The sequence below is a fragment of the Amblyomma mixtum genome, chromosome 2, assembly GCF_055824585.1.
Source record: "Amblyomma mixtum isolate Tamu chromosome 2, ASM5582458v1, whole genome shotgun sequence".
NCBI classification, from domain to species: Eukaryota; Metazoa; Arthropoda; class Arachnida; order Ixodida; family Ixodidae; genus Amblyomma; species Amblyomma mixtum.
Window position 1 is genome coordinate 234,180,449 of NC_143013.1, and position 72,089 is coordinate 234,252,537.

Here is a 72,089-nt window from a genome sequence, read left to right on the forward strand (position 1 = left end):
ACACGTGTCGGGGTTAGTTTTCTCCATGGCCACAGCGTAATCATTACAATGCTCGTGAGGTTGCCTCTTAACCGCCAAAATGACTCAGCACTTTCGAGGAAGAAAAATCTCCTGCCTTCCTCACCCCTTTCCAACACCGAAAAGCCTGCTTTGTAGCATAGCAACAGAAAAGACCTACTCGGAATAAGCGGCGGTCTTAAAAATGAGGTCAACATGAGGTCATCCCTCTGGTATCTGCTTCCAGTGGTTTCTAGGAAACTACACCCCTTTTTGCTTATCTCCCTCTGCTGGCACTACCAAGTTCCTGCTTTTGAGGTTTTCTCGGAAGCGCCAAAATGACTCAGCACTTGCGACGAAGAAAAATCTCCACCACTTCCTCACCCCTTTCCAAAACCCAAAAGCCGCATTTCCTGGAAATGCAGGGTCAGGTCTCCTTAAACCCTCTGGTATCCGGTTCCAGTGGTTTCTGGGAAAGACCACCCTTTTTTTCTTATCTCCCTCTGCCAGCACTACCAAGTTCCCCTTTGTTAGCTGAAGGTAAAGCCGATTGGTGGAGCGCCAAAATGACTCAGCACTTGCGACGAAGAAAAATCCACCACTTCCTCACCCCTTTCCAAAACCCAAAAGCCGCATTTCCTGGAAATGCAGGGTCAGGTCTCCTTCAACCCTCTGGTATCCGGTTCCAGTGGTTTCTGGGAAAGACCACCCTTTTTTTCTTATCTCCCTCTGCCGGCACTACCAAGTTCCCCTTTGTTAGCTGAAGGTAAAGCCGATTGGTGGAGCGCCAAAATGACTCAGCACTTGCGACGAAGAAAAATCTCCACCACTTCCTCACCCCTTTCCAAAACCCAAAAGCCGCATTTCCTGGAAATGCAGGGTCAGGTCTCCTTAATCCCTCTGGTATCCGGTTCCAGTGGTTTCTGCGAAAGACCACCCTTTTTTTCTTATCTCCCTCTGCCGGCACTACCAAGTTCCCCTTTGTTAGCTGAAGGTAAAGCCGATTGGTGGAGCGGTGTTTTACTCTCGTCACAGCTACCCTTTCCCAAAAGTGTGAAGAGCTCCAAAAGTTTGACGTATCACTTGTAGTGTTGAAGGCGCTCCTTTCGGTACCTGTTGCTCAGAGTTGTGTAACTTTTGCGAGCGGAATCCTGTGTCTTTCAATATGGGGATGAATGTCCAGCGCATTTTGGTCGGAGCCACCGAGAAAATCGAAAAGATTCAGAACAGCCGCAAAGACCTCGGCATCCGCACACACCTGATGCTTAATCTCCTGCTTCAACAGTGGTCGTGGCTCTACTCTAGCGACTCAGAAGACGACGGAGACGGAAAGGCCGAAAAAAGGGGCCGCCGCAATGGTACCGGCAAGACATCAGCGATTCGCAAACAGGCCAACAAGAGCAGCAAAGTCGTCAACGCACAGCGAACCGAACATGAAGGTAAGTACTAAACTTCTAAACACTTGATTTCCCTTGACTATTTCGGGCGGAACAACATAGCGTAGGGAGCCCAGTATTGTTAACGTTGCCTAATAATATGGGTACAGTGCATTCACAGAGCGATATGTCAATAATGTTCTGTTCCCGCGTAATATGAGGGTGTGTTCATGCGTGGCGCAACGGGTACCGCACGGCACAGGCATCTCCGTGTTGTTTCAACAATATCCCTCGCGAACCTCTTGTGCTTATAGCGGATATCGTTTTCGGTACGCAATATATTAAGCTGAGTTCGCAGTGTACATACTTTATCTGCAGTAAAGTTCAGCGGTCTTTATGCTTGTCTTACGTGTTCAAGTTTTAACGCTGCCAACCGACACTCCCCGCCCCACATTGCATGGCGTCATTTGCCTATGGTCTCACGCGCCACACAAAGTTTGCTTTTTTTTTTCTCTATTACACTAGCTTGGCCTCATCTAAATCCTCGTTCTCTCTTGCAGCCACTTTCCTGTTATTCTTATCTTGCCTTAACGCCTATGTATTTAGCACACTTGAGCTCTGAGTGGTCAGTGAACCACAGCTGCGTGCATGCATGAAACGGATGGCAGAGATGGAACGCTGTGCTTATGCTAACCACAGCGATTCATGTATTACGCGATTTCTGATTGTCCTGTATTTGTAGCGCGGCATGTTGAAACGGCTTTATCCACATTCTATCGTCTCACGTGCATCACCTTGGATTGTTCCTTCTTCCTTTTATTTTAAGGAAATGCATTGCTTCATAGCTCAATTCTACACATAACCGTCACTTGTTTCTCACTGTTCGTCTATTAATCTTCGTAGATGAACAGCGGGCCTACAAGAAGCTAAAGCCAAACCCGACAGGCAGAGACAAGCCAAAGGCCGGCCCATCTTCAGGGTGGACCTCCGCTGCAGGAGACAACCCCCTCGTTCTGAAGCTGACAAAGGCTGACCCGAAAAATGGCAAGCAAGAGAAACAGCACTGTCCAGCCGAGGAGGAACCCATGGACTGGAGCTGGCTGTTCGAAGACACCTTCGATTTGCCGGCGGACGCCCAAGTTCCGGACCCGGATCTTTCGTTCCTCGAGCAGTGAAAGCGGGCCTAGACGGAAGTAAATTCCATACTTTCATCTCAGGGCCAATCATCGGAGGCCTACCCATGGCCGCCATTTCCAGTCAAGCAGTGTTGCATGACATGTGTCCCAACGGACAAGCATTTATATATATAACCTCGCTTTTCATCTTTTCCATTGTACCCCCCTTTCCCCAAGCGCGCTTGTCTAGGTGCAGTACATTAAGCTCACAAACATGTGATGCCTTGATACTGTGATGTATGATTTGCAGGCGTGCTTTTTATTTGCATCTCAATAAATATGCTCTTGCGTATACTAATGTCCCGGTTCCTTTCATTCGGGTAACTGACATCACTAGAGTATAAATATTTGCAAAAAAAGGTAAGAAGAACAAAATGCAGCCAACGCTGTCATACTTTTTTGCAGTTTTCTGCTGATGCCTTCCCAGCTGGTGTAAGCCGAAAGTTTCGTGTATAGCTTGCGAAATATATACACAGTCTCTCGAGGCGATAGCCGGAGTGTGCCACAGTAGCGCAAATTCACCTAATGCTCTCGCGAAAGTGAGTAAAAAAATGTCAAACCTCCTGCCTTACAGAAGATGTTATCCCAATCCCTTTCATTATCACCGTCCCGTTGACGTGTTTCTTTTGTGTGGGTGTGTAATAAGTGAAATACATGTTTCAGAGAAACTTTTTGGTGTTTCCATCTGCATTATTTGCAAGAAAATACAGCGGCAACGTGTTAATTGCGCTCGGATCATACAAACCTAGAAGGGTGTTTTGAAGGTCATAGGTGACTTTTCTTTTTCAAGTAATCTGGTGTCCCCTTACAAATATCTAATTGGATACGCCTTTTTCATTTTACTTGTGCTCAACTTTTTCCTTTTGGGTACATTTTTCAAATTAATTCTTTAGAGTAGCGCTCATTACCACCCGTCGGAATATGTTTCTTCAATATATTGTTCACAATGCGAAATAAACCCTTTGAAGATATTTTATTGCACTTTCTTCTTAATTATTTGCAAACCAATTGAAATTAGGTGTTTGCTGCATTATGTTGCGTCTGTACTGCACTAATATCTCTCAGATAATAGCATCATAAATAAGTCTGCTGAAAGAATGTATATTATTTGGCAGCCTCGTCTGAGCGTCTCTGATCCCCTAGGCGCACACAGCACAGAGGGATCAGGCTGAACCCTTTAGAGTGGTTGTTGGCTCAAGCCACCTAGCCATGACTCGTGAAATTTCATTCTTGTCTTTATTTTAGCCACAAACCAAATAATCTTCGCATGGTTACTTTTACTTGCGGAAAATCTTTGTGCGCTCTCCTTTCAACTGCAGGGTGCAGCCCTTTAATGAAATCCGCAGGACGGGTCCCTCTCGTAGTACCTGACCTGCTCAAACATGCTTATATTTCCAATGCCGATTCCGTCAGCATCCTTCTTTTGCTCAGAAAATCTCTACTTCTTTAGCCTTTTTCTACACCGGTAGTTGCTGATTTGACCCCCCTAATGCTGTCCACATATGAACTGGTCGGTTTTCTAGATCGCTTTCTCCATTTTGTGTCGGTATTCCTCATGTGCGAGCGCCGCCATGTATGAGCGGCCGGCGCTGCTCTCGCACACTCGATGACGCAGACGGCGACGCCACTCGACCACCGAATGGGCGCTTAAGAGCTGCGCTATAAAAACAAATCTTGTTACCTGTATCTTGAGTTGTTTTCAACATTGCCGGTTTCAAATGCGCCAATTACACATGACAGTTAAATAATCATCTAAGCTAGCGAAGCAAAGGCAAGCAATCGCGGCGTACCAAAGAAAATTATAAGACCACGCCGCGGCACTCCGTTGGAGCTGCCAGTGCGTGTGCACAGGCCGTGCGCTGTCAAGACCCTCGCTGTACGCTGAATTCTGCCCAATAGTGGCGTTCAGGGCTCAGATGACGGCACGTGCGGCTAATTTGGCACACGCAAGCTCGCCTCTGGAAATTTCAAACACTGTGTTCCTATGCCCTAACTTAATGGCATCGACATCGGCGGGACCTTTCACATATTACTGCAGCCAACCGCACAGAACTCGATTGTCTTCGAAAGCAACTACTGAGATCTCTACCACGGAAGAAACCCAGCAATACGCTCGCCAAAAGGAGCGTCGGACGAGATCTTTTACCACATAGGCGAAACATGAGCAAGGAATATTTAGTAAATGGGAACAGGGGGCAGCACGCATGCATTCCTGCGGTGAGATATTCTAGGCGTAGCAGGGATTACACAGCGAATTTTACTACATGGTCATGAGTTAAATGGACTGCAGAAAACTTTATCCGCTCCTTCTTACACTGCGGTGAGCTTTCTGGCTGCAAAGACGCAAAATATACAAACGAACTGAGCAACTATTGGAAGTGAAACGACATATGCTCAAAAATGGTGCGCTCGACAATGGAGCGCCTAGCTCTGAAGAGTTAAATATATTTCCTCCTCGTGGGTCAACTTTTGCAAACGCTCTGACTCAGTCCTAAGGATGGTGTGCCATTATTCCAGAAAATCTGCCCATGAGTGTTCCTGTACACTATGCATTGCCGAAATTTGTAAATAACATTTCACTCTTTATAGCCATAAATTCGTTCAGTTCCTGTGCAACATAGTAAGTGCGACGAATCCAGGGAAAGCATGTGGCAGTGAAGCAAAAAAAAAAAACCCTAGTAAACCAGCACTCGAAAACAACTGTACATCCTAACAGCACAACTGCTCCGCGCAATCCGCTGGGCATTTGCGTATAACGGAAACAGAGTCCGGAGAGGGAGCAGAGACGAAATAAGCGACTGATGCTTCTGTACTTAAAAAAAAGGGGAGAAGGAAATGGGCAAGCTCCTCTGTTTACTACGCCGCGGGTTCGAATCCCAGTTTCGACAATGTTTTTATTTATTTATAGTTCCACTCGGTTGCACCGGCGGCGGCGACGTGGTCAACCTGTGACAGGGCGCCAATGGCTGCGGCACATTTACGGTATGCGCGGAAGGCTGTTTAGACACAAGTTGTTTTCTACCAATACTGGAGTCATAGGTTCACGAGTTTAATCTGCGCCCTGCACTAAAGGTTTTAGAAAAAAACGCACCTAGAACAAAAAAACCTTCTTTAAGGGTTCGGAAAAAATATCATCGAACAAGGACCATGAAGAGTACCATAGCCAAAATTCCATCAAGCATAAATCGCAAACTGTACAAAAAAGAGAAAACCTCAGCGATATTATTAAGGTTTCAACAGGAGGACTTGCCCGCCGCCGTGCAAAACGTTTATGATTGGCGGAATTTAAAGTGGGTCATCACTCGAGGAGGAAAGCCCAATGAGGAGGAGGATGGTGTGAAGTGGGACGGCAATTGTTATGATCGGGAGAGAGAATCTTCTCCAGGCATGATGGCTGCTCAAGTTGATAACTAGTTGAACTGAAAAACTGGGAAAAGAAAAAAAAACCAGTTCAGCAGAAAGGAATCCGGGGGGCGGAGCCTGTAGAGATAGGGTGCGGCTTGAAAGGTTGTGTGTCCAGCTGGGACAGGCGCTTTGTGCGACTTGCATCGTTGATCTCAAAATTTAGATAAGGAATTAGTCACCATGACCAAGCGAAATACCGAAGAAAATAAAAAATATAGGAAAAAGAGAAAGAGTGTGCGCGAGCTCAGAGAAAGCGTCAAAGGAAGAGATGCTCAGAAGGAATGTGGAAATTAAGGATTCGTATGAAATGGGGGCAAGAAGTTACGCGAACAAACAGAAAAAAAATGTCGTTGCAGCTGAAAAGGACCAGTCATAGTGGAAGGGTAGGGTGAAAGAAAGGATAAATCCAATGTATGAAGTACTAAGAAAGGCTCTGACCACGTGCAAGACTCTCTTAGAGAATTTTGCCAGTACGCGAATGTGAGGGATTCGATGTTTCCTTTGGATATGTTGATCCTTAATGGTCGTAAGGTTTTAAATTTGTAGATTAGGAATGCCTATCTGTATTGTCTTTCTGCGGATTTTCAGGCTTTACCAGAAGAAGGAACATTCTCTCGTTGTCCAGAGGAGCGAATTAGACTATATAAAAAATTCGAGTTTCCTCTTCCCGGGTATATTTCTCACTGAAAGTGTACAAATAAACTAAACAATTAATGTATTTTAAGTGTCGTTTGACGAGAATTATGGTGTGAGATAACAGCGGGCGCAGCTCGAAAGCACCGCAAAATAATTCCTCATCGCTCGCACTGTGTCGATTTGTGCTATTTATGCGCGCGGACAATATTTGGAAACTAGTCCGTTGTGCCCGTGTCTTTTTAGCGTTATGTGGCAAGTGAACCATCACCAACTCGCCCAAGCTTATACTCTAGTAATGAAGTCGTCTCAATGCTCTGGCTGAGTCATGAGAGCCGCTCGCGCTTATTCCTGAAAAATTCTTTGCTCACTGTTGTATGCTGTTCAGTGTCGAAGTTGTCAAATATTGTTTTATCCCATATAGCGCTATTTTCTACCGGTTCCTGTGTACCTCAGGTTAAACATAGTTGCAACGGATCCAGCGCGAAAAAAATGCCGTAATAAACGCGAAAAACTGATCGCAAATCAGCAGCGAAAAATAAATGTCTCTCTATTGCTGCATGGTTACTGCGCGAAATCCACTCAGCAGGTGTGCATGACGGCAACAGAGTCTGGAGAGGCACATGAGACAGCATATGCGCCTCAGACTTTCCTTCTTGAAAAAGGGGTGTAGGAAATGTGGACAGCATCTGTGTTTACCTTAAAAAACGATGCCATGCGAGCGCTGGTTGTTTCTATGTATTAATTTAATGTAGGAAGGCATGTTGCTCGTCGTGGTGATGCCTATACACCTCTTGCCATGTAACTGTAATCTTGAGATTTTCTTTTAAGGACTTCACATTTTTGTAAAACAAAAGCAACAGAAATTGATTACACTTTCATTCAACTGCAGACATCGACAAACTACTTCTCCTTCGGGCCAAGCCTCCATTATCATGCCCCAACCAGGCCCAACATGTGTTATTCAAGCTCGCTTACACAGCAGAGCTGCTAGCGCACGAGATGAAGGTCTATGCATCACCGTCGTAGGTTTCCTATTAAAAACGCAGGGAGTAGGAAGTGCATCTTCGATGCGTCCATCCTCGAAACTGATGGTGGTACATGCTGTCTTCCCGACGCCACAGTCCAACGGCTCAGATGTCTGTGTTCTTTTTACCATACCTATACGTGAAAGAAGAAACAAGAAATACAAAAAAAAATATCGCCTTGCTCGGCGTATGGACAGGCCAACGTGCCAGTCTCACAGTTGCAGGCGAGGGCGTGAAATCACACATACGCGAAAAAGCATGCCGCAGATTTTCTCAAAAACAGCGCTGGTTTGGTTATCGAAATTCATACATGCTGCTACGATCTTTAAGGCCACTGCATCTGTTTAGGTCTAGTTTACATAGAATAAACGGCCTTTTGCACGTAGCGCATAGCACTTTTACTGGGCATCGGCATAGCATTCGTTATTACCACAGTCTTTTTCGTTGCACGACAATTTTTATATATCACGAAAAATGAACGCGAAGCAAAGATGTATACAGGGGATTACCATTTTCAGCAAATCTCCGCAAATAAAACTCCGGAACACTGGGCAACGACCATGAAACACGTGTCTGCGTTAGTTTTCGCCATGGCCGCAACCATTACAATGCTTATGAAGTTTTCTCCGAAGCGCCAAAATGACTCAGCACTTGTGACAAAGAAAAATCTCCTCCACTTCCTCACCCCTTTCCAACACCCAAAAGCCTGCTTTGTTGTATAACAAAAGAAAACGCCTACTCGGAAAAAGGGGACTGTCTGAAAAATGAGCTCAACATTTGAGGTCAACACCAGGTCACCCTCTGGTATCTGCTTCCTGTGGTTTTTAGGAAACTACACCCTTTTTTTTACTTATCTCCCTCTTCCAGCGCTACCAAGTTCCCCTTTGCAAGTTCCCACAGTGCATTCACAGAGCGATATGTCAATAATGTTCTGTTCCCGCGTAATTTGAGGGTTTGTTCATGCGTGGCGCAACGGGTACCGCACGGCACAGGCATCTCCGTGTTGTTTCAACAATATCCCTCGCGACCCTCTTGTGCTTATAGCGGATATCGTTTTCGGTACGCAATATATTAAGCTGAGTTCGCCGTGTACATACGTTATCTGCAGTAAAGTTCTGCGGTATTTATTCTTGTCTTACGTGTTCAAGTTTTAACGCTGCCATCCGACACTCCCCGCCCCACATTGCATGGCGTCATTTGCCTATGGTCTCACGCGCCACACAAAGTTTGCTTTTTTTTCTATATTACACTAGCTTGGCCTCATCTAAATCCTCGTTCTCTCTTGCAGCCACTTTCCTGTTATTCTTATCTTGCCTTAACGCCTATGTATTTAGCACACTTGAGCTCTGAGTGGTCAGTGAACCACAGCTGCGTGCATGCATGAAACGGATGGCAGAGATGGAACGCTGTGCTTATGCTAACCACAGCGATTCATGTATTACGCGATTTCTGATTGTCCTGTATTTGTAGCGCGGCATGTTGAAACGGCTTTATCCACATTCTATCGTCTCACGTGCATCACCTTGGATTGTTCTTTCTTCCTTTTATTTTAAGGAAATGCATTGCTTCATAGCTCAATTCTACACATAACCGTCACTTGTTTCTAACTGTTCGTCTATTAATCTTCGTAGATGAACACCGGGCCTCCAAGAAGCTAAAGCAAAACCCGACTGTCAGAGACGAGCCAAAGGCCGGCCCATCTTCAGGGTGGACCTGCGCTGCAGGAGACAACCCCCTCGTTCTGAGGCTGAAAAAGGCTGACCGGAAAAATGGCAAGCAAGAGAAACAGCGCTGTCCAGCCGAGCAGGAGTGCATGGACTGGAGCTGGCTGTACGAAGACTCCTTCGAATTGCCGGAGGACGCCCAAGTTCCTGACCCGGACCTTTCGTTCCTCGAGCAGTGAAAGCGGGCCAAGACGGAAGTAAATTCCATACTTTCATCTCAGCGCCAATCACCGGAGGCCTACCCATGGCCGCCATTTCCAGTCAAGCAGTGTTGCATGACATGTGTCCAAACGGACAAGCATTTATATGTATAACCTCGCTCTTAATCTTTTTCATTGTACCCCCCTTTTCCCAAGCGCACTTGTCTACGTGCAGTACATTAAGCTCACAAAACGATGTGATGCCTTGATACTGTGATGTATCATTTGTAGGCGTGCTTTTTTGCATCTCAATAAATATACTCTTGCGTAATCTAATGTCCGGTTCCTTTCATTCGGGTAACTGACATCACTAGAGTATAAATATTTGCAACCAAAGGTAAGAAGAACGAAATGCAGGCAACGCTGTCATACTTTTTGGCAATTTTCTGCTGATGCTCCTTCGCAGGTAGTGTCAGCCAAAAATTCGGGTATAGCTTGCGTAATAGTGCAGTCTCTCGAGGCGATAGCCGAAGTGTGTCAGAGTAGCGCAAATTCACCTAATGCTCTCGGGAAAGTGAGTAAAAAATGTCAAACCTCCTGCCTTGCGGAAGATGCTATTGCACTCCCTTTCGTTCTCACTAGCCTTGTTTCGAGAATATGGTAGCATTCTTTTTTTGGTCAGATGATAAAATCACCTACAATAACGGCAATAAGTAAAGCTCGTTGCAGATGTGTTACCGTCCCGATTAAGTGTTTCGTTTGTGTGGGTGCGTAAAAAGTGAAATACATATTTCAGAAAAATTTTGCAGCGTTTCCATCTTAAATGTTTGCAAAAAAATACGGCGTCAACGTGCTGATTGCGCTTAGATCATACAAACCTTGAAGGGTGTTTTCAAGGTCATAGGGAAGAAACTTACATACTTCCGTCTCAGCACCAGTCATCGGAGGCCTACGCATGGCTGCGATTACAATTCATGCAGCGTTGCATGACAAATGTCCAAACGGACAAGCTTTCTTATGTATTGCTCGCTACTCCGCGTTTTCATTGTGTCGACATTTCCCCATGCCAGCTTGTAAAGATGCAATGCATTAAGCTCACAAAAGGATGTGATGCCTTGATACGCTGATGTATCATTTGTAGGCGTGCTTTCTGTTTTCGTCTCAATAAACATGTTCGTGCCTAATCTACTGTCCCCGTTCCTTTCATTCGGGCAACTGACACCACCAGAAGAGTATAAATATTTGCAAAAAAGGTAAGAAGAACAAAATGCAGGGAGCGCTGTCATACTTTTTGGCAGTTTTCTGCTGATGCTCCTTCCCAGCTGGTGTAAGCCGAAAATTTCGTGTATAGCTTGCGAAATATATACACAGTCTCTCGAGGCGATAGCCGCAGTGTGCCACAGTAGCGCAAATTCACCTAACTCTCTCGCGAAAGTGAGTAAAAAAATGTCAAACCTCCTGCCTTGCAGAAGATGTTATCCCAATCCCTTTCATTATCACCGTCCCGATGAAGTGTTTCGTTTGTGTGGGTGTGTAATAAGGGAAATACACGTTTCAAAGAAATTTTGCGTCGTTTCCATCTGAAATATTAGCAATAAAATACGGCGGCAACGTGCTAATTTCGCTCTGAAAATACAAACCTAGAGGAGTGTTTTGAAGGTCATAGGTGTCTTTGTTTTCAACTTATCTGGTGTCTCCTGACAAATATGTAATAGGACACGCCTTTATCATTTTACTCCTGCTCAACGTTTTCGTTATGGCTACATTTTCAAATAAAACCTTTATCGTAGCGCTCATTAGCACCTCTCAGAATGTGTTTCTTCAATATATTGTTCACAATGCAAAATAAATGCTTTGAAAATATTTTGTTCCTTTTTCTTCTTAAATATTTGCAAAACAATTGGCACTAGGTATTTTCTGCATCATCGTAGTCGGCACTGCACTGATATCCCTTAGATAATGGCGTCATAAATAAGTCTGCTCAAAGAATGTATATTATTTGGCAGCCTCGTCTGGACGTCTCTGATCCCCTAGGCGCACCCTGGATGGAGGCAAAAGGCTGAGCCCTTTAAATTGGTTGGTGTCTCAAGCCACCGAGCCATGACTCGTGAAATTTCATTCTTGTCTTTATTTTAGCCATCAACCACTTAACCTTCTCTTGGCTAACTTTAATTGCTTAAAATATATTTTCCCTTTACTGTACTTACACCCCACTGCTTTGAATGAATCACGCCCAATACTTTCAACTGTAGGGTGCAACCCTTTAATGAAACCCGCAGAACCGGTCCCTCTTATAGTACCTGACCTGCTCAAGCATGCTTATATTTCCAGTGCCGATTCCGTCAGCATCCTTCTTTTGCTCAGTGCATCTCTATTTCTTTAGCCTTTTCTACACCGGTAATTGCTGATTTGATCCCCAACTGCTGTCCACATATTTACTTGTCAGTTTTCTAGTTCGCTTCCTCCACTTTGTGTCGGCATTCCTAATATGCCCGCGCCGCCATCTATGAGCGGCCGGCGCTGCTCTCGCACACTCGATTAAGCAGACAGCGACGCCGGTCGACCACCGAATGGGCGCTTAAGGGCTTCGCTATAAAACAAATCTCGTTCCCAGTATCTTGAGTTGTTTTCAACATCGCCGATTTCAAGCGCGCCAACTACACATGACATTTAAATGATCATCTAAGCTAGCGAAGCAAAGGTAAGCAATCGCGGTATCCGAAACAAAATTATAAGACCACGCCGTGGCACTTCGTTGGAGCTGCCATTGAGTAGTGGCATTCAGGGCTCAGATGACGGTACGTGCGGCAAATTTGGCACACGCAAGCTCGCCTCTGAAAACTTCAAACACTATGTTCCTCATCATGGGAAGTAGCGGGGCCAGTTGGTTCATTTTTCAACTTAAAACAGTGCGCAGGAACAGGACACAGGACTATGTTCCTCTGCCCTAACTTAATGGCATCGACATCGGAGGTACCTTTCACATATTACTGCAGCCAACCGCACAGAACTCGATTGTTTTCGGAAGCAACTGCTGAGATCTCTACACGGAAGAAGCCCCGCAATACGTTCGCCATAAGAAGCGTAAGACGAGATCTTTTACCACATAAGCGGGGGAAGAGCAAGGAATATTTAGGAAGTGGGAACAGGGGGCAGCACGCATGCATTCCTGCGGTGAGATATTCTAGGCGTTGCAAGGATTACACAGCCAATTTTACTTCATGGCCACACGTGAAATGGACTGCAGAAAACTTTATCCGCTCCTTCTTACACTCTGGTGAACTTTCTGGCTGCAAAGACGCAAAATATACAAACGAACTGAGCAACTAATGGAAGTGAAACCACATATGCTCAAAAATGGTGCGCTCGACAATGGAGCGGCTGAGCTCTTAAGAGTTAAAATATTTCCTCATATGTGGGTGAACTTTTGCAAACACTCTGATTCAGTCCTAAGGATGCTGCGCCATTATTCCAGAAAATCTGCCCATGAGTGTTCCTGTACACTATGGATTGGCGAAATTTGTAAATAACATTTGACTCTGTATAGCTATAAATTCGTTCAGTTCCTGTGCAACATAGTAAGTGCGACGAATCCAGGGAAAGCATGTGGCAGTGAAGCAAAAAAAGAACCCTAGTAAACCAGCACTTGAAAACAACTGTACATCCTAACAGCACGTCTGCTCCGCGCAATCCGCTGGGCATTTGCGCATGACGGCAACAGAATCCGGAGAGGGAGCAGAGATGAAATAAGCGACTGATGCTTCTCTACTTCAAAAAAGGGGGGAAGCAAATGGGCAACTCCTCTGTTTACTACGCCGCGGGTTCGAATCCCAGTTTCGACAATGTTTTTATTTATTTAAGTTCCACTCGGTTTCACCGGCGGCGGCGACGTGGTCAACCTGTGACAGGGCGCCAATAGCTGCGGCACATTTACGGTATGCGCGGAAGGCTATTTAGACACAAGTTGTTTTCTATCAATATTGGAGTCATAGGTTCACGAGTTTAATCTGCGCCCTGCATTAAAGGTTTTAGAAAAAAACGCACCTAGAACAAAAAAACCTTCTTTAAGGGTTCGGAGAAAATATCACCGAACAAGGACCATGAAGAGTACCATAGCCGAAATTCCATCAAGCGTAAATCGCAAACTCTACAAGGAAGAGAAAACCTCAGGGTGGTTATTTAGGTTTCGACAGGAGGACTTGCCCGCTGCTGTGCAAAACGTTTATGATTGGCGGAATTTAAAGTGGGTCATCACTCGAGGAGGAAAGCCCAATGAGGAGGAGGATGGTGTGAAGTGGGACGGCAATTGTTATGATCGGGAGAGAGAATCTTCTACAGGCATGATGGCTGCTCAAGTTGATAACTAGTTGACCTGAAAAACTGCGAAAAGAAAGAAGCCAGTTCAGCAGAAAGGAATCCCGGGTGCCGAGCCTGGAGAGATAGGGTGCGGCTTGAAAGGCTGTGTGTCCAACTGCCACGGGCTGCTTTGTGCGACTTGGGGCCTTGACCTCAAAAACTGAGATAAGGAATTAGTCACCATGGCCAAGCGAAAGTGTCAACGGGAGAGGTGGTGGGAAGTAGTGAGGAAGTTAAGAGAAAAAAAAAGTGTTGTTGCAGCGGGAAAGGACCATTCGTAGTGGAAGGGTAGGTTGAAAGAAAGACTAAAGCAACAGTATGAAGTACTAAGAAATGCTCTGACCATGTGCAAGACTTCATTAACGAATTATGCCAGTACCTGTATGTGAGTGATTCGAAGATTTCTCTGGATATGTTTATCCTTAATGGTCTTAAGGTTTTAAATTTGTAGATAAGGAAATTTTCCTATCAGTATTGTCTATCCTTTGCGGATTTTCAGGCTTGACCAGAAGAAGGAACATTCTCTCGTTGTCCAGAGGAGCGAATTAGACTATAGAAAAAATTCGAGGTTCCTGTTTCGAGTGATGTTACTCACTGAAAATGTGCAAATAAACTAAACAATTAACAGAGGTTAATTGGCGTTTGGCGAGAGATATGGTGTGAGAGAACGGCGGGCGGAGCTTTAAACATCGCAAAATAATTCCTCATCGCTCGCACGGTGTCGATTCGTGCTATTTATGCGCGCGGACAATATTTGGAAACTAGTAATGAAGTCGTCTAAATGCTCTTGCCCAGTCATGAGCGCCGCTCTCTCTTATTCCACATAAATCCTTTGCTCACTGTTGTATGCTATTCAGTGTCGAATTTGCCAATTAATGTTTTATCCTATATAGCGTTATTTTCTACCGGTTCCTGTCTACCTCAGGTTGAACATATTAGTTGCAACAGATCTACGGATCCCGCGCAAAAAAAAACCGTAATAAACGCGAAAAAACTGAGCGCAAATCAGGAGCGAAAAATAAATGTCTCTGTCTTGCTGCATGGTTACTGCGCGAAATCCACTCAGCAGATGTGCATGACGGCAACAGAGTCCGGAGAGGCAGATGGGACAGGATATGTGCCTGAGACTTTCGTCCTTCAAAAAAGGGTGTAGGAAATGTGGACAGCATCCGTATATATCTAAAAAACAGCGCTGGTTTGGTGCTCGAAATTCATACATGTTTCTACGATCGTTAAGGCCACTGCATCTGTTTAGGTCTAGTTTCCTGAGAAAAAACGGCCTTTGGCACTTTTACAGGGCATCGACGTAGCATTCTTCAATACCACATTCTTTTTCCTTGCGCGACAGTTTTTATTTGTTACGCAAAATGGACGCGAAGCGAAGATGTAAACAGCGGATTACCATTTTCGGAAATCGGCAAAAACAAAAGTGCGGAAATCTGGGCAACGACCCTAAGACCCGTGTCTGCGTCAGTTTTCGCCATGGCCGCAGCGTAACCATTGTAATGTTCACGAGGTTGTCTCTGAAGCGCCAAAATGACTCAGCACTTTCGAGGAAGAAAAATCTCCTCCCCTTCCTCACTCCTTTCCAACACCCAAAAGCCTGCTTTGTTGGATAACAACAGAAAAAGCCTACTCGTAATAAGGGGTGGTTTGAAAAATGAGGTCAACATTTGAGGTCAACATGAGGTCATCCCTCTGGTATCTGCTTCCAGTGGTTTCTAGGAAACCGCACCCTTTTTTTGCTTATCTCCCTCTGCCGCCACTACCAAGTTCCCCTTTGTGCGCTGAAGGTAAAGCCGATTGGTGGAGCCGTGTTTCACTCTCGTCAAAGCTACCCTTTCCCATCCACGTGGAGAAGTACAAAATTTTAACGTATCACTTGCAGTGTTGAAGGCGCTCCATCTTGGTACCTGTTGATCAAGGCTGTGTAACTTTTGCGAGCGCAATCCTGTGTTTTTGAATATGGGGATGAACGTGCAGCGCATTTTGGCCGGAGCCAGGGAGAAGTTACAAAAGATTCGGAAGAGCCGCAAAGATCTCGGCATCTACAAACGCCTGATGCTTAATCTCCTGTTTCAACAGTGGGCGTGGATCAACTCAAGCGACTCAGAAGACGACGGAGACGGAAAAGCCGAAAAAAGTGGCCGCTGCAATGGAACCGCCAAGAAATCCGCGATTCAGAATGCGCCCAAAGAGAACAGCAAGGTTGTCAATGGACTGCGAAACGAACCTGAAAGTAAGTACTAACCATCTAAACTCCTGATTTCCAGTGACTACTTCGGGCGGAACAACATAGCGTAGGGACCTCACTATATGTTTGTTAACGTTGTCTAATAATTTGGTTACAGTGCATTCACACAGCAATGTGTCAAAAATGTTCTCTTCACGCGTAATTTGAGGGTGTGTTCATGCATGACGCACCGGGTGCCTCACGGCACGGGTATCTTCGTGTTGTTTCAACAATACCCCTCACGAACCTCTTGCGTTTCTAGCGGATGTTGTTTTCGGTACGCAATATATTAAGCTGAATTCGCCGTGTACATACGTTATCTGCAATAAAGCTGAGCAGTCTCTATGCTTGTCTAACGTGTTCAAGTTTTAACGCTGCATCCGACTCTCGCCGCCCCACGTTGCACTGCGGCATTTGCCGCTGCGCTGAGTTATCTTTAGCGCAAATTAAGAAAAATTTCGTTTCAGAAAAGGTATTAATTGAAACTAAGAGTTTGTGGTTCAGAGAAATATGTTGCTGACCTGTTATCAATTTGTTCGAGTTCAGTTCAGCGGAACGGCTTTGACCGCACTCGGGCAGTTGTCCGTGGGGCTGCCTCAGTATGTGATTTTCAAATAACTATGGTCTCACGTGCTACACAAAGTTTGGTTTTTTCTCTAATACACTGGCTTGGCCTTATCTACATCCTCGTGCTCCCAAGCGGCCACTTTCTTGTTATTCTTATCCGGCCTTAACGCATATGTATTAGCACAGTTGAGCTCTGAGTAGTGAGTGAATGACGGCTGTGTCCATGCCGGTAACGGATGGTAGAGATGGAACGCGGCGCGTATGCTAACCACAGCGATTCCTGTATGGGGCGCTTTCAGATCCCGTATTTTTAGCGCGGCCAGTGCAAACGCTTTTATCCGCATTCTATCCTCAGTTCTACATCCCCATGGTATTCATTGGCGTCGTCAGCTGAACTCTCCGCCGTACAGGCGGTAAAAACAGACTTGAGGCGCTGGATGTCGGAATTGTTCTTCTTCGTTTTATTTTCAGAAAATGCATTGTTTCATAGCCCAATTCCGCACATAACCGTCACTTGTTTCTAATGTTCGTCTGTTCATATTCGTAGATGAACACCGGGCCTTCAAGAAACTAAAGCGAAATCCGACTGGTGGAGAGGAGCCTGTGGCCGGCCCATCTTCAAGGTGGACCTGCGCTTCAGGAGCCAACGCCCTCGCCCTGACGCTGACAAAGGCTCTCCCGAAAAATGAAAAGCAAGAGATGCAGCGCTGTGCCGCCGAAGAGGAGCCCATGGAGTGGAGCTGGCTCTACGAAGACTCCTTCGACTTGCCAGAGGACGCCCAAGTTCCGGACCCGGATCTTTCGTTCCTCGAGCAGTGAAAGCGGGCCTAGATAGAAGTAAATTCCATACTTTCATCTCAGCGCCAATCATCGGAGGCCTACCCATGGCCGCCATTTCCACTCAAGCAGTGTTGCATGACATGTGTCCCAACGGACACATGTCATATGTATAACCTCATGTATAACATTCATATGTATAACCTCGCTCTTAATCTTTTTCATTGTACCCCCCTTTTACCAAGCGCACTTGTCTACGTGCAGTACATTAAGCTCACAAAACGATGTGATGCCTTGATACTGTGATGTATCATTTGTAGGCGTGCTTTTTTGCATCTCAATAAATATGCTCTTGCGTAATCTAATGTCCCGGTTCCTTTCATTCGGGTAACTGACATCACTAGAGTATAAATATTTGCAAACAAAGGTAAGAAGAACGAAATGCAGGCAACGCTGTCATACTTTTTTGCAGTTTTCTGCTGATGCTCCTTCCCAGCTGCTGTAAGCCGAAAATTTCGTGTATAGCTTGCGAAATATATACACAGTCTCTCGAGGCGATAGCCGGAGTGTGCCACAGTAGCGCAAATTCACCTAATGCTCTCGCGAAAGTGAGTAAAAAAATGTCAAACCTCCTGCCTTGCAGAAGATGCTATTCCAATCCCTTTCATTATCACCGTCCCGATGAAGTGTTTCGTTTGTGTGGGCGTGTAAAAAGTGAAATACATGTTTCAGAGGAACTTTTTGGTGTTTCCATCTGAATTATTTGCAAGTAAATACGGCGGCAACTTGTTAATTGCGCTCGGATCATACAAACCTAGAACGGTGTTTTGAAGGTCATAGTTGACTTTTCTTTTTCAAGTAATCTGGTGCCCCTTTACAAATATCTAATTGGAGACGCCTTCATCATTTTACTCGTGCTCAACTTTTTCCTTTTAGGTACATTTTTCAAATTAATTCTTTAGAGGAGCGCTCATTAACACCGTCAGAATATGTTTCTTCAATATATTGTTAACAATGCGAAATAAACACTTTGAAAATATTTTAAAGCTCTTTTTTCTTAATTATTTGCAAAACAATTGAAATTAGGTATTTGCTGCATCATCGTTGTCTGCACTGCACTAATATCCTTCGGATAATAGCATCCTAAATAAGTCTGCTGAAAGAATGTAGATTATTTGGCAGCCTCGTCTGAACGTCTCTGATCCCCTAGGCTCACACTAGATGCATGGGTCAGGCTGAACCCTTTAGAATGGTTGGTGGCTCAAGCCGCCTAGCCATGACTCGTGAAATTTCATTCCTGTCTTTATTTTATCCACAATCCAAATAACCGCCGCTTGGTTACTTTTACTTGCTTAAAATCTTTTTGCCCTCTCCTTTCAACTGCTGGGTGCAGCCCTTCAATGAAACCCGCAGGACGGGTCCCTCTCGTAGTCCCTGACCTGGTCAAATATGCTCAAGTTTCCAGTGCCGATTCCGTCAGCATCCTTCTTTTTCTCAGAGCCATCTCTGTTTCTTTAGCCTTTTTCTACACTGGTAATTGTTGATTTGAGCCCCAACTGCTGTCCACATATTTACTTGTCAGTATTTCTAGTTCGCTTTCTCCATTTTGTGCCGTCATTGCTCATGTGCCCGCGCCGCCATCTATAAGCGAGCGGCGCTGGTCTCGCACACTCGACGTTGCAGACGGCGACGCCGCTCGACCACCGAATGGGCGCTTAAGAGCTTCGCTATAAAAAAAAATCTCGTTCCCGGTTTCCTGAGTTGTTTTCAACATCGCCGATTTCAAGTGCGCCAACTACGCAGGGCATTTAAATCACAATCTACGCTGGCGACGCAAAGGCAGGCAATCACGGCATCCGGAAGAAAATTATAAGACCAAGCAGCGGCACATCGTTGGAGCTGGCAGTGCGTGTGCGCAGGACGTGCGCTGCCAGGACCCTCGCTGTAAGCTGCCTTCGGCCTGAAAGTGGCGTTCAGGGCTGAGATGACGGTACGTGCCGGCAAATTTGGCACACGCCTGCTCGCCTCTGAAAATTTCCCAAACTATGTTCCTATGCCCTAACTTAATGGCATCGACATCGGCGGAACCTTTCACATATTACTGCAGCCAACCGCACAGAACGCGATCGTCTTCGGAAGTGACTAATGAGACCTCTGCCACGGAAGAAGCCCAGGAATATGTTTGCCGAAGGAAGTGCCTGGGAGATATTTGACCACAGAGGTGGAGCAAGGGTAAGGAATAATTATGAAGCGGAGACAGGGGGCGGCACGCATGCATTCCTGCTCTGAGATATTCTAGGCGTAGCAAGGATTACTTAGACAGTTTTGCTTCATGGCCGCGAGTGAAATGGACTGCAGACGACTTTTTCTGCTCCTTCTTACACTGCAGTGAACTTTCTGGCTGCAAAGATGCAAAATATACAAACGAACTGAGCAATTAATGGAAGTGAAACCACACATGCTCAAAAATGGTGCGCTCGGCAATGGCGTGGCTGAGCTCTAAACAGTTAAAAATATTTCCTCATCGTGGATGCATTTTTAGAAACGCTCGGACTCAGTCCTAAGGATGTTGCACCGTTATAAAGAAAAAAAAAACATTTTAAAGCCGCACTCGAAAAGAACCGTGCATCCTAAGAGCACGGGCGCTCCGCGCAATCCGCTCGGAGTGTGCATGGCGGCAACAGAGTCCAGAGAGCAGCAGAGATGAAATAAGCGACTGACGCTTCTCCTCTTGAAAAATAGGGAGAGGGAAATGGGCAAGCACATCTGTTTACTACGAAGCAGTTTCTAATCCCAATTTAGGCAATGTTTTTATTTATTTATGGTTCCATGCGGTTACACCGACTGCGGTGACGTGGTCAACCTGTGACAGGGCGCCAGGAGCTTCAGCACATTTACGGTATGCGCACAAGGCTATTTAGATAAATGTTGTTTTCTACTAATATTGAAGTCAGAGGTTCACGAGTTTAAACTGCGCCCTGCTTTAAGGGTTTAAAAAAACGCACCTGCGACAAAAAAAGTCCTTTAAGAATTAGGAGAAAATATCCCGAAACTAGGGCAATGAAGACTACCATAGCAAAAATACCATCAAGCATAAATGGCAAACTGTACAAGAGAGGGAAAACCTCAGGGTGGTTGTTAAAGTTTCGGCAGGAGGACTTGCCCGCTACTGTGCAAAACTTTTATGATTGGCGGAGTTTAAATTGGGTCTTCATTCGAGGAGGAAAGCCCATTGAGGAGGAGGATGGTGAGAAGTAGGAAGGCAATTGTTAGGATTCGGAGGGAGAATCCTGTCCAGGCATGATGGCTGCTAAAGTTGATAACCAGTTGACCTAGAAAAGTGGAAAAAGAAAGAAGCCAGTTCAGCAGAAAGGAATCCGAAGGCGTGTAGCCTGGAGAGATAGGGTGCGGCTTGAAAGGCTGCATGTCCAGCTGGGACAGGCGGCTTTGTGCGACTTTCGGCATCGACATCAATTACTCAGATAAGGAATGAGTCAGCATGACCAAACAAAATACTGAAGAAATACATCATGCAAAAAAAATATAGGAAAAAGAGAAAGAGTGGGGCGAGTTCAGAGAAAGCGTCAAAGGAAGAGGTGCGGGGAAGGAATCTCGAAGCTAAGGATTCGTGAGAAATGACAGCAAGAAGTTACGTGAACAAAGAGAGAGACAAAAAATGTCGTTGCAGCGAGAAATGTCGGGTCGTAGTGGAAGGGTAGGGTGAAAGAAAGGATAAAGCCACGGTATGAAGTACTAAGAAATGCTCTGATAATGTGCAATACTTGCTTAAAGAATTACGCCAGTACCGGAAAGTGAGTGATTAGAAGATTCCTCTTTATATGTTGTTCCTTGCTGGTCGTAAGGTTTTAAATTTGTAGATTAGAAATGCCTGTCTGTATTGTCCATCTCTTGTGGATTTTCAGGCTTGACTAGAAGAAGGAACATTCTCTCGTTGTCCATAGGATCGAATTAGACAGTAGAAAAAAATTCGCGGTTCCTCTTCCCGGTGATATTTCTCACTGAAAATGTACAAATTAACTAACCAATTAATGGAGGTTATGTGGCGTTTGATGCGAATTATGGTGTGCGGTAATGGCGGGCAAAGCTCGAAAGCATCGCAAAATATTTCCTAATCGCTCGCACGGTGTCGATTCGTGCTATTAATGCGCACGGAAAAATATATCGAAACTAACGAAGAAATCGTGGAACCTCACTGTCTGAGTCGTGAGCGCCTTCCGCGTTTATTCCAGACAAATCCCTTGCTCATTGTTGTAAGCTATGCTGTGTCGAATTTGGAAAATAATGTTTCATTCTATACAGCATTATTTTCTAGCGGTTCCAGTCGGCCTCAGGTTAAATATATTAGTTGTTATAGATCCATGGAAAGCATCCGAAATAAATGCCGCCATAAAAGGGAAAAACGGAGCGCGAAGCAGCCTCGAAAAATAAATGTCTTTCTCTTGCTGCATCGTTACTGCGCGAAATCCACTCAGCAGGTGTGCATGACGGTAACAGAGTCCGGACAGGCAGATGCGAGAGGATATGCACCTGAGACTTTTGACCTCGAAAAAGGGTGTAGAAAATGTGGACAGCATGCGTGTATATCTTAACAAACGATGCAATGCGAGCGCTGGGGTTTTCTATGTATTTATTTGATGTAGGAAGGCATGTTCCTCGTCGTGGTGACGTCTATACACCTCTTGCCATGTAATAGTAATCTTGAAGTTTGCTGTTAGGGACTTCATATTTTTATAAAACAAAAGAAACAGAACTTGCCTACAGTTTCATTCAACTGCAGATATCGACAAAATGCTCCTTCTTCGGGCCAAGCTTCCATTATCATGCTGCATCCAGGCCCAACCGAAGTGTTATTGGCAGAGTTATTTCAAGAAAATCACTCGTTTCTGTCGTGTTAATACGCTCGCTGGGGCCACGCAGTGGCAGATTTCGTCTGTGGTAAGCGTCTGCGCGAGACACCGGTCACTAAAAACGAAGTAAACAATGGAGAAACGGCGACGGCCACTCCGGGCAGGGCTGCTCTAACGAGCTGGGCGGGTACGGCTCCACAGCATAGCGGTAGGCGGAGTAGAATTGAAAAGGGAGAGGGGCATAAATAGTCTGGCCACACTGGGTTTTAGTTCACAATCTGGACACACTGGGAGATTAGCGCAGTCTGGCGACACTATAGTATGGCAACACTGGGATAGCAGACTCCGGGTACGTCTCACGAAACTCTGCCGTGTTATTCAAGCTCCCTTATACAGCAGAGCTGCTAGCGCACGAGATGAAGGCCAATGCATCACCGTCGTAGCTTTCCTATTAAAAACACAGGGAGTGGGATGTGCATCTTCGCAGCGTCTATACTCGATACCGATGGCCGTACATGCTGTCTTCTCGACGTCAGAGTCCAACGGCACGGAGGCCTGTGTTCTTTTTACCATACCTGTACTTGAAAGAAGAAACAAGAAATACAAGAAAAATATCGCCTTGCTCGGCGTACCGACGGGCCAACGTGCCAGTCTCACACTTGCAGGCGAGTACGTGGAATCACACATACGCGCAAAAACATGCCGCAGATTTTCTCAAAAACAGCGCTGGTTTGGTGCTCGAAATTCATACATGCTGCGACGATCGTCAAGGCCACTGCATCTGTTTAGGTCTAGTTTACTGAGAAAAAACTGCCTTTGGCACTTAGCGCATAGCACTTTTACTGGGCATCGACATACCATTCTTCATTGCCACATTCTTTTTCCTTGCACGACACTTTTTATTTGTTACGCAAAATGGACACGAAGCGAAGATGTAAACAGCGGATTACCATTTTCGGAAATCAGCAAAAACAAAAGTGCGGAAATCTGGGCAACGACCCTAAGACCCGTGTCTGCGTCAGTTTTCGCCATGGCCGCAGCGTAACCATTGTAATGTTCACGAGGTTGTCTCTGAAGCGCCAGAATGACTCAGCACTTTCGAGGAAGAAAAAGTGGTTTCTAGGAAACCACATCCTTTTTTTGCTTCTCTCCCTCTGGCGGCACTACCAAGTTCCCCTTTGTGCGCTGAAGGTAAAGACGATTGGTGAAGCCATGTTTTACTCTCGTCAAAGCCACCCTCTCCCAATCACGTGGAGAACTCCAAAATTTTAAGGTATCACTTGCAGTGATGAAGGCGCTCCATCTTGGTACCTGTTGATCAAGGCTGTGTAACTTTTGCGAGCGCAATCCTGTGTATTTGAATATGGGGATGAACGTGCAGCGCATTTTGGCCGGAGCCAGGGAGAAGTTACAAAAGATTCGGAAGAGCCGCAAGGACCTCGGCATCGGCAAGCGACTGATGCTTTGTCTCCTGCTTCAACAGTGGTCGTGGATCAACTCTAGCGACTCAGAAGACGACGGAGACGGAAAAGCCGAAAAAAGTGGCCGCTGCAATGGAACCGCCAAGAAATCCGCGATTCAGAATGCGCCCAAAGAGAACAGCAAGGTTGTCAATGGACTGCGAAACGAACCTGAGAGTAAGTACTAACCATCTAAACTCCTGATTTCCAGTGACTACTTCGGGCGGAACAACATAGCGTAGGGACCTCACTATATGTTTGTTAACGTTGTCTAATAATTTGGTTACAGTGCATTCACACAGCGATGTGTCAAAAATGTTCTCTTCACGCGTAATTTGAGGGTGTGTTCATGCATGACGCACCGGGTGCCTCACGGCACGGGTATCTTCGTGTTGTTTCAACAATACCCCTCACGAACCTCTTGCGTTTCTAGCGGATGTTGTTTTCGGTACGCAATATATTAAGCTGAATTCGCCGTATACATACGTTTTCTGCAATAAAGCTGAGCAGTCTCTATGCTTGTCTAACGTGTTCAAGTTTTAACGCTGCATCCGACTCTCGCCGCCCCACGTTGCACTGCGGCATTTGCCGCTGCGCTGAGTTATCTTTAGCGCAAATTAAGAAAAATTTCGTTTCAGAAAAGGTATTAATTGAAACTAAGAGTTTGTGGTTCAGAGAAATATGTTGCTGACCTGTTATCAATTTGTTCGAGTTCATTTCAGCGGAACGGCTTTGACCGCACTCGGGCAGTTGTCCGTGGGGCTGCCTCAGTATGTGATTTTCAAATAACTATGGTCTCACGTGCTACACAAAGTTTGGTTTTTTCTCTAATACACCATCTTGGCCTTATCTACATCCTCGTGCTCCCAAGCGGCCACTTTCTTGTTATTCTTATCCGGCCTTAACGCATATGTATTAGCACAGTTGAGCTCTGAGTAGTGAGTGAATGACGGCTGTGTCCATGCCGGTAACGGATGGTAGAGATGGAACGCGGCGCGTATGCTAACCACAGCGATTCGTGTATGGGGCGCTTTCAGATCCCGTATTTTTAGCGCGGCCAGTGCAAACGCTTTTATCCGCATTCTATCCTCAGTTCTGCATCCCCATGGTATTCATTGGCGTCGTCAGCTGAACTCTCCGCCGTACAGGCGGTAAAAACAGACTTGAGGCGCTGGATGTCGGAATTGTTCTTCTTCGTTTTATTTTCAGAAAATGCATTGTTTCATAGCCCAATTCCGCACATAACCGTCACTTGTTTCTAAATGTTCGTCTGTTCATATTCGTAGATGAACACCGGGCCTTCAAGAAACTAAAGCCAAATCCGACTGGTGGAGAGGAGCCTGTGGCCGGCCCATCTTCAAGGTGGACCTGCGCTTCAGGAGCCAACGCCCTCGCCCTGACGCTGACAAAGGCTCTCCCGAAAAATGAAAAGCAAGAGATGCAGCGCTGTGCCGCCGAAGAGGAGCCCATGGAGTGGAGCTGGCTCTACGAAGACTCCTTCGACTTGCCAGAGGACGCCCAAGTTCCGGACCCGGATCTTTCGTTCCTCGAGCAGTGAAAGCGGGCCTAGATAGACGTAAATTCCATACTTTCATCTCAGCGCCAATCATCGGAGGCCTACCCATGGCCGCCATTTCCACTCAAGCAGTGTTGCATGACATGTGTCCCAACGGACACATGTCATATGTATAACCTCATGTATAACATTCATATGTATAACCTCGCTCTTAATCTTTTTCATTGTACCCCCCTTTTCCCAAGCGCACTTGTCTACGTGCAGTACATTAAGCTCACAAAACGATGTGATGCCTTGATACTGTGATGTATCATTTGTAGGCGTGCTTTTTTGCATCTCAATGAATATGCTCTTGCGTAATCTAATGTCCCGGTTCCTTTCATTCGGGTAACTGACATCACTAGAGTATAAATATTTGCAAAAAAGGTAAGAAGAACAAAATGCAGGCAACGCTGTCATACTTTTTTTGCAGTTTTCTGCTGATGCTTCTTCCCAGCTGGTGTAAGCCGAAAATTTCGTGTATAGCTTGCGAAATATATACACAGTCTCTCGAGGCGACAGCCGGAGTGTGCCACAGTAGCGCAAATTCACCTAATGCTCTCGCGAAAGTGAGTAAAAAAATGTCAAACCTCCTGCCTTGCGGAAGATGCTATTCCAATCCCTTTCATTATCACCGTCCCGATGAAGTGTTTCGTTTGTGTGGGCGTGTAAAAAGTGAAATACATGTTTCAGATAAATTTTTTGGTGTTTCCATCTGAATTATTTGCAAGAAAATACGGCGGCAACTTGTTAATTGCGCTCGGATCATACAAACCTAGAAGGGTGTTTTGAAGGTCATAGGTGACTTTTCTTTTTCAAGTAATCTGGTGTCCCTTTACAAATATCTAATTGTATACGCCTTTATCATTTTACTCGTGCTCAACTTTTTCCTTTTGGGTACATTTTTCAAATTAATTCTTTAGAGTAGCGCTCATTAACACCGTCAGAATATGTTTCTTCAATATATTGTTAACAATGCGAAATAAACACTTTGAAAATATTTTAAAGCTCTTTCTTCTTAATTATTTGCAAAACAATTGAAATTAGGTATTTGCTGCATCATCGTTGTCTGCACTGCACTAATATCCTTCGGATAATAGCATCATAAATAAGTCTGCTGAAAGAATGTAGATTATTTGGCAGCCTCGTCTGAACGTCTCTTATCCCCTAGGCTCACACTGGATGCATGGGTCAGGCTGAACCCTTTAGAATGGTTGGTGGCTCAAGCCGCCTAGCCATGACTCGTGAAATTTCATTCCTGTCTTTATTTTCTCCACAATCCAAATAACCGTCGCTTGGTTACTTTTACTTGCTTAAAATCTTTTTGCGCTCTCCTTTCAACTGCAGGGTGCAGCCCTTCAATGAAACCCGCATGACGGGTCCCTCTCGTAGTACCTGACCTGGTCAAATATGCTCATGTTTCCAGTGCCGATTCCGTCAGCATCCTTCTTTTCCTCAGAGCCATCTCTGTTTATTTAGCCTTTTTCTACAGTGGTAATTGTTGATTTGAGCCCCGACTGCTGTCCACATATTTACTTGTCAGTATTTCTAGTTCGCTTTCTCCATTTTGTGCCGTCATTGCTCATGTGCCCGCGCCGCCATCTATAAGCGAGCGGCGCTGGTCTCGCACACTCGACGTTGCAGACGGCGACGCCGCTCGACCACCGAATGGGCGCTTAAGAGCTTCGCTATAAAAAAAATCTCGTTCCCGGTTTCCTGAGTTGTTTTCAACATCGCCGATTTCAAATGAGCCAAATACAGAGTGCATTTAAATGATCAACTGCGCGAGAGACGCAAAGGCAGGCAATCACGGCATCGGGAAGAAAATTATAAGATGAAGGCGCGGCACATCGTTGTAGCTGCCAGTGCGTGTGCGCAGGACGTGCGCTCCCAGGACCCTCGCTGTACGCTGCCTTCGGCCCAAATGTGGCGTTCAGGGCTGAGATGACGGTACGTGCCGGCAAATTTGGCACACGCCTGCTCGCCTCAGAAAATTTCCCAAACTATGTTCCTATGCCCTAACTTAATGGCATCGACATCGGCTGGACCTTTCACATATTACTGCAGCCAACCGCACAGAACGCGATCGTCTTCGGAAGCGACTACTGAGACCTCTGCCACGGAAGAAGCCCAGGAATATGTTTGCCGAAGGAAGTGCCTGGGAGATATTTGACCACAGAGGTGGGGCAAGGGTAAGGAATAATTATGAAGCGGAGACAGGGGGCGGCACGCATGCATTCCTGCTCTGAGATATTCTAGGCGTAGCAAGGATTACTTAGACAGTTTTGCTTCATGGCCGCGAGTGAATAGGACTGCAGACGACTTTTTCTGCTCCTTCTTACACTGCAGTGAACTTTCTGGCTGCAAAGATGCAAAATATACAAACGAACTGAGCAATTAATGGAAGTGAAACCACACATGCTCAAAAATGGTGCGCTCGGCAATGGCGTGGCTGAGCTCTAAACAGTTAAAAATATTTCCTCATCGTGGGTGCATTTTTAGAAACGCTCGGACTCAGTCCTAAGGATGTTGCACCGTTATAAAGAAAAAAAACATTTTAAAGCCGCACTCGAAAAGAACCGTGCATCCTAAGAGCACGGCCGCTCCGCGCAATCCGCTCGGAGTGTGCATGGCGGCAACAGAGTCCAGAGAGCAGCAGAGATGAAATAAGCGACTGACGCTTCTCCGCTTGAAAAATAGGGAGAGAAAAATGGGCAAGGACATCAGTTTACTACGCAGCGGTTTCTAATCCCAATTTAGGCAATGCTTTTATTTATTTATGGTTCCATTCGGTTACACCGACTGCGGTGATGTGGTCAACCTGTGACAGGGCGCCAGGAGCTTCAGCACATTTACGGTATACGCACAAGACTATTTAGATAAATGTTGTTTTCTACTAATATTGAAGTCAGAGGTTCACGAGTTTAAACTGCGCCCTGCTTTAAGGGTTTAAAAAAAACGCACCTGCGACAAAAAAATGTCCTTTAAGAATGAGGAGAAAATATCCTCAAACTAGGGCCATGAAGACTACCATAGCAAAAATACCATCAAGCATAAATCGCAAACTGTACAAGAGAGGGAAAACCTCAGGGTGGTTGTTAAAGTTTCGGCAGGAGGACTTGCCCGCTACTGTGCAAAACTTTTATGATTGGCGGAGTTTAAAGTGGGTCTTCATTCGAGGAGGAAAGCCCATTGAGGAGGAGGATGGTGGGAAGTAGGAAGGCAATTGTTAGGATGCGGAGGGAGAATCTTGTCCAGGCATGATGGCTGCTAAAGTTGATAACCAGTTTACCTAGAAAAGTGGAAAAAGAAAGAAGCCAGTTCAGCTGAAAGGAATCCGAAGGCGCGTAGCCTGGACAGATAGGGTGCGGCTTGAAAGGCTGCATGTCCAGCTTGGACAGGCGGCTTTGTGCGACTTTGGGCGCCGACCTCAATAACTCAGATAAAGAATTAGTCAGCGTGATCAAGCAAAATACTGAAGAAATACATCACGAAAAAAATATAGGAAAAAAGAGAAATGAGTGGGGCGTGTTCAGAGAAAGCATCAGAGGAAGAGGTGCGGGGAAGGAATCTCGAAGCTAAGCATTCGTGAGAAATGACAGCAAGAAGTTACGTGAACAAAGAGCCAGAGAAAAAAATGTCGTTGCAGCGAAAAAGATCCGGTCGTAGTGGAAGGGTAGGGTGGAAGAAAGGATAAAGCCACGGTATGAAGTACTAAGAAATGCTCTGACCATGTGCAAGACTTGCTTAAAGAATTACGCCAGTACCGGAATGTGAGTGATTAGAAGATTCCTCTTTATATGTTGTTCCTTGCTGGTCGTAAGGTTTTCAATTGGTAGATTAGAAATGTCTGTCTGTATTGTCCATCTCTTGTGGATTTTCAGGCTTGACTACAAGAAGGAACATTCTCTCGTTGTTCATAGGAGCGAATTAGAGTATAGAAAAAATTCGCAGTTCCTCTTCCCGGAGATATTTCTCACCGAAAATGAACAAATTATCTAAACAATAATGGAGGTTATGTGGCGTTTGATGCGAATTATGGTGTGTGGTAATGGCGGGCGCAGCTCGAAAGCATCGCAAAATAATTCCTAATCGCTCGCACGGTGTCGATTCGTGCTATTAATGCGCGCGGAAAAATATATCGAAACTAACAAAGAAATTGTGGAACCTCACTGGCTGAGTCGTGAGCGCCTTCCGCGTTTATACATGACAAATCCCTTGCTCATTGTTGTAAGCTATGCGGTGTCGAATTTGGAAAATAAATATTTCATTCTATACAGCGTTATTTTCTAGGGGTTCCTGTCGGCCTGAGGTTAAATATATTAGTTGTTATAGATCCATGGAAAGCATCCGAAATAAATGCCGCCATAAAAGGGAAAAATTGAGCGCGAAGTAGCCTCGAAAAATAAATGTCTCTCTCTTGCTGCATCGTTACTGCGCGAAATCCACTCAGCAGGTGTGCATGACGGTAACAGAGTCCGGACAGGCAGATGCGACAGGATATGCGCCTGAGACTATTGACCTTGAAAAAGGGTGTAGGAAATGTGGAAAGCATGCGTGTATATCTTAACAAACGATGCAATGCGAGCGCTGGGGTTTTCTATGTATTGATTTGATTTAGGAAGGCATGTCCCTCGTCGTGGTGATGTCGATACACCTCTTGCCATAAAAACGTAATCTAGATATTTTCTGTTAGGGACTTCATACTTTTATAAAACAAAAGCAACAGAAGTTGCCTATAGTTTCATTCAATGCAGACATCGACAAAATGCTTCTTCTTCGGGCGAAGCTTCCATTATCATGCTCAAACCAGGCCCAACCGAAGTGTTATTGGCAGAGTTATTTCAAGAAAATCACTCGTTTCTCTCGTCTTAATACGCTCGCTGGGGCCACGCAGCGGCAGATTTCGTCCGTGGTACCCGTCTGCGCGAGACTCCGGTCACTAAAAACGAAGTTCACAACGCAGAAACGGCGACGGCCACTCCGGGCAGGGCTGCTCTAACGAGCTGGGCGGTTACGGCTCCACAGCATAGCGGTAGGCGGAGGAGAATGTAAAAGGGGGAGGGGCATAAATAGTCTGGCCACACTGGGTTTCGGTTCACAATCTGTACACACTGGGAGATTCGCGCAGTCTGGCGACACTATAGTATGGCAACACTGGGATGGCAGACTCCGGGTACGTCTCACGAAACTCTGCCGTGTTATTCAAGCTCCCCTATACAGCAGCTGCTAGCGCACGAGATGAAGGCCGATGCATCACCGTCGTAGGTTTCCTTTTAAAAACACAGGGAGTAGTATGAGCATCTTTGCAGCGTCTATGCTAGATACCGATGGCCGTAGATGCTGTCTTCCCGACGTCAGAGTTGAACGGCACGGATGTCTGTTTTCTTTTTACCATAACTGTACTTGAAAGAAGAAACAAGAAATACAAGAAAAGTATCGCGCAGATCGGCGTACGGAAGAGCCAACGTGCCAGTCTCACAGTTGCAGGCGAGTGCGTGGAATCACACATACGCGGAAAAATATGCCGCAGATTTTCTCAAAAACAGCGCTGGTTTTGTGCTCGAAATTCGTACATGCTGCGACGATTGTTAAGGCCACTGCATCTGTTTAGGTCTAGTTTACTGAGAAAAAACTGCCTTTGGCACTTAGCGCATAACACTTTTACTGGGCAACGACGTAGCATTCTTCATTACCACATTCTTTTTCCTTGCACGACACTTTTTATTTGTTACGCAAAATGGACACGAAGCGAAGATGTAACCAGCGGATTACCATTTTCGGAAATCTGCAAAAACGAAAGTCCGGAACTGTGGGCAACGACAATAAAACTCGCGTCTGCGTTAGTTTTCGCCATGGCCGCAGCGTAACCATAATAATGCTCATGAGGTTGTCAGTTAAGCGCGAAAATGGCTCAGCACTTTCGAGGAAGAAAAATCTCCTCCCCTTCCTCACCCCTTTCCACCACCCAAAAGCCTGCTTTGTTGGATAACAACAGAAAAAGCCTACTAGGAAGAAGGGGTGGTTTGAAAAATGAGGTCAACATTTGAGGTCAACATGAGGTCATCCCTCTGGTATCTGCTTCCAGTGGTTTCTAGGAAACCACATCCTTTTTTTGCTTCTCTCCCTCTGGCGGCACTACCAAGTTCCCCTTTGTGCGCTGAAGGTAAAGACGATTGGTGAAGCCATGTTTTACTCTCGTCAAAGCCACCCTCTCCCAATCACGTGGAGAACTCCAAAATTTTAAGGTATCACTTGCAGTGATAAAGGCGCTCCATCTTGGTACCTGTTGATCAAGGCTGTGTAACTTTTGCGAGCGCAATCCTGTGTATTTGAATATGGGGATGAACGTGCAGCGCATTTTGGCCGGAGCCAGGGAGAAGTTACAAAAGATTCGGAAGAGCCGCAAGGACCTCGGCATCGGCAAGCGACTGATGCTTTGTCTCCTGCTTCAACAGTGGTCGTGGATCAACTCTAGCGACTCAGAAGACGACGGAGACGGAAAAGCCGAAAAAAGTGGCCGCTGCAATGGTACCGCCAAGAAATCCGCGATTCGCAATGCGCCCAAAGAGAACAGCAAGGTTGTCAATGGACTGCGAAACGAACCTGAAAATAAGTACTAACCATCGAAACTCCTGATTTCCAGTGACTACTTCGGGCGGAACAACATAGCGTAGGGACCACACTATATGTTTGTTAACGTTGTCTAATAATTTCGTCACAGTGCATTCACACAGCGATGTGTCAAAAATGTTCTGTTCACGCGTAATTTGAGGGTGTGTTGATGCATGACGCACCGGGTGCCTCGCGGCACGGGTATCTTTGTGTTGTTTCAACAATACCCCTCACGAACCTCTTGCGTTTCTAGCGGATGTTGTTTTCGGTACGCAATATATTAAGCTGAGTTCGCTGTGTACATACGTTATCTGCAATAAATCTGAGCGGTCTCTATGCTTGTCTTACGTGTTCAAGATTTAAGGCTGTCATCCGACTCTCGCCGCCCCACGCTGCATGGCGGCATTTGCCGCTGCGCAGAGTTATCTTTAGCGCAAATTAACGAAAATTGCCTTTCAGAAAAGGTATTAATTGAATCTAAGAGTTTATGGTTAACAGAAATATGTTGCTGACCTGTTATCAATTTGTTCGAATTCAGTTCAGCGGAACGGCTTTGACCGCACTCGGGCAGTTGTCCGTGGGGCTGCCTGAGTATGTGATTTTCAAATAACTATGGTCTCACGTGCTATGCAAAGTTTGGTTTTTTCTCTAATACACTGGCTTGGCCTTATCTAAATTCTCGTGCTCCCACGCAGCCACTTTCTTGTTATTCTTATCTGGCTTTAACGCATATGTATTAGCACAGTTGAGCTCTGAGTAGTGAGTGACTAACGGCTGCGTCCATGGTGGTAACGGATGGTAGAGATGGAACGCTGCTCGTATGCGAACCACAGCGATTCGTGTATGGGGCGCTTTCAGATCCCGTAGTTGAAGCGCGGCCAGTTAAAACGCTTTTATCCGCATTCTATCCTCAGTTCTGCATCCCGATAGTAATCATTGGCGTCGTGAGCTGAACTCTCTGCCCTAAAGGCGGTAAAAACAGACTAGAGGCGCTGGATGTCGGAATTTTTTTTCTTCCTTTTATTTTAAAGAAATGAATATTTTCATAGCTCGATTCTACACTTAACCATCACTTGTTTCTAACTGTTCGTATATTCATATTCGTAGATGAACACAGGGCCTTCAAGAAGCTAAAGCCAAACCCGACTGGTGGAGAGGAGCCTGTGGCAGGCCCATCTTCAAGGTGGACCTGCGCTGCAGCAGCCAACCCCCTCGCCCTGACGCTGACAAAGGCTCCCCGAAAAATGGAAAGCAAGAGATGCAGCGCTGTGCCGCCGAAGAGGAGCCCGTGGACTGGAGCTGGCTGTACGAAGATTCCTACGATTTGCCGGAGGACGCCCAAATTCCAGACCCGGATCTTTCGTTCCTGGAGCAGTGAAAGGGGGCCTAGACGGAAGTAAATTCCATGCTTTCATCTCAGCGCCAATCATCGGAGGCCTACCCATGGCCGCCATTTGGACTCAAGCAGTGTTGCATGACATGTGTCCCAACGGACACATGTCATATGTATAACCTCATGTATAACATTCATATGTATAACCTCGCTCTTCATCTATTTCATTGTACCACGCTTTACCGAAGCGCGCTTGTCTAGGTGCAGTACATTAAGCTCACAAACATGTGATGCCATGATGCTGTGATGTATTATTCGTAGGCATGCTTTTTGTTTGGATCTCAATAAAGGGGCTCCTGCGTAATCGAATGTCCCGGTTCCTTTCATTCACGTAACTGACGTCAACAGAAGAGTATAAATACTTGCAAAGTAAAGGGAATAAGAACAAAATGCAGGCAACGCTGTGATGCTTTCTAACAGTTTTCTGCTGATGCTGCTTCCCAGATAGTGTCAGCCGAGGGTGTTTTGAAGGTCATAGGTGACTTTTTTTTCTCAAGTAATCCGGTGACCCCTGACAACTATCTAACTGGATACGCCTTTATCATTTTACTCGTGCTCAACTTTTTCCTTTTGGCTACATTTTTCAACTAAAATCTTTAGAGCAGTGCTTAATGCCACCCCGGGTGGTGTCTGAAGCCACCTTCCCAAGGCTCGTGAAATTTAACTCTTGTCCTCGTTTTAACCACCAACCAGATAACCTTCGCTTGGGTGCTTCTACTTGCCTAAAATCTATTTTTCCTTCACTGTCCTTAAACCCAATAGCTTTGAATAGATCACGCCCGATACTTTCAACTGTAGAGTGCAGACCTTTTATGAAACCCGCAGAACGGGCCCATCTCGTGGTACCTGACTTGCTCAAACATTCTTCATGTTCCCAGTGCCAATTCCGTCAGCATCCTTCTTTTCCACAGAGCCGTCTGTGTTTCTTTAGTCTTTTTCTACACCGGTAATTGCTGATTTCGCCCCCCAACTGCTGTCCAAATATTTAATTCTCAGTTTTCTAGTTCGCTTTCTTCCTTTTGTGTCCACCTTCCGCATCTGCCCGCGCCGCCACCTATGAGCGAGCGGCGCTGCTCTCGCACACTAGATTACGCAGACGGCGACGCTGCTCGACCACCGAACGGGCGCTTAAGAGCTTCGCTATAAAAAAATCTCGTTCCCGGTTTCCTGAGTTGTTTTCAACATCGCCGATTTCAAGTGCGCCAACTACGCAGGGCATTTAAATCACCATCTACGCTGGCGACGCAAACGCAAGCAATCGCGGCATCCGAAAGAAAATTATAAGACCAGGCAGCGGCACTTCGTTGGAGCTGCCAGCGCGTGTGCACAGGCCGTGCGCTGCTAAGACCTTCGCTTTACACTGCCTTCTGCCCAAAAGTGGCGTTCTGGGCTCAGATGACGGTACGTGTCGGCAAATTTGGCACACGCCTGCTCGCCTCTGAGAATTTCACAAACTATGTTCATATGCCCTAATTTAACAGTATCGTCATCGGCGGGACCTTTGACATATTACCGCAGCCAACCGCACAGAACGCGATCGTCTTTGGAAGTGACTACTGAGACCTCCACCACAGAAGAAGCCCAGCAATATGTTTGCCGAAGGAAGTGCCGGGGAGATAATTGACCACAGAGGTGGAGCAAGAGTAAGGAATACTTAGGAAGCGGAAACAGGGGGCAGCACGCATGCATTGCTGCTGTGAGATATTCTATGGGTAGCAGGGAGTACACAGACAATTTTGCTTCATGGCCGCGAGTAAAATGGACTGCTGACAACTTTTTCCGCTCCTTCATTTATGGTTTTCCTCAGTTGCGCCGACGATGGCAAAGCCATCAACCTGTGTAAGGGTGCTAACAGCTGCGGCACATTTACGGTAAGCACGAAAGTGGAAGGGTAGAGTGGAAGAAAGGGTAAAGCCGCGGTATGAAGTGCTAAGAAACACGCTGACCATGTGAAATACTTGTTTAACTCTTTCGCTACCGCGGAAAAATGCACGATTTGGAGTGTACTGAAAGAAAAATTTTTTTCACAAGAACTAATACACCCAGCACATATTGCAATGCATGAAATTGTAGCTTATTAGTTGTACTTCTGAATGAAATAAACAGAAGAGTTGTGTGTGAAAAAGGAAGTGAATATTTATTTGTGAAATTTGCTAAAAACACAAAAAAGTATATAGCAAAAACAAAAATTACCGGCTGCACTAAGCCCGAACTTGATTAGAGGAAAACTGGAATATACAAACTGTTGCACATGTTTATAGCTGTCATTATTCACAGTTTCAGCTATGAGAAAAATTTACTGCACTTTCCATGGCTTGTCAAGCCAGGGGTCATGACTGTGGTGCCATTGTGAAGAGCAATCAGGGGTGAAGATATGAAGCAGAGGTAGACTGACAAGTGCTTCACATAAGGTTTTATCTTTGTTCCCCCCTTGTTCTCTGATAGCCGAGCTTGCAGTTTCTTTTTTTTTTTCATTCCTTTCGGTTGGTGTTGAATGGATTCTATGAAAGGATTCGGGGCGTGGACTTCTTTTCCCTCATCATACCCAAATATTTCTTGAATGAGCTACTCCCTGAAAGCCATCTGATAAAATTTGGCATTTTTGGCAAGCTCTAAAACATCAGGATCGATGAAATAAGTTTTATCGATGAGGTTCAAAAGGCAGGACACTTTCCAAGTCTTGCCAATAGAAGCTGCCGCCACTGAATCATCCGGGTCCGTTACGTGCAAAAAAAAACAAAGAAAAAAAGCGAAAAACCAATTTTGAGAAGTGATTTTTGATTGCAGAAGGCCAGAATAGATTATTCTGGCATTTCAGTGGAGATACAATCGTGGCAGGTCAAAAATTCCAATGTATATGATGATTCCAATGAACATCAGAATATCCAACAGTTCCTCGTCTTCCCATGAGCCGTCACGCCAAATTTGCTGAAAATCTTCATCCATGCATGCTTATTAGCGTTTCCGCACACGGTCTTCATCATTTCCGCCGTGAAGAGCATCAAAAAAAAGTCGAGAAGTCGAGCGAATCTCCGAGCGCCGCTCCGCAGCGATGTGTCGATATGGACACCTAGCTGTCGTTTTGGTTGAAAAACGCGACGCGACCTTGAGCATTTGGCAAACTGTCTTTGCTATACGTTGTCAAGACCCTGAAGCACAAAAATAAACCACTGTCATCAATTACAAACCGTATGCACCGCAGAAAACACACAGCGAACGAAAACAGAACTTACATGCAAGTACGCGCTGACGTTCCAGGCTTCCGAGGCGAAGTCTTGCTGTCGAAACCGAAATCCGACGTTTGTACATTGTTGCCTGACTAATAACAGCTGCTTTTGTCGCAAAAAACGAAACCGAAACCGGCCGACGTCCTCGGTGTCAGCTTTCGCTTTCGAGGAGCGCGCGGCGACGCGGACGCCATTTTCTTCGGCTGACGCTGCTGCGGCCGTTCAAAGTTTTATTTTTCACGGCGCTCCCTGAAACCAAGGCTGCAATCGAAAGAGCAGTTGTTGAGCTCGTTAACTAGATGGCGTAGCACGTCCACGACGCTGCAAAATGAGCTTTTTTGCGCGGGCGATTTGAATCGATAATATGCGAACGGTGGTCTATGGCGCGGTAGCGAAAGAGTTAAGGAATTACGCCAGCACCGGAATGTAAGTGAGATACTCTTAGTTTCCTTCGGATATGCTGATCCTTGCTGGTCGTAAGGTTTTAAATTTGCGGATTAGGAATGCCTATCTGATTGTCCAGCCCTTGCGGATTTCCAGTCTTCACCAGAAGAAGGAACATTCTCTCCTTGCCCATAGGAGCGAATTCGAGTATACAAAAAATTCGAGGCTCCTTTTTCCGGTGACATTTCTCACTGAAAATGTGCAAATAAACTAACCAATTAATGGAGGTTAAGTGGCGTTTGACTCAAATTATGGTGCGCGATAATGGCGTCCGCAGCACGAAAGCATCGCAAACTATTTCCTCATCGCTTGCACGTTGTCGATTCGTACTATTTGTGCGCGTGGACAAATACTAGCAAACTAATAATGAAATCCTGGCATCTCTCTGGCTGAGTCATGAGCACCTTTCGCGTTTATTCCTGACAAATCCCTTGCTCATTGTTGTATGCTATGCTTTGTCGAATTTGCTGAATAACGTTTCATTCCATATTGCGTTACTTTCAATGGTTTCCTGCCCACCTCAGGTTAAACTTATTAGTTACAACACATCCACGGAAAGCATGCAAAATAAATGTCGCAGTAAAGGCGAAAAAACTGGGCGCGAATCAGCAGCGAAAAATAAATCTCTCTCTCTTGCTGCATGATTACTGCGCGAAATCCACTCAGCAGGTGTGCATGACGGTAACAGAGTCCGGAGAGGCAGATGACTCGGGATAGGCGCCTGACACTTTCGTCCTTGAAAAAGGGAGTAGGAAATGTGGACAGCATCCATGTATGCCTTAACAAACGATGCCATACGAGCGCTGGGGTTTTGTTTGTATTCATATGATGTAGGAAGGCCTGTTCCTCATCGTGGTGATGTCGACACACCTCTTGCCATAAAAACGTAATCTAGATATTTTCTGTTAGGGACTTCATACTTTTTTAAAACAAAAGCAACAGAAGTTGCCTACAGTTTCATTCAACTGCAGACATCGACAAAATGCTTCTTCTTCGGGCCAGGCTTCCTTATTATCATGCTCCAACCAGGCCCAAGAGAAGTGTTATTCAAGCTCCCTTACACAGCAGAGCTTCTAGCGCACGACATGAAAGCCGATGGATCACCGTCGTAGGTTTCCTATTAAAGACCCAGGGAGTAGGAAGCGCATCTTCCTGCGTCCATCCTCGAAACCGATGGTCGTAGATGCCGTTCTGGCCGACGTCTGAGTCCAACGGCACGATAGACCTGTGTTCTTTTTACCATGCCTGCACGCTTAGCTCGGCCTACGCGCCGTACTTACAGTTGCAGGCGAGTGTATGGAGTCACACATACGCGTAAAAGCGCGCCGAAGATTTACTCGAAATCAGCGCTGTCTTGGTGCTTGAAATATGGCTCTCAGGCATTTCCTAAACACGACAGATGTGCCGATCGCACAGTCGTCATCCCACGTATTCTTGGCGGCCAGCCGGACATCCAAAAAAGGATAATTAGTGTTTATAACCGCAATAGAATTAAATGAGTTACAAAACACTGCTTATTTCGTGACGTTGGCGTGTATAACTACATTGGTAATGCGCTATTCAATATCGTTTATTTCACCATATGCATGGTAGGACCTCTTCGAAAAAAGCTGCTGGAGGCAGCTTGTGTGTGCCGAAGAGACCAACCGGTGATTAAATTCCTGGACTACTATTTTTCTGGGAATCTTTCAAGGACACGAGCGTCCGAGAGCTTCTAAACCTCTCACGCGGCGAAATTCGAAAATCATTTTGTTTCTAGAACTGATTAGTGGTGAGTACGCACTTAAGGCGTAGCTAATTGTCACTGATGTGTTGCTATGAAGCTGCTTTGGTGTACACCGCTCACCTGCAGAAGTGAGGGACAGCGGCTTCGCTTTGATCTAACGAAAGCGATGAAATTCCAAGCGCGACAGGTTCTTCACATTAGGGCGGAGCTTAAAGACGATCGCAACCATCTTTCATGCCCAAGCCTTCAAAAAGCGGAGGAACATTTCTGGTGTGCGCGACCGTCAGGACGTTCCCAGCGGCGCAGAACAAAATTACCGCGGGAATGTGGGATGTCTGGTACATCCTATAATTTTCTGCGGTCGTCGGAAGAAGTGCTTCGAGCACGGGAGAATCCTATAGGTCAGAGTTTGCTGCGAGGAGGACGAGCTGACCATGTTAATTACCGCTTGAGCGAAAAATCTCTAGAGATTTTTTGTTTTATTATGGTTAAAAGTGGTTAAAAACACGCGTGGGCCAAGGCCATTTCATAAAATTTCGCAGCCTATGAATTGTTTTCGTTACAAGTATGCAAGATAGCTGTATGGTTAAAGCATTTAGTTTTTAAGGTATTCAGGTGGATGAGAGAGTAGGCATTTTTTACCTTGTGCCGCCTGATCACGTAACCTGGTTCCGGAAAAAAACGTCCCCATTTGAAATTATGGAAAAATCTCATAACTGTCTCATAACCCACAGTGATTTCAGCATTCGGCCGCCGCGCATGAAGCGGATCAAAGTTGCTCGGCGGTGGAAAGAATCACTGACCCGTAAACGCAACGGTATGGTCAACGCAAGTATGGCAGTGGTTTATCGCTTAAGGCTCGGAAGATTTGCAACACAATACAAGTCGAGAAGGACCCCTTGGCATACATATTGGAACCAAGCTAAATACAAGCAGAAAATCATAGACTTCAGAAAGCAGCTGTACAAAATATATATCTTATATGTAACGGATCATAAAGAAAACACCTGACATGATAGCCGAAACATTTTTGCTAGACACCCTCTATCCATAGATTAATGATACAAGAACTGCGCACATCCTGTACAATATCACCGTGCTATCACATGAGCCCATGCAATACTTTGAAGTTGGTATGTTCAGCGCCTATGCATTGCTCTTGGAGACAGCAGCTTCGCGCTTCCACCAGCGCTTGCAAAGTAAGTGTACGGGTTAGCAGACGTGGTGTAACGGCATGCAGAGAGCTAAAAGCTGTGTACAGGTCCCACTATTGATTTAAACGCTGCGGTATATATTTTCAGAATTCATATTAACAGGGCGAGCACAGGAGGAATGAAGCTTTGCCTTGAAGGCTTTATGCACAGGAGCCCACAAAATTTTTTGGAATATAAAAATTACCACGAAACTTACTACCCTTGTGAAGCGCACAAGTTAAGTGTATTTGCTGGGAGTGTCCTACGGCATCCCGAGTGGCACGTAAGGCTTCGCGGTGCTAAACGGGAAGGAAAAGTGCACACGTAGGAAAAAAAAATGGCGACATGAAATGAGAGGAATTTCTCAAGAGGTCGCGGCTACAAAAAAAGGGATGCAAAGCGTCCAAAGAAATATCATGGCGGCGGTAGGCATGTGTGCTTCTGTATTCGCGCTATTCAGCAACCGTGGCGCCCCCACGGGGTTTTTTTTTTTTCGAAGCGGTCTACCGGCGTTCGCTGCAGTCACAGTACAGCAAGCTACCATTCGGGCAATGGATGCGCCGCAGCGAAAAGTGGAAAGCAATCGCTTGTGTAATGCCCCTGTACAAAAATCGTGGAGTGTCAGCCTGAGCCTGCATGGTTCCCCTCAGTAAAAAAATTGAAACCACTTTGGAGCTTGGTGCTGAGGATCGAGAATAAAGTAACTGATTAGAACGGAGTGGTCGTATAGACTGAGAAGGCTTGAAAGAAGATTTCTTCTTGCGTTATCCCGGTAGGGTTAGACGCGAGAGTGTGAATGGTTACGGCGCTCCTCGGTCCGAAGTTCTATGAAATCAATTGAGAATCTGAACCTTTTGAGGCCAATTTTGAAGGCCGGCACCGTCTCGTCGCTATAGATAACCGCACACTCTCTCGACATGGCGTCAAGAAAGCAAAAAAAAAAGTAAGGCACAAGCCGGTTACGCAGTTTCTAGATATATGTTTTACACGTGCGGTTTGAATGTGAGTAGTTCAAGATGCTTTGATCATGGTCCTCATGATATATTTAAATGTAGCGGACCCCTGTGATCAGCAATGTTTTATGAAACGTTCTGTACTTTAAGCTTGTTATCATGATCATGAGTTTTGACGATAGGGCGAGGCGAAAGCAGTACATTTATGCTGGACGTGGGTAATTCTGTATCTTACCATATGCAGTCTGCACCTGTCAGCCGGGCTCGGTCTCTTCTGAGAAAATTTTTGGTCAATAGTTTATCCACGCCAGGTGTATATAGCCCTAGGAACAACATGTGCGACCGGCGCATAAAAATGTATCTGCCCGCACAGCGGAAGTATAAACTTGTAATACAATAAGCGCGGGGAATTTCGATGCCATATCTGGCTATATTTTAAGAAGCTGTACAGTCCGCCCATATAACTGGCGCACAAAGAGAGAAATTTCATATTTGAGCATTGCACAGCCCGCGGAATGTATACCTGAAGTTACGTTACATGCAAGGCAAAGAATTAGTCGTTCATGTCAGAAAGTTCCCACGCAGCGTAATAAAAGAGAGGAGAAAGCAGGGAGTTGTAGAGAACGGGATAAATCACTTCACTACATTGTCCCGGAGAGACCCATCTTTCCTTTCTGGCGCCATTCCTTGGGTGGTCACCCCAGCAGGTTCATGAGAATCGGCCGACATCAATGGATGGATTTGCTTTGAAAGAGAAAAGCAGCAGCGTTCTTGAGTTGTATGCCAAGATAGAGGCCTTTCCTCAGAGGAACTTTTTTCCTTGACCTTGCTTCGGGGAAATATCGTCCAGAAATATGTTTTTTTGTGAAAGCTTTTTCCTTTCATAGCCCACATATTACAACGTCTCTCGCGCACAGGTCCTCGTTTCGAAGCTGAAAAAACTTTGTCCTCCCTTTCAAAGAACCTTTCACAGAATAATCGCAGTTGCAAATCCTGTGATAGAGTACGTATTTGCTCACCGCGCCCGCCGGCGAACAAGGGCATCTTGATAGAATTGTGACAACTCAGCATGACACGTACGGGACAAAGACGCTCCGAGAAAATACCGCATGCGGCTCTATGAGACCTCATGGTAGCGTGACATTTCCCATTTCTGGGATTAAACTATACATTTTCGCCGTCAGAGGCGGTACCAAAGCGGCACGGGTAATGGGCCCAATGTTGCCATTGGATAATTTTACCCTGGTCCTACGCAGGACCGGCTATTGCCAATACGTTTCCAATATTGGCGTGATTGCCTGTTCTGCTCGGGTAGATGCTTGAGGCCGCACTAGGGTTGAGCCAAAGCTGTTAAGACGAATAAGACCTGTCAAAGAAATTCAATTAGAATCAGTTTTAAAGCTGCACTGTGGATGAGTCAAATTCATTGAAAAAATGGGACATATCAACAAAGATGAATTACAACCAGGAGGCCGGAAGTGGCCTGTCGAACACCAGCAGTTTCCGTATCCAACACACATACATGCTGTTGTTACAATAGATAACGCCATCGCATCTTTCTGGACGTAGTTTACAGAGTCAAGAGTCCTTGCTCTCCTTAGCTTGCCGTTTTCTTATGGAGCATCTGCAGAGTTTTCTAATTTTGTACAATGATTGGTGATGCGCGACACTAGTTTGATTACCGTCTAATAAGAGACCGAAAGCAGAGATGCTAACAAATATAGCAATTTCGCCCATTCTTACAAAATGGAATATCTGGAGAACAGGGTCGCACACATAAAACATTTGTCGCTTTTAGTTCTCCACACGCAAGCGATGTGGCGCCACAAGAGTGCCTAAGATATGATCCCTGAAGCGCCAGTTTGACTCATCAACTTGCTTCCAAGTTCCAACCTCAGTTCTTATCACACCTTGTTGCCCAGGTGGTATCTCCTCCACCTCCCCCTCTTTCAATACCCTTAACATAAGAGTAGCGCAAAACCAGGACGGTGGGCAAAAGGGGCGAGAACACACACCAACAACACAGGCGCTATGTTGTTGGTGTTGGTAGTGCCTGTGTTGTTGGTGTGTGTTCTCTCCCCTTTTGTCCGTCGTCCTGGTTTTGTGCTACTCTTATGTTATGGATATGGATCAATACCGACCTGCCCAAATTTCCGCCCTGGTGAATCATATTTCAATACCCAAAAGCCAATTCCATTGTTAAGGATGTGGGAAAGGAACCAGCCAGAGAGACGAGGGTTCTGGTCTCTATAATCCCTCTGGTTTCTGGTTCCAAGTATCACTAGGAAACTACACCCATTGTCCCATTATATCTCTGGCTTGCCAGCGCGACAACTCTCACCCTTGAGCACAGAAGGTGAAGCCTATTGGTGCAGCCCCGAATCACTCTCGTTACCAGCGACCCTTTCTCGCACACGTGATGAGATCCAAGACTGGAATTTGTGACCTGGGTTGTCGTACCTGAGCGTCCTTTGTCGCATTTGCTGCGCACTGCGTTCTTGATGGCGACATTTCCGAGCGTAGTCCTGTAACTCTCATTATGAAGATTGACCTGGATGGCCTTCTAGCTTTATCCATGAAGAAAATAGAAGAAATTCAGAAAAACAGCCAGATCACGACATTCGCAAGCGCCTGATGCTACGGCTTCTTCATCAAAAGTGTTTGTCGCTCAGATACAGGCACTGTGGTGGCAATGGAATGGCCGGCAAGTCAGCGTGCCGCGAACCAACAACTGGAAGCGGAAAGGGTTCCAAACAATTTCGACAGGAAAAAGAAGGTAGGTTGTTGCCTTCTGTGCACTTGAATACAATTTAGTAGTTCCAGTAAGATAACGTAGTGTAGAGATAGCAGATTATGCTTTGTAACTTCAATCAGAATTTCATTTGCACCTCGTGCGTCGATTTGTTTCATGCAATATTCCAATCCGATGCGGTTTAAGAGTGAACGCATTTCTGCCGGCAGCGAGCAGTACCGGCATTTTCGAATTGTTCACAATTTAGTTTGCTCCCAGAACATCAATTTGTTTTAGATAATGATTTGTTCCCGGGCGGATTAAGAATAAGTGCGTTTCTGCGCGCACCGGGCTGTGCAGGTGCTTTCGAATTGTTTAAAGAAGAGCCATTAAAAACTTCTTGTGCTGCTCGTAGGTTTTTTTTTTAATTCGTTGCTTTGAATTTACTTCTCCGTGTGGGTACGATACATGCAGTTTTACTAAGTTGTGTAGATTTTGTCTTTGCAGTTTGGGGTCCAAACAATGTAGTTCGCCCAATACCGCTTAATATTGCATGGCCCGGTTTGCAGTTATGAGGCTACGACGACGCAGTGACAAAGAGAGCGGGGATTAGTGGCACGTTTGTTGCTTACACATTGCTATTTTAAGCTGAGCTCTTCTGGCCAGTTCAACCTCTCTGAATAATGATATTGGCTAGTTGGATGTACTCCGTGTTGAAAGCAAAAACCCGCGCACACTGCCTAAGGAGAACGGCAGGGAGAAAAAGCGCTGTCTCGCAAAGGTGCAATGTAAAAGGAAGAATGCATATATAGGTACATACAGGTATTGGTCCGTGCGCGCTATTTTTTGTTTTCAATATAATTCTAACCTGGCGGTAACATGCCAGGGCTCCTTGCCTGTTCCTATTTTAATCCAGCTTTTTTTAATAAACGGGTTTTGCTCCACTCTAGAACATCGTCGTGGCTCTAAATACGATAATTTAAACAAAAACCAAACCCGTTGTTTATTTGTGCGTTGGCGGTTGCGTGGAATGATTGGAATTATCATGTTGTCAGTTGGTCAGATTTTCGCGCTTATGGTTCCGTGTCGTCGTGTCTGTGGTTTTTATCCGCTTTAGCTCCAAAAGCTAGTAACGCCCTCTTCCGCCCAAGTCTCTGGCACATGCGAGTGCCAGCATCCACGTGCGCAAGCTAATCACAGTGAATCATATGTGGCGCTCTTTATCGGTTACTGTATTTGCAACGAGGGCGTGATAAAATATATGTGCGATCTAATCTCACTCCACCAACCACCTGGTATCCATTGGCGTCGCCTTCTGCGCAGTCTAGGTTTGCATGCCATTTAAGCTACTAGAAGACAAAGCAGGGACGCCGAAAACTAATACAGGCTGCAGGACTCGTCTCATTTTTCGATCGTTTCGAGCAAATGTTATCTTGTGTTGTTGAGTTGCGCAGCAAACAGCTCTATGGTACTTACCGCTCGCCTCTTCATCTTGACAGCTGAAAACCGGGCCTCCGAGCTTTGCAAGCGCAACGAAAGTTACAGCGAGGGGGCCGGACCCTCAGGTGTGGGGACCTGTGGTGATGCCTCCGATCCTCGGCGACCGAAGCTGGACACAGCTGGCGGACGGACAATCAAGATCTAGCGGAGCTTCGTCCGGGAAAAGCCGTGGGCCTAGGCTGTATATCTCATGAAGCCTGCATTTCAGCGCTGCTGTCCGATTCCTGAATGGGAACAAGCCTTCCTGGAGAACTGAGAGTGGAGCTGGAGAGCCGAGTTGGAGATCCGACCGTAGCTAATTTGCCTTTTATATATCCAGAAATACTGCCGTCTGTTTTCTTAAAGAGTTAGCAGGGGTGGGTAACACAGCATTTGAATCCAACAATGAAACTAATGTCGGTAGGCAGTTCTATATTAGATTGATCAGTCGGAATTGTACGTGAGAACCATCGAACTTTATTTCATATCTCTAAAGTGTGGGGTAAAAAAGAATATTCATTTGACCTATTTGAAGTTACTGCATTAAAGCGTACTGTATTATGAATAATGTCCCAATGGAGATGCAGGTGTCAATGTGCTCGGTGTTCACCTTTTTCTTTCTTCGGATGTTTTTTACATCCAAGTTTTTTGTTGCGCTCTGTATAACTGAGAAGAGGCTGAATATCATTAGAGCGTGATTTGTTTTTTGTACTTTGCCCTTTATGTGAAATACATTTTTGAAAAAAAAATCGTTGTGGTTCTTTGGTATGAAATTTTGCAAAGCAATAGAAATAATGTATAGTCGCTTACAAAAATCCAAGGCTCCCACGTCTGCGGGGGCGAATTGCAACGCTGGTATTTCTTTCGTCAGCGCATTGTTAAGCGGCAACGAGTGACTCCAGACCACGGAGTATGATGGACAGGAGCGTCGACTCTACTAAATCGAGATGTTCAGTTTTGCTACGTCAGAGATAACTTTATAGAGTGTCTGATAGGTGGCGCTCGAAACTGGCGTTTGCCTACTGTTCCTGTATATCCTCCCGCAGGGAGCAGAGTTGCGCGAAGGCCCGCCAACATGTTCCAAGCAGTGCGGGAAAGCCACTTCTCGTGCGTACAGGTGCTGCGTTCATGAGCTGGCTGTGTAGAGCGCTTGGGGTTTTTTTCGTTTAATTGCGTACAAATTTCACTCGATGAAAGTTTCTAAACGTAACGTTGAAAACTAATCTGTGATTTGCCGAGGGTGTGCAAAGAGCATAAAAAAAATCGCCAAAGGTTAACAGCAAATCATAATCATGACAAACGGAAGAAAAAACACTGGAAATGGCCTGCGAGTCTTTTTTTTCCTTCTGGAAAAAATAATTTCAGATGAACAAGCAGTCCCGCTCCGGATGAGACAGCGTCTGTCCCGTCCTGTCTTCCTGCGTACTCAAGCTGCCGCGGTGGCTCATGGCGCTCGACTGCTGACCCGAAAGATGCGGGTTCGATCCTGGCCGCGGCGGTGGAATTTGTTGGAGGCGAAATTCTAGAGGCCCGTGTACTATGCGATGTCAGTGCACGTTAAAGATCCGCAGGTGGTCGAAATTTCCGCAGCCCCCACGGCGTCTCTCATGGACTGAGTCGCTTCGGGACATTAAATCCACATAAGCCCAAACTTCCTGCGTGCTTGTCTTAAGAACAAAATGAGATTGCACGAAATGTAGCCCACAGCCCGGGCTCACATGAGGTGTCGAGCTGACAAGGGTTGGCTCGGCACTGTGCCTGTGAAGTCAGCTTCACCGAGTAGTGTTGAACACTTGATGTCACGAAAGTCATGTGATGGCCTCTCGGCGAATGGCGTTTGGAGCATCGAGGGCAAACAGACTCGCAACTCTGCTCCCTGCGGGTGAACATGCAAGAACACTAGCGCTGGCCCTCCTGCCGCGCCGCTGCCTCGTCGGCGGTTCTGGCGTTCGTGAGCTGCCGTATGCTTGGCGGCATTGACCCCTGTCAAATGAAGCGCACGAGTACACACAGGTGACAACCAAAACGGAGCGAAGTTAGCAAGCTGATTTCTTTATTGAACGTCTGTTTTTTTTTTTAAGCCGGCTGTGATGTACGCAATATCAGTAACAAACGAAACGCGAACACAAGCACACATAACCTCCGGATGAGAACAAAAGCACAGTTGTTTATCACTTCCAAACAGCAGACTTCACGTCTTCGAAGTGAACTTTACAGGCGCTACTACTGATCTCCTTTTGCTCGTCAGGTTTGCAATTTCTCTGTTTTTTCATTTTTTTTTTTTAAGTTTAGGTTTTTTGGCTGATGGTGCATGGTCCGATTCATCAACGGAAAAGAGTAATCTTAGAAACGAAACAGCTTTCCGTACGCTCAAAGGTAAGCAATACTCCACTCCTGGGTTTCCCAGCTAGCGGACGTCGCGCAGAGGCCGTATTCTGTCTGCTCTTCGCTAGCTGGTCGGTAAAATTGGTAAATTGGTTTTTGAGGAAAGAAAATTGCGCACTATCCGTCTCAGATGTCTTGGTGGACACTTGATGGATGGATGGATGGAAAAACTTTATTTTCGTCAGAGAGCATGTGTGGACGATTCCGTGTTAGATGGCCATCAACCCGTGGCTGACGGCGACCTGGGTGGCCCACTCCACGGCCCTGGTCTGGACGACCGGGTCTGAGCTGGCCAGCACGGCCTCCCACTGCTCGAGGGAAGGATCACGCATAATGTCTATGCTACAGCTCCATAATACGTGGTCATAGGTTGCCAATTCGTGACACCATTTGCACTCCGGCTGAATGTCCGGGTAGATTTTGCTCAACACGTATGGGTTGAAGAAACACTTGAACTACACCGTAAGGGAGGAAGGCAAGAGTGAAAGAAGAAAGAGGTGCCGTTGTAGAGGTCTCCAGAATAATTTAGACCACCTGGGGATCTTTAACGTGCACCGACATCGCCCAGCACACGGGCGCCTTTTGTGTTCCGCCTCTATCGAAACGCGGCCGTCGCGGTCAGATTAGAAGCCGGGTACTCCGGCTCGGTAGACGAGCGCCTTAACCACTGAGCCACCGCTGCGGGTGGCTACTCGGCACAGCATTTCGTTTCGAGGCAACGTCGACAGATTGCATGTTGATAAAGCTATTTCTACAATAGGGACACGGTGAGGAGGAAACGTGCAAAGCCATGCCGACAAATGAAGTGAAGCGGTGGGAGTTCGTGCAGCAGAATCGAGCTGACGAGCCGGAGTACCCGGGTTCGAACACACCCGCGTTTCGATGGAGGCTAAAAGCTAAAGGTGCCGATGTGCTGTACTATGTCAGGGCACGTCAATGATCCCCGGGTGGTCGAAATTGCCCCGGAGCCCTCCATTACAGCACGTCTTCCTTTCCTCTTTCTTCCCCTCCTTTATCCCTTCCCTTACAGAGTGGTTCACGTGTCCATCGAGATGGGAGAGAGATACTTCTCCATTTCCTTTTCTGAAAAACCAATTTCTTCAATTCGAATGAAGTGCGGCTCACCGGAATCGGCGCTCCTGTCCATCTTACTCCGTGCTGCAGACTAAGCCTTCACTCTAGGGCGGCCGCTTAAAGCCAATGCCAAATTTCACGTGCTTCCTCTGCATCGGTGCTGACACTCTCTACGAAGAAAGGCGCTGCATGCTCACGCTTATTTACGCGCGCTGCGGGAAGCACACGGCGCGTGCATCTAGGCCGTCAAAAAATGTGCCAGGGTGAAGGGAAGTCGCTTTGGGTGCTGTTCAGTGCCGCTGTAGGGGCAATCCTAGGGCCGCATAGCGTCAAGCCACCGCTCTGAAATGTGCTCCAGCCCTGCGTATCTTTTTTAACACGTGAGTGTTAAAGGCCTCGTGTCGCAGAAGAACAGGTTTCGGCGTCAAAGGCCGAATCAACAGTCGTGACGTCACAACCACAGCATCTCGCACGGTTAATTCGAACATCACACTGGGATTATACTCTTGCTTATCGTGTATATATGCAGCTGTATCAGAGCGTGGAGCCGGCATGGTGAAAGGTATAAATTGGTTATAGCCTGGTCGAATTAGTGGGTGAACAAACTGCGATTAAAGGTGAATGGGAGCGAAATAGTTGGGCACTGAACGAAAAGTTGCGCCATAATGCCACGTGTTCGTTAGAGAAAAAAATTATCGACAACGAAAAGCGGTTTCCGCGGCGGGTTCCCGCTGTCCATCTATTCGCACACGTTTCGCAAGCCTCGGCTGCATTGAGGGTTCTGCATATAGCGTTTGCGAGCAGACTTTGTCTGACGCCGGAGCTGAGTTTCATGACGAAATCTGGGGGCTTCGTGTTCTGCTTCACATACGGTTGGGGTTAGCCGCTGTCTATGCTTTCTTTATAGCGTACGTGCGACTGTGCTGCGTGCAGCCCTTGCGCCCCGTTTTTTCCAAGAGCCGTCTCGCCACGCCGAACATTTCACATTTGCAACAGCTCCGAGGTCATATAGCGGGTAACCGTGCGCTTCCATTGATCACCCCCGCATACTGACTAAACACATTGCTCGACAGCGCACAGTGGTGTGATGGTTGAAAGAACGACACCTGGAAGACAGCGAAAAAATGGCAGTGGTTTAGCTCTGGTTAAACCTGGTTGTGTTGAGAAAGCAACGGCTGCCTGGATACGCTTAGGATTCGCTTGTGGTTAGGCTGGCGAAGCGAGCGCCGGAGGCGGCGGAGGCAGCTGCTGTGGTTGCTAAGCGACGGCTGAAGGTCATTCGTGGAGACGCCGAAGGAGCGAAACAGTCGGCAAAAACAATGTTCATATGGACTACAGAAAACAACGCTGTGTGTAGGTGTATGTTTCAAATGCCTGAGGTTTCGAAAAGTGCCCGGCGCTGTACTGTAGTACTGCGTGCCCCGTTATCGGCAGATGTCGGCGAGCTGGCGCTGGAGAAGCGGCCAGCAGCAGTGGCGAAACACGGCCCTTTACAAATCGCGTCATACAGAAAAAAAACAACTATGGGGAAACTTAAGTAACCTTAAGAGTGAAACGTGATACTACACATTCATCGCAAGCTTCTGCTGCAACTTCCTTATGTTTATGCATTCGTTTCTTTGCAAATGTGTGCCCATTGCTCTTATCGGACTGCTAGCTGCAGTAGCACATATCCGCTGTCTTGTGACAGTGCCGGCATTAGCTAATATCACCTTTTTCAGACCTTTGATATCAATTCTCTGTCTAGGTTGCTTTCTAGAGACTAGTTTGCTCACAATCCATTGGGCCGTTTGCATTTGTGGAAAAATTCACGGTACCTTTCTTGGCCAATCATCGATTTATATTTAATTTCCACCTTCTTCAGTGGAAGGGTCTGCAGGATTTGATAACGCAGTAAGGGGACGTATTCTCTCTAAATCAGCGAATTTCATGGCACTGCACATCGGCGGCGTTATGGTGGGGTGACAGACCTAACGCTACTTCATTTAAATGTTGGTTTGTTTCAGAATTCCGGTTCGGTCGGAAACTCGCCGCATGCAGCGCTTCGAAAGGTGTCCGGTTATTGAGAGTTTTGCGCCCTACATTGCTTGGGCGTGTAGGAATTTCTTGTGAAGTGTAGTCAGCACGCGTAGCAAGTAGCTTACCAATTGACTATGAGTGGTGCGGCGTGGGTTATTGGCATGCTTACGTAATTACAGCTTGGTACGGCGTGTAAGATCACAAGAAAAGGGCGAGATATGCGTCGCACGATCACAGTGCGCGGCTCTCAGACAGCCGTCATGATCGCGACAGGTTCGCTCGGCGAAACCATGCCGTAAACTCGCATCTTCAATTCCAAAAATAGCCAGAACACTCTGGCCCAGGTGAAGAGGAGTCCGAATCTTGAGGCCCAAATCTTGAACACCGTTTCATTATGGACGCTTGCGGACGCTTTCTGACAAGAACGCCTCAACCAGTGTACTTCACCCGGCCACGTGGAATCAAAATCCCGGAAAAGGCTGTGTACGCCCCAGAGCCCATCTAGGCCTGCAAACTTCAAAGCCTGGCCCAGCCGAAGCCCGACGAAACAGCCCATTTTCTGGTTTCTGAGTAGATCCGAGTCCATACCGTGCTGTGCAAGGAACATTTATAAGGAAAGTCGTTGTGAGGGCTGCAAGTTTCAAAGTGTCTGAGGCTCTTTATTGAGCACTCACATTCCTCCATGAAAGTGTTTTGTAGAGCGCAGCTCTTAGGCGCCTGTTCCTGCGTTTCGCGGCGTCTCCGTTGTCCGTTCTAACCTAAGTCCCTCGATAATAAGAAAGTAACCTCTTTCAGTGAACTATGCCGCCACGCCGCGCACCATCGCCGAGCGTCCTCTCTCACCTCTCCCATCGGCGCTTTTCTCAACGGTGATTGGCTCCGCAGGCGGTCTCTGGGGAAAGCGCGCGAAAAGTTCGCTCTTTTTGTGTTTTCATTTTTCGTCGGCGCCATTTTTTTGGGCAGCCGCCGCTGCTACGACCGAACTTCATAGCATTGCACGCTCGCACTTCGCGTTATTCGCTCTCTTTTAGTGCAGCACTATGCCGAGTGCTGCGCATTTCTGTGCACAAGTCGGCGTGAAAAAGGCTTTGTTCTTTTCGCGATTCCGAGTGGCAAAAAAGACAGCATTATAAGAAAAACGTGGCTGGACAACATGGGCCGCAAAAACTTTACCTCGACAAAGACTGCCCACCTCTGCGAGGTACTGTGAATTTCTTCCAAGCGACTGTGTATACTGAAACTCCATGCAAGCAGATCACAAAGCTGACAATCTCTCTTAATTCACTGATCATTTTGCATCGTTATGCGTGTTATTGTTTTCACTTCATGGTTCCGCTCAACGTGCTATATTAGAGGCGGCTGATGCATACATTGCAGATACATTCGCATACAATACCCGCTTTAATTTCTGGCGCATGTCGCGAGTGAGGTTTAACCTAGATTTTTTTTATTAATGCAACTTCTCTAACGATCTACGCTTATATGTTGTTTTGCTGAACCGTTACACTTCTACCAAGTGAGATGTATCAATGCCACATTCTCAGAAAAGACCTCATATTGCATTCACATAAATAATTCATTTTTTAATCACTTCAGTGCTTTCCAGTGTTTCCCGAATGTAGTCAAGTGTTGTAAATATCCAATGCATGCCATTTTTGTATATTCATTTCTACAGTTTGTGATCATTTGCTTTAGTTTAGCATGGTTGTGGGGCCTTTTGTTGAATACATCATCCGCTAAAAAACTATAGGCCTAGATCTGAGCTATTTCATTTCCCTAAGTATGTTTTTTCTGTGTTTTGTTTTGAGGACTGCCCCCAACCGGTGACAGATGTCCACAGCTGGCTTATTCGTGGTTTTTATGTATATTTTCGGTGTAAAACTACACGACTCATCTGTAATAAACATTGCATCTGAACAATTGTCTCTCTGTGTCCTATTGTGACTGCATTTATACTCAAGACTGATATTAGTCAGGCACTTGCTTTAGGATAGCCTTGACTGTGGCTGACCGAATTGCTAAGGCCCTACAACTTTCTCTTGGGTTTTCTCACGGTCGTTGCTATTAGTTTCTCTATTTCCTAACTTAACATCTCCTTAAGGGGATTCAAAAAGGAATGTAATGTGGGCGGAAAATGCTCATGTGTGCCAAACTTTGGGGGTGGTCTAGCTAAATTTGGAAGCCAACACTGAGTTTCGCATAGTCAAATTAGGTTGGACCCCAATGTTGGTCAAATATGGACGACGTCAAATTTATGGGTTCCAGAGAGACAAGTTTTGGGGATAGTCCACCTAATTTTGGAGGTCACCATTGAATTGTTCATACTAAAATTAGACTTGACACCAATTTTGATGAAATTCGGACAAGGTCAAATTTCGGTGGTCGAGAGGGCCAAATTTTGGGGAGCGGACACTTTCCATGGATGATGGCAAATCGGTGCGCGGATTTTTGGCTCTCGGTTTCTGCTCGACATCACCTCAAGGTCGCCGACAGCGGGAGCTAATGTCGCTTCATGCTTAACAGAAAAAAAATTTATATTCGTTTTCAGAATTCTCAACTACAAAAACGATTAAGCAGTTGGATGTGCACTGCGCGGTGCCAAACTCAGACTGAACCTTAATGAAAAATTTTAGGGCGCCCAACAAAGCACATTCCCCAGCTTGTTCCCACAACCATTCCACTTCTGAAACTCCACTCGTGAACAACGTCATAAACTGTACTTCCGCGATAATTAGTTCGAAGTGAATGTACATTTAACTAAACATTGGTATGCTGAAAATATTCAGGAATGTTCAAATATATCGTAAACATTATCCTTCATGTACTATGCTGTGTTGAGACAGACTGTTTTGAAAAGTCAAAAGGAATTTCAGATGTATGCAGCAAGTGGTTTTGTTCGTGCCACAAACGCTCGTAATTGGCACTTTCATTGCGCGAACGAGACGTTAATTTATGTGGCCCGTGATAGAGAAGCGTGTCGCATGTCTTTCTCGTGTTTTTATTCAATAACAGAGCGTGGAAAAGCACGAACTTAAAAGCGCGCGCGTGTGCCAGCCAACTCCCCGGACAGCGAGCGAGCGATGCCCAAAAAAGCGTGCCGTGTGCAATTTCAATTTCACATCTCCTGTGTAAGTCCCCCGCTCTGGCGACCGACAGACGTCCGCTGCGTTGTGCCTTGGACCGCCTCCATCTTCGCCCTTTGACAGAGGATAAGATCCAAGGACCGTGGCCACAAAAATCGACTGCCCTCAAAGCCTATAAGGCTCTACTCAGCTTCTTGAGAGCAACTGTCTGCAGAGACCAATTGTGACAATGCCATTCGCACCCCTCTCTCTTTCCCCTTTTCAGTCCCCTCATCCCTCTTTCCCTGTGGAGTGCAGCTAACCAGAGCACTCTTCTAGTTAACATCCCTGACTTCTCTCTTCCTCTTTTCTCTCTTTCTACTTTTTATTCTTGTTATTCGCAGAAAATGTAGAGAACCTCACGATACTCTGCGCGAACATGGTCATTATCATTGTGGAATTGTCCTCATCGCTTATATGGGTGACATATAAAATGTTTCCTGCGCCCGCACAAAATGTTTCGTCAGCAACGAAAATCAATGGGATGTAGCGAGAATTCATAATTGCTGCCGTGATTTTAACACGGTGCACGTAGTGGCAGCTGTGGAATTCTGTAGCTTTTGCCAAGATTTTGTAGGCTCGTTTTTAGCAATTACTCTTTCCAAGGCCGGGATTGCACTGTTTTTCATACTTATTTAATACGTTTCTTTTGTAGTCTTGAGATGGCGCCTAGCAGGCCAGGAAGGCGGAAAAAAACTTCCGTATTCCTGTTTGCACTGTGTTGCGTGTTGGAAATAACGTTGTTGGCCAACCAGCCACACGTCGCGCTGACGTTTTTGGGACAAACTTTATATTCTAAACATCTACTGCTAAGATCATCGCCACATATTCGCAGCATGTAGTTTAATAGTTTTTGAAACTTAAAAAACAGAATCCGGATATGATAACTTCGATATCCAGATATGCAAAACTTCGAGTATAATAACTACGTTCTGGGGATTTTTGTTGACTTTACGCAGGCTTTGACAACATTAATCACTCTATTCTTTTTGATAAATTACATCACTACGGTATCCGTGGACATGCACTTAATATTTTAATTAGTTATTTCTCTCATAGGAAACAATTTGTCCAAGTAAGCCATTTAATATCTAATCAGAAAGCAATAGTCGCAGGCGTACCCCAAGGAAGTATTCTTGGTCCCTTACTCTTTAATTTATACATTAATGACATAGTATGTATATCATCTGACCTGAAGTTTGTTATATATGCAGACGACACTAGTGTATTTGTGCCTTCATCCTCTTGTGCTGACGCGTTCGTTAAAGGAAACATAGCCTTAAAACAGTTGGAAGCTTGGACAGACAGTAATCAACTCAATATTAATACAAAAAAAACAAAAGCAGTAATTTTTCACCCCAAGGGTAAGCAGCTATCTGCCGATTACGATCTTCTATTTAGAGGCACAAATATTGAGGTGGTCGAAATTATAAAGGTATTGGGCGTTTTATTTTCCAAGACGTTGCAATGGGATGACCACGTAAACCATATCTTGCAGAAATTATGTTCCATAACAGGTATACTCATTCGAAATCGTTATGTCTTTCCAATGTCTGCAAAACTAGCCATTTATTATGCCTTATTTTCTTCGTACATAAACTATTCTCATTTAGTCTGGGGCACAACAACCGACAAAAACCTCAGTAGTCTTTTAAGGATGCAAAAAAAATGGCTGAGGCTTAACTTGGTTAAGCCTGCAGAATGCGAAGCATCATCGTGTCGCGTAATTTGGAGGCGCACAACCACAGCGACGGCGCGAGGTGGGCCCCCGTTTCTCCACTGTCGTGACGTCATCGTGTCACGTGGTGTGACGTCATGTATCACGTGATTTGGAGGCGCACAACCACAGCGACGGCGCGAGGTGGGCCCCCGTTTCTCTACTATCGTGACGTTATCGTGTCACGTGGTGTGACGTCATGTATCACGTGATTTGGAGGCGCATAACCACGGTGAAGCGCTGAAGTGGTAGCTAAAGTAGTATGCTTCGCAAAAAAAAGGTTTTACGGATCATTAATAATTTGCCTAAGTTTCACTCAAGTAAACTTATCTTCAGAAATCTTAAGGTCATACCAATAACTAAAATGTATTATTATAAACTCCTACGCGAATATCAACTCAGCATCATGGAAAATCAAAGGCTGTTTTTGGACATATCGAACTTAGAATTAATAGGCAATGCGGCCTATAATACGAGGACAACAGACCGTTGGAAAGTGCCAAAGTGCCGTACGAACTATGGGCTTCAGAGTCTTAGGAATAACCTGCCTCGATTACTAAATGAACATATTAAAGCAAAAACAGATATTTTAGAACTAAATTTCCGGAACCTGAAGGCGTTGTTTTACTAACTTTCATGTCCCTAATACACACTACGCATTTCATAAACAAAACACCTTGTAGAGATATTTTGCCACTGTTTCATTATAACTGTCTTTATTCCCCGACCGTGACGTGAGCTTGTCGCCATATCACTCATAAAAATGTCAAGTTGTAATTTTGTTTCTTTCGGTACATTTCTGTACATGTTGTTCTGTACATTTCTTTTGGATTGTGTTGTTCGTTGCCGTCAATGCCAGGGGGACCAAGACTTTTTCAAGCCGTAAAGGAACGGCTTTTCTTCTTGGCCCCTTCACAATGTGTTCGCCATGTTGTGAAGAACAACTAAAATCAATGAATGAATGAATTAATGAATGAATAAATAAAAACAAACTCAGTAGGCTAAAAAAATTTACCTCTTTGCCTTAATCTTCTTGCCCATGCATGGGCCGCATTCTGAATTAATATGCAAAGCACTATACAAAAAAAAAAAAAACAGGTGAGAACCGTACGGTAAGCATTGGTCGAAAGCTTCCGAACGATGTGATTAAGGAACGCCCAAGCATGAATGCCTCTAATCTAATCGGTTGAAAAGGAGCGCTAGAACTGTGAAACCCTTTCAGAAAGATAAGGAACTGAAACGTAATCAATAAGTTTAAGGTAACCGATATAATGGAGTATAATAAGAAGACAAAAAAGGTGTCCTAAGCAACGAAGAAAGCCTAAGAACGGTAAAGAAGAAACTAGCCAAAGGAAAAGATCAGTTGCAAGCACGTAGAGATAAGGAAGGGAAGGTATTTCAATTATAGATAAGATGGCTAATGTAGCTGAGGAATTGTAAAGCAATCTACACAGCAGCCGGAATAATCTGTACGCTGATAAAGGAGGACTTAACGTGGAGGCACAAAAGGAGCAAAGCGGCTAGTTAGGATTAGGTAACTGAAGATCTGTTGAAAGTCTGTTGGAAGCTTTCGGCAGAAAAGGTGTTCTTTTTGTATAAGCAATGCATCAAGACATCGAGATTACCGCAGTCCCGGAAAAAGTATCTCAATTCTTTAAAGAGAGGATGTGAATGCCTTGAAGATCTACAGACCTATCAGCTGCCTGTTCGCTGCCTACACGGCATTTACTAAGGTTATCATGAAAATGATTATAGCAACATGAGACTTCAGTCAACCAGAGGACCAGGTTGGCTTTCGTAAAGACTACTTGAGAAAAGGCCATGTACACTCCAATAATCGTGTGATATAGCAAAGCCCAGAATATAACTAACTCACCCTTGTATATAGCTTTCACAGATAAGGCGACAGAGCTTACTTCAGACTAAACCTCAGCAGTAATGACGGAATTCCGGAAGGCGGGTCTAAACGAGACATATGTAAATGTAGTGAAAAATATTAACAGCGGCTGCAGAACCACAGTCGCCATGCATACATCGCCGTTATCAGTCTGACTACGCCCATCGCAGGACAAAGGACTCTCCCATATCGCTCCAATTAACTCTGAATGCAATTAACCTGAATAAAGAAGCTAAAAATTCTGCTCAGGCAGAGCGTCAGGCAAGAATGTCTAAAAATTGCGGGTTGGGACACACTTCCCACACTAGGTACACGCCGAGTGATGCAAAAAGAGACACGTTTCGGTAAAAAAAAGAATAAGTTCATTAACTAGTCCAACTGCGCCTAATGTCGGTGCACTAATCAAACGAGGTGCGATTACTGGGCAGAAGCTAGCAAGTACAGCCAGGGACAAAAGTCTCCGGACCACGTGTTCCTCAAACGAAGCTTATAGCTCTACTATCAGATAGCGGCTGGAGACCGCACTTGTGGAGATGAAAGAACAAAAAATTAACTTTTACCTCCACAAGTGTCACCTCCAGCCGCCGACTAATAGCAAAGCTATCGGTTTCGTTAGAGGAAAGCGTGGTCCGGAGACTTTTGTCACCTACTGTACCTTGGATTGCCGTTTCCGGCACTGCGTCAACTGAGGCACGGCTAGTTCACAGCTTGCCTCAGGTTTACTGTGGCGGTGGCAGCAGTGCATCGAGGCATGCGCCTGGGCTGAAATGGCTGCAGCTGTCCTCGACTTCCTGGTGGCACCTGCCGCTGTTCTGGTAAGCTTAGATGGCAGAGCGACTGCCCGTTGAGGTGACTGTTCCGGGATCTAACCGCGCATCATGACAATATTTCTTCAACTACGAAGCTTCTGTAGAGGTTGTACAGCTTTTTTCTTTGGCCCTATGGTTGTGCTTGAGTCGATGGAACAAGTAAATACTGCTCTGTGACAAATCTACTCCACATTGAGGATTCGCATAAAACAACGGACCAACACTATTCCCATTTCGAGTTGTTGATCAGTTCGCTCTCGCCGTACTATGCGCGAGTTGTCCCGGTTTTCTCAGTTGGTAGAGAAACTGCCCCGGTGAAGCAGTGGCGTGCGGTTCAAACCCCGAATCAGGACGAATTTCTTCAAGTACGAAGTTTCAGTGGAAGCTGTGCAGTTTTCCTTTGTAGCCGTAATAAAGCACTTTTGTGAATGCTAATTAGTAATTACTCCTTTATTACAAATCTACTCCAACATGGGCGATTCTTCTAAAACATTTACCTTATACTTAGTAGTCCCCTGATGAGTCTTTTTAAGCTATCATTTGCATACAAACTCCATTCCAAAATATGGCCCTTATTGCAAGCTATACGCTGTCTTTAATTTTTGCGCTCAGTTGGAGATTTAGAGGTAAATCAATAATTCAGGGGGGGGGGGGGGCACTTTGTTGACCTAAAGTGCGGTGAGGCGAAAGCCTTAAGTGCAGTGTTGCTTCTTGTGTCACTGATGTGTGGTTAAGATATTAAGCTTCGCCTCTAGCAGTGGAATGCGACAGCGTCTTGCAGCGTTGCCAGGGAGTCCACAGAACGCCATCGTCCATTCGGCTCTATGCCTTGATCGTCGGTAAATTGGTTTTTAAGGAAAGGAAATTTAGCTGTCTCGCATATCTCGGTAGCCACCTGAACCTCACCATAAGGAAAGGAAGGAAGATGGGAGTGAACGAAGACACCGTATTCGCTTCAATCCGTGTTCGCTTCAATCCGTGACACCGTGTTAAATTCAAGCCAGTGAACTGGCTTGGCGGAGAGGTTAGCGTGGTCGTCTCGCACTCCGGAGACCCTGGTTCGATTCCTCAACGCGACCAATTTCTTACTCGGTTTTATTTATATTTTTGGTCTGACTAGAGAGGTTAAGTAGACTAATTGGTTAATTAACTAATTAACTAAACTCAGTCCCACTTACTTGGAGCATCACTATACCATCCCTTTAATTGGTTGGATGGTTACTAGCCAAACTTCAATTGGCCCCGTTTGAAATTCGCGCACTGTGACGTCACGCCCATTGCGACCGATTGAAAAGCGTGACATTTCTGTCGACAACTCCTGCTTTCAATGATGAGGCTCTAAAAGCTACCGCCTTTATAAACCTTTTATTTTTGCGAAAAGACCGGGCTTCTGAATGTCAGATACCTCGATATCAATCAGCAAGATACTCCTCTTTGCCGTGCGCATTGAGGTTTGGGCTGAGGTCGCTGCCAAGGAAACTGTGTTCGTCATCATCTTCTTCCGCAGCATTGATGGTGAAGGTTTTGCAAGTTGTTTCTTGAAGCTGTGGAAGTAGAACAACAAAATACTTCAGTTTCGCAATTCAGACAGGTGGTCTGATTGGCAAACACAACTTGGCTGTCGAGCGAAGTACCCTTTCCTTTCCTAGTTATGGGAGATAAGCCTTGTGCTCTATGTTTACCTTTCTGTTCCGTAACTTCTGCATCTAGGGAAATGATTTAAAGGGGAGGCTTTAAATAAAAGTATAGGTGGCCATCTTTCTCACAGGTATAGTCAGCGATGATTCACCCGGTCATTGCCGCATTAATATTGTCACAGATGGGTCCTTAATCAAAAAGGCTAGGCACAGGCCGCAAACAGAGAAGCAGAGTCCCCAGCTCCGAGAGCACGCGAGTCCCTCACTTCGTTCTCTAGGCGCCGGCCTCTTCACCAATACATTGCTGTGCCCGGCAGCCCTAAAACATTTCGACCCCTCCTTTAGCGGCAACTGCCCGCACTGTAGTGCGGTGTCTTCGGACACCTATCACATGGTGTGGGCCTGCCCCTCCAACCCGGCCATTCCCCCTATCCCCAACCCAACCCGGGAGGACTGGGAGGCGACCCTGCTCGGCTGCCACGGCTTACAGGCCCAACAAGCCTTAGTCGGGCGCGCCCGGGCGGCGGCTACCGCCACTGGGGTCCCAAACTAGGAACCTCCACCTAGTGTTTGTAAGGATCGGTCCCGTACGGGCTGATCCAAACACATCCTGTAAGTTCTGAATAAATGTTTTCACCACCACCACCCGGGGACACTTGGCGGCATTATTCCCCCTCCCCCCAAAAAAGAAAGCAAAAACGTGGTCGCACTTTGAGCGATCGGGAGAAAGTAAGCAAGTGAACAAACGGTCACGTGCCGCTCAACAGCTGCAGCACAAATAAAAAGAAAACGCGGAAGAGGCAACGCCCGTTGCTGCGTAAAGTAAGGCTTCATGCGCAGTACGTGCTCGACTTCGGGCTGAGGTCGACGGCGCGAGCTCGGCAAAGAGCCATCGGGGAGGACCTCATACGTCCCATCCGTGATGCGGCGCAGCACTGAGTACGGTCCAAAGTAGCGGCTCAGGAGCTTCTCCGACAGTCCTGGGCGACGTACTAGGGTCCATACCCACACTTTGTCGTCGGGGTTGTACTCTACGTGTCGATGTCGTTGGTTGTAGCGTTGTGCATCCGTGGCCTGTTGCCGTCGGATGTGCATACGGGCCAGTTGCCGGGCTTCCTCTGCGTGCTGGGTAAACTCCTCGGCGTCTGACGTGAGTGCTTGGTCGGCAGGGGTGCACGGAAGCATGGCGTCGAGCATTGTTTGCACGTCACGCCCGTAGACGAGGCGAAACGGCGTAAACCGAGTCGTTTCCTGAATTGCCTTGTTATAGGCAAACGACACATATGGGAGGATCTCGTCCCAGGTCCTGTGCTGTACGTCGACGTACATTGCGAGCATATCCGCTAAGGTTTTGTTGAGGCGCTCCGGTGGTGGTGGTGGTGGTGAAAAACTTTAATCAAAGAGAGCTTGAGGGTAAAAAAAAAAAAACCCTGCTGCATGGTCGGTATCCTTAGTCCGGGACACCGCATGACGAGGCCCCGTCTCGCGCCCGCTTGACCAGAGCCCTTTGGGACTCCAGTGTGGAGCAGTTGAGGAGGGCAGTCTCCCATGCCTCTCGGGTGGGGGTGGGGGAGGGGGGAAGGTGAGGATTCTGAGTACATGCCCACACCATGTGAAAGATATCGCAGATATCTCCACAGTGCGGGCAGCGGCCATCTGTGTTCGGATCGAAGTGTTTTGCTATTGCAGGACAGAGAAGGGTTCCTGTCTGCAGGCGCCGCAGAGTTCGCTCCTCCGCCTTACTCAGCCCCTTGGCAGGTGCCGGGTAGAGACGGTGGGAGCCCGTTTGACTGCGGGTGGTATGCAGTAGTCTTGCGGTGGGTCGTCTGACTCAGCTGGAACACCTCGTGCAGGAGCTGCGCTGTAAACGCAGTGCCCCTATCGGTGATTACGGAGGACGGGGCGCCGTGTCGTAAAACGATGTGGTGAATGAAGAAATGCGCGATTTCAGAGGATGTACTACACGGCACCGCCTTGGTTTCCGCATAGCGCGTCAAATAATCAGTCGCCACTATGATCCACTTATTGCCAGAAGATGATACAGGGAACGGGCCCAGGAGATCAATGCCGACATGGTCAAAAGGTGCGCGAAGTGGATCAATGGATAGAGCAAACCTGCAGGCTTTAGCGGTGGCGACTTACGACGTTGGCACTCACAGCAACATTTGAAGTAGCGGTGGATGGTCGCTGCAAGTTTAGGCCAATAATAGGCCTGACGCACTCGAGCGAGCGTGCGTGCAAATCCCAAGTGGCCAGAGGTGGGCTCATCATGACATGCGGAAAGGATGTCGTCGCAGAGGTCTGATGGCACGAATAGGAGGTAGGTCCGGTCACCGCTGCTTGAGTTTTTCTTGTAGAGTACGCCATTGCGAATGCAAAAAGAGGACAAGTGGCGGGAAAAAGGTTGAGGTACGTTGGAAGCATGGCCCTCGAGGTGATCCATGACAGACCGCAGGTCAGCGTCAGCACGCTGCCTTGCCACCAAGTCCGAACTGCTGATCACGCCTAGGAAATGATTGTCATCCTCTGTGCTGTCATCAGCTTGCTCGACGGGTGCGCGCGAGAGTGTATCTGCATCTTCGTGTTTAAGTCCGGACTTAAACACGACAACTGTATAATCAAATTCCTGAAGGCGAAGGCTCCAACGTGCTAGGCAGCCTGATGGCTCCCGGAGATTGCTCAGCCAGCACAAGGAATGGTGGTCTGTGACAACTTTGAAATGGCGACCGTAGATATAAGGCCGAAATTTCATCGTGGCCCAGATGACAGCGAGGCACTCCTTTTCTGAGGTTTAGTAGTTGATTTCGGTTCGCGAGAGTTTGCGACTCGCATACGCAATCGCACGTTCCACGCCTTCTTGATGTTGAACGAGGACGGCACCAAGCCCAATATTGCTAATTAAGGCTGCGATTTGGGCTAGTTGGTAATGATTCAAGGTGAAATCAGCGCGGAAAAAGCGAAAGGACGACGAAAGACACAACACAAGCGCTGACTCGCAACTGCTAGCGTCGGTGCCAATATTGCTAGCGTCGGTGTGTATCTCGGTAGCAGCCTCCTCATCAAAGTGAGTAAGCACAGGGGCAGTGTGCAGCCGTCGTCGCAGCTCTGTGAAAGCAGCCTGTTGCGCAGTAGTCCAGACGAACAGTGTATCTTCACGCGTTAAACGGGTCAGTGGTTCAGCGATGTTGGAGAAGTCTGCTATGAAACGCGGTAGCTGGCGCACAAACTCAAGAAGCGCTTGAGCGCTTTCTTTGTAGCAGGACGGGGAAAGTCGGCTACGGCGGCAGTTTTCTCGGGATCGGGTCTTACACCGTCGGCGCTCACAACATGGCCGAGAAACTTGAGCTTTTTGTAGCCAAAGTGGCACTTGTCGGGTTTAAGGGTCAAGTCGACCGATCGCCGGGCATCCAGCACGGTCCGAAGGCGTTAAAGGTGTTGGTCGATGGTTTCTGAAAACACCACCACGTCATCTAAGTAAACTAGACAGGTTTGCCATTTGAGGCCAGCCAGGACAGTGTCCATCATGCGCTGAAACGTCGCCGGCGCTGAGGAAAGGCCGAAGGGCAACACCTTAAATTTATATAGGCCATCGGGTGTGATGAATGCACTTTTGTCATTAAACCGCGTTTGTTCCGTCACCCGCTCCGCCCGATTGCGGTGTCTTAACGTTATAATAGCATTTTTGTTTGTATATGTTGCTGCATTATTCTTATCTTTATATAAGCCCGTTTGTTTAATTTTCAGGAAATAAACTAATTCGCAGTTATGGCAACGTTTTCACTGTTTGCCTCCAACACCGTTTATTTGTTTACTTAAAGCATGACGACAGACCTATGAGACATGTAGCATGCGCTATAATTGATGCGCTTTCAAGGAGCGTGGTGATAAGTAATATTCATCAGAAGCTTGCTGTATGTAGTATTCCTAACCACGTTCAGTGCAGTGTGCTCTGCACTCTAATAATTATCGCACGATCTTTCTCATCCAGTTACCGCAAACTGAGAGGTTCTCTTCTATCCCCGTCGGAATGCCGGGACGACGACGATCTGAGAAATGCAGTAAAACGAAATATTGATCTTTATACTTGCCGTGGGTCTGATCTTTGAAGTTCACTTACACTGTAGAAAACGTGACAAAGGTTAGTTAGGTTTCTGTTGAAGAATTCGTTCTGATATCTCTCAACATTTCTCAGCACACTTATGGCGAGAATTTTAATTTTGCACAAATCTCACTTCGGCTCCCAGCTCTCGCAGGCAATGCCACGACAACCGCCAAGTGCTCTTCGCCGCCTGAATATTGCACGACAGCTGAATATTCTGCAAAAAAAAAATACAGGAAAAGAAACGGTCGCAATAGAGCTAAGGAATTATGCCCTTCTTTTATTTACCCCAAACTCCAAATATCCGATACACTTTCCTTTACACTGCCACTCACCTGCCGTTAAGTTGCCATCCGTAAAATTCTCTATTTCCGCAATCTTTATCGGCTCCAAGGTATCTTGGAAGGTCTCATTCGAAATAGAATCAAAATCTTGGTTAATAATTTCGGCGACTGAAAGACAAGACAAAAATTAAAGGCCATCGTGGCTTCAAACTGTGTGCATGCTTATGAAGCAGAGCTCAGTTTATTCATAACTTTGCTAACGCGAAAGAGCAAAATCGTGGGATATGCGATTTCACTAAATTTCAGGAATATTATATGTATTCGCTTAACGTCCACAGCGATCCTATCAGATTAATCATCTCATTCACAGCAGGTGGTGCATTAAATGAATAAGCGATCTTTGACAGACGAGCGGGAAAAGTGGGTTGCTCAAAGAGTACGCAGAGTTTAAAGTTGCTAACATGGCCATGGGTTGAAAAGTTGATATAACTGAAATCCGCGTACTGGTTTCCAAATCTGCTTTTTCTTATTGTGCACTTACATTGCTCAGACCGGGGTGTTTTTTTTTTCATTTCGTTCCTTTCAACTTGCGGCTGCCTCAACAAGATATCGGACCCGTGACCTTGGGCTCAGCTGCCGCAAGCCACAGCCGCGGAGCTACGGCATCGGGTGAATGACCAGAAATATACGTATACTCAGTAGCTGGTGTAAAGCTTTACTGCGGGCCACTTATACTGCGCTCCCTGTATCCTTCACAACGTAAGGGGGAATGTATCCAATTGGGCGCACCCAAAATGAAGTAAAGTTCTGATGTCCGTGATCAGCGAGTCACTATTCGTTGCTCTTCTTGGAGAGGTGGGTTGTTTAATATGCAGTTTTCTAAATTAAACAATTATTGCGCAAAGGCACTGAAAAAGAAATTGGTAGTGACTTAGCTCTGGTTAAGTCTGGATATACAAGCGACAAGCTGGAGTTATGCTTTGTTTGACGTCATGGCTGTCGCAGTTTGCGCACAATGTACTGGGAGCACCACGATAACGGTGTAGGCAAGCGCGTTATTAGCCCTGCTTCCGCATGCGTAGCAACTGTGGTAAACACGCGGCTGCAACGAAAGGGCAAACAACGGTAGCGAGGAGGCGAGCGCGCAGTAGCCAACTCCATCGCTACCACTTCTGGGTCTTCTTTTCCTCCTTCCATGGCGAATGTCTGCGCCTCTTCTACGGCCGCTGCCGCCGCTCACGCGTTCTCGCAACGTCTTTCGAAAGAACTTTCTCCTCTTGGGACGGAGGCGGCGACCGCGTGGCAGTGGCGAGGGGTAAAATGGTGGCGGCGAGGAGAAGTGGCGACGTAGCGCTTGCCGCGGCGAGCGCTACGCGCGAAGCGCGGAGTTGAGGAGCCTAGTGCAGCTTTTCGCTTCAAAACAACTGATACATTGTTTTTTTTTGTCCTATTCGCTTTAAATTGCGGGAGGTGGTACCACTGAGCAGTATTAGAGCTATTTTCCTGCGCCTTTAGGCGTCAATCTTGCTACAAAAAGAATTTTTTTTTTATTTTAAAAGAGAACTAATTTCTTCCCGTTTATTTGCTGCGCCTGCTACTCTCCTGAAGTCTATCTATGCATTGTATAGCCTGCCTACGTTCTCTAAATATATGTCTCAGGTGCTCTAAATATATGTCGTATAATTTTCCGTCCAGGAAGGAGCTTTAGGTTCTGGGAGATGATGTTAATCTATCGCATCACTTCGTTTTCTGTCACTCCTTATGTGTTACTAATGTATCAGTATAGTAGGACTCCCAATGCATCAGTATGGTAGCACTCCTAGTACAATAGAAAGGCTGACAAGGAAGGAGTTTTCTAATAATGGTCAATTTTTTTTAAACATGCGCCTGCCATAGAAATCTGAACTGCAAATTTTGTCAGCCAAATCAGCAGTATCGATATAAACAAGAATAAGCGCACCCCCTCCCCCCCCAAAAAAAATAATCGAAGCGGCCAAGATAGACACAGGTGTGCCTGGATCAGATGGGGTATCTCTAAGAAATGGGGTATCTCTAAGAAAAAAAATACTTGCGCAACTGCAATCCCTATAGAATTCACGTTTATTATTGTTTCGTAGTGGCGGTAACTTTATAAAAATATGAGCGTTTTCCATATACCGTTTCTGTTCATGTCTTTCTCTCCCCTTTGTTTTCTTATGCGCTACGCCTTGGCAAAAAAATAAATACATGCCAATAAAAGAAAGTTGCACATCGCAGCAGCAAAAAAAAAACATCAAGGTTAAAAACAAAGACCGCCGGTCATGCACTCACATGCGCCAAATGGGCGTTTGCAAGTTCGCTTTTGTCATTCGCTTCTGCATTTTCGCTCTTCTATTTTCTCTCTTTTCACATAGATAATTAGCGTTGGCGCCCATTTCGCCACTTCTCGGTTCAACGAGCGCGTAGGGCGCTCCACCGTAGATGGGGTCTACAGTGTATTTTGATGTTAACGGGGAAAAGCGATGCATATTCTGTGCGTTTCGTTTTTTTGAAGACAATTTTTCTTACCGGCCTTACAAAACATGCGCGGTGCAGAACGAACGAGTGAAAGATAATGACGACGACAATATCCAAACATACCGCGACTAGACACCTAACGATTTCTACTTGGAAACAGTAAATTAATCAGTTTTTGGTGAGAAAGAGAGAATAGTAGAGTGCTTGATTTTCACTGATTTTGCGAATGCATATGCGTAGCAGAGCTATTCGACCTAGCCTGTTGCTCTTCTCCTGGAGGTAATATGTAGGTTTTCATATGTTTGCATTACAGTCAGCCTGTTCTTTTTTTCATTCGGCGCTAATTGCTCATGCTCAGTTCAGTTCAGTTCAGTTTAATACCTTAAAGACCCCCGTAGGGGTATTACATAAGGGGTGGATTATAGAGAAAAATAAGTACAATGGTTGCCATGTGGGCTCAACATATAATATAATTAATGTGTTACTGCTTTGGAAAAGTTGGATGGGCAGGTGATAGCGGCGATGCTGATGGAAAGGCCGTTCATGCGGCATCATATGAGTTTTTCTTTTTATCTCCCTTGTATATCAACTGCGCGTGTGTGCATGCCTTCATAGTAAAGTCATTTCTTAAGGTACCCATCTACAATAATAGTACTGTAGAGCCTCTAGAAGTGCCGTAGCCTTTCTTTAAGGCCCTTGCTATGTTTCCTTCAGCAACCCACCCGAACGCAAGCACTAGCAAAAGAAGCTGTGCAAAAAGCGCTTACCTCAGTGATTGAGACCGCATATAAGTAAGGAAAACGTGATCCCTGTCATCGCTAATTGTCTAGGGTGCAGCAAACAATTTTTGATTGGGCAACAATGATTGAAATGACGCCACTTGAACTTTGCCACCTTAATCCGGGCCAGACAGTACCAACTGTTTTTTGTGCAGAGATCAATAAAAAAACTACAGAAAATGTTTACTACATTCGAATCGGTGAGCAAGCGCGGATTTGTGCTACGCAGAAGACGATGGTGAGCAGGCAGTGCCGCTGGACGGAGCAGATGGTAGTTGACGAAGACGACGCTCTCGAATGCACAGCGCGAGAGTGCGGTGCAGTTTAACGCGAGGCGTGTCGTCTGCGGCGATGGCCTAGGGGTCTCTCTCAGCGGCCTCTAAAGGAGATCTGTTCGCGCAGCTGTGGTTTGGACTCCCAGTCATTAATATTGATTTAATTTGTTTTCCTTCTTTTCATGGTTTGACCTCTAACTCGGCTAAAGGTCAAATTTACACGGTCCGAGATTGAAGCCCCAGGTCCCGTAGTGAATTTTTCTCGTAAAAAAAATAAATTCGGCACATACACTCCAGACTGCTTACTGTCCCTGGGTACAATGACACCCACCCAAGCCCCCACCACCCACACATACACGTGCACGTATGGCACCACCAGGAATGCTGTACGACGAAACGGTTGCGTCAAAATTTTGACGGGAAAATCGTTGTTTTAGAAAAGGAAATGGCGCATTAACTGTCCCGCATCTTGGTGGACACCTTAACTGCGTCTTAAGGGCAAGGCATGCAACTGAAGATTCACGCGCCGTCGGTTCGAATCCCTGCCGCAAGCTAGCCTCCAGCTTGAATAGCGTATGTAAGTTATACACAACGAGAAATCGTACGACACAACTCGGAATGCTGTACAACCAATGGTCAAATCACAATTTCGGTACGAATGCTGTCATTGCTGACAGAATGCTGGCATTGAGCTCGGTCAGTGGGGAGTGTATATAGGAAATGACAGCTATATAACTGTCTGAACAGGTGGCCCATACACTAATAAATGCCTCCGGCTATTCTCGTAATGGAACTAATGATGCGGTCGCATTAACAAGTTGAAAACTCTAATATTTGATCATGCTGGAAACTTAGATACTTGAATGCGAGAGAAGTATTTCAATGTGCTTATGTCGTTTGGGGATATGCCACAGACCGGTTGAGACATTCGAAGATGTCAGCTTTGCTGTTTTGGTGAACCCAACGTGCACTTTCAGTAAATATACTTGCTTACTGCGGGTAAAGAAGTCAGGCACGAATAAGAACGATCTACTTCCTTTCGAGCGAACATCATTAAAAACGACCGCACTGCAGAACATTACGTTTCATGTGAGCCGAGGTTTTAAAAATATCCATACTTTCCTTATCGCCGTAGTACATAGGCCTGGAGTCATGCACACCAAACTGTTCAGATTGTGCATAAAATTGCCTCCATCCCTGTGCCTCCCACTCCTGGAAGAACTCTCTTGCTCGCTGAGAGATGTCAATCTGCAAAAAATGTTGACGGTAAAAATATAATTTCGTCCGAAGCACGTAACAGCCAACTTAGCTTATTTGGTTAGTTTTCAAGCGCGCATATTCACCCGCTTAAGACATTACTTAATTCAGCAGATGACTGCTGGGGCGACCACATGCCATTAAGCTATTCATTTGACTGAAATGAATTCTAGGCTGTAGCTATTCCAAGCGCTGATTTAGGTTTGGTTCGGTTTACGAGGTTTAACATCCCAAAGCGACACAATTTGAAGGACGCCGTTGTGGAGGGCTGCGGATAATTTCAGCCACCGTGTGCCCTTTACAGTGCATTGAAATCACAGAGTATACAGGCCTCTACTATTTCTCCTCTTTACAAATGCGACCGCTGGGACCGGAATCGAAGCCGCTCCTTTCGGGTCAGCAAGCGAGCACCACAACTACAGGGCTACCGCAGCGGCTCCAGTCGTATTGCTAAAGTTTCCTGGATTAAGGAGGAGAATACGGGTGATGCCGGAATGCGTAAAGATGGCAACATAAAGATCAATATGGAATAGGTTTCTTGTCCCCCGTGAAGTATGGCATTAATATAAACATTTCCTGAGACAATAAAAAAATGACGTACTGGTTTTAGCTGCAGAGAAGTCGCAACGACGGGCATAAAACAGTCATTTTTTTACCAGCGAAACAATTTCGTCTAAACATTTTTGATTCCCCGGGCCTAACTTCAATAAGCGATATGTTTAAGAAATTTATTTTAATAGGTTTGGTGAGTTTGCAGATTCCATAGTCTGATTGAGATTTTAAAAAAACAATACAATATCGCAATGAGACGACAGGATGACGGCAGCTCGAAAGGCAGGCGCAGAAACCAAAAAACATAAACACAGCCCGAAATGCCTAAACAGAGAGGTTCGTATTTCTCAGCTGCAAATACACCGAAGCCGCTCAGTCAAGCCAGGTGTAACATGCAGCTAGCATGTGCATCGATGGCCAAAAGTTTATCGACGCAAATCTAGAAAAGCGACAACATCGACGGGATTCGATTATATTCATGCGGAAGCAATGCGAGAGCATTCTTCAATACGTTGTCTCTCCGAGTGCTATTGTTCACAACCCTGCAGGACAAAATACCACTTCGACCCTTACCGCAACTCGTAACTTCACTAAGCGACTACCATAACTACAGCCCGATCACTATCACCGGCAGTGACTGCAGTGTCCTTACCAAGTTGCACTCGCCGGTGTTTCATTAGAGCCGGCATTTCATTATTGCTTTTGTCTCATTACAGCCAGAACTTAGTTCTAGCTGGTGTTATAGGACGTGAAGGCTTCAGACAGGCGCCGAAGCAGGACGCAGACTCCGGACAGTTATCGCCGTCATGCCCCTCCAATTCATCAGTGGTTTAAAAAATCTGAAAGATCATAAGCATCTAGGCAGACTGTTTTCTGGACTTTTGAGTGAAATTGAGTAAACAAATAGCGTATTTGCGTCGCTCTGGATATGGTTAAGATATTACAGTTACGAATAGGCACTTTAAGAGTAACATTACAATCATCAAATGAATAGATTTGACATACGCGCCACGAAATACGCGATTCTGCGCCAGTTTTGGCGAAACTGTTGGCCATAGTAGAACTAAGCCTCAACTGTACATCCGCAATGTGTTCTCTGAATTGCGGGGCTAATAACTGTAGATACGTTGGGCTCTTAGACGAACTCAGTCTAGCATCTTTGCTTACATGGCACAAGCGCAGCCACTTGGACTCCATCACTTGGACTCCTCCATATAAATATATAAACGGAACGCAAAAGACAAGATGGAAAATAAATGTTGCACGTCGTCGCGGGTGATTCCATCCCCACAAGTGGGCCTGCCCACTCTATTCTGCAGGAGTACATTCTTCTAGGGAAAAAATAGAAAAAAAGAACATTTAGCAGTCGGAACGTCATTTACAACCGTGTTCCAGTTCCTGCCATGGCAGCTTGAATGAATGCTTTGTGTAGCGGCCTTGGCATTGCATAAGGCGAAACCGGTCTTTACTGTTCAAAAAAGGGAAAGAACAACAACAATTCCTGTTCCTAACTTCCTCCGAGTGTGAAATAGAACGGTGAGAGCTTTGCCTCACTTGGGGTCCACACACCCACAAAGCCGGTGTCGATTCTGCGCCGTAAAACGAACTATAAAACGTTCCAAAAAATACAAAAACAGAGCGTTGCACCTCAGACTTTACACTTCTTTAAAAATGAGCTTTTTGAGTTAGAACAACGCTTATCTTCTGCATAGCACTTGCAAAGGTGTAGTTAATCAGAATTCAGCTCAGACGTGCTAACTAGCAGTGTGGTTAACTAATATTGAATAGTTAACTTCCTAACTATTATAGTTAGGCTCCTTAATTGTCGAGCGGCGTGTAGCCCACCGTAAGTAATATCCATATCAGTTTGCTGAATTTCGAAAACGCGGTTACCGTCGGCGCTGCGGCCCAACAAATTTTGCCTACATCACTCCAAGATACATCCGCTTTCTAGAAGCTTTCAGGCAAAGCAACATCTCCACTACACGCAACGCGCACAAATGGCCAAAAATTGATGGGCCACAGCGCTGAGGGTAACCGCATTTTCTTAATTCCAAATAAGGATATAGATATTATTAATGGTCAGCTACACGCCTCTAAGTAATTAATGAATCAAACTGTAGTACTTAGAAAGCTAACTACTGAATATTAGTTAAAAAGCCTGGTGTAGCATGTCTTAACTCTATTATGAGCACAATACCGCTTACAATATTATGCCAAAAAAACAGCTCATCTAACTCAAAAAGCCTATTGTAATAAATTGTTTAAAGTCTTAGATCAAGCATCCTGTACAGTGAGAAACAAACATTTTACACTCAGAATATACGCTCACCTATCCATACTACCGGCTCATTTCGGTCGCATTGCCACATCGCACACATTTCCGACATGTCTTATCATCCGGCGGACAGATATCTGCCATTTCCGAGCAGCTGAGCAAGAAAAATGCTGCGTTGTAAACAGTTACTGAATCAAGATAAAGCTCCACGCTTGCGGGAAGGAACCGCCGTGGTCACGGTGCCACCTTTGCCACACTAAGCATCACACGGACTGCTACGCACACTTTCTACTGTTTGCTCTGTTGCACGCCGTTCTGAAGACACCCCAATGCCGCAGTAAGGGTGATAATTAA

At 46.0% G+C, this 72,089-nt stretch overlaps 2 protein-coding genes across 2 annotated transcripts; both read left to right on the plus strand.

Annotated features, from left to right (window-relative positions):
* The first annotated feature begins 1,015 nt into the window (after positions 1-1,015).
* Positions 1,016-2,548, plus strand: LOC149362983 (uncharacterized). Its single transcript, XM_089568404.1, has 2 exons — positions 1,016-1,436; positions 2,277-2,548. Exons 1-2 carry the CDS (start codon positions 1,163-1,165, stop codon positions 2,546-2,548), a joined length of 546 nt encoding a protein of 181 aa, XP_089424530.1. The 5' UTR covers positions 1,016-1,162.
* Positions 2,549-15,769: 13,221 nt separating this feature from the next.
* On the plus strand, positions 15,770-17,453 carry LOC149362984 (uncharacterized). The gene is made up of 2 exons (XM_089568405.1): positions 15,770-16,073; positions 17,182-17,453. The coding sequence occupies exons 1-2, from the start codon at positions 15,800-15,802 to the stop codon at positions 17,451-17,453; spliced, it is 546 nt and encodes a 181-aa protein (XP_089424531.1). The 5' UTR covers positions 15,770-15,799.
* The last annotated feature ends 54,636 nt before the right edge of the window (positions 17,454-72,089 follow it).

Excerpts from the sequence above, each read along its gene's own strand:
- LOC149362983 (XM_089568404.1), top strand. The coding sequence starts at position 1,163 with ATGGGGATGAATGTCCAGCGCATTTTGGTCGGAGCCACCGAGAAAATC. Across the intron at positions 1,437-2,276 it reads ACAGCGAACCGAACATGAAG|ATGAACAGCGGGCCTACAAG; the intron begins GTAAGTACTAAA and ends TAATCTTCGTAG.
- LOC149362984 (XM_089568405.1), top strand. The coding sequence starts at position 15,800 with ATGGGGATGAACGTGCAGCGCATTTTGGCCGGAGCCAGGGAGAAGTTA. Across the intron at positions 16,074-17,181 it reads ACTGCGAAACGAACCTGAAA|ATGAACACCGGGCCTTCAAG; the intron begins GTAAGTACTAAC and ends TCATATTCGTAG.